Source organism: Lepidochelys kempii, chromosome 4 (assembly GCF_965140285.1).
Source record: "Lepidochelys kempii isolate rLepKem1 chromosome 4, rLepKem1.hap1, whole genome shotgun sequence".
Taxonomy (NCBI): Eukaryota; Metazoa; Chordata; order Testudines; family Cheloniidae; genus Lepidochelys; species Lepidochelys kempii.
In genome coordinates, this window is record NC_136383.1 from 128,699,130 (window position 1) to 128,771,218 (window position 72,089).

At 47.5% G+C, this 72,089-nt stretch overlaps 1 protein-coding gene across 1 annotated transcript; it reads right to left on the bottom strand.

Moving 5' to 3' along the window:
• Positions 1–24,969: 24,969 nt before the first annotated feature.
• Positions 24,970–30,185, bottom strand: FOXI3 (forkhead box I3). The gene is made up of 2 exons (XM_073340153.2): positions 29,470–30,185; positions 24,970–26,469 (listed from the first exon to the last, which is right to left on the bottom strand). Exons 1-2 carry the CDS (start codon positions 30,065–30,067, stop codon positions 25,904–25,906), a joined length of 1,164 nt encoding a protein of 387 aa, XP_073196254.2. The 5' UTR covers positions 30,068–30,185; the 3' UTR covers positions 24,970–25,903.
• Positions 30,186–72,089: the final 41,904 nt, after the last annotated feature.

Below are 72,089 nucleotides of genomic sequence, written 5' to 3' on the forward strand. Positions count from 1 at the left end.
CCTTAACAACTTTATCTACTTGAATGGATTTTAAACTTTTGAGACCATGACTTAAACTGGCTGACAAAAATGGTGAGAATGATTTTTTTAAAGAAAAAAACGAAACTAATTATTCTAAACCCCCTAACTCAAGAATGGCTTCTCAGAGTGACTTCACACTTTTCAAACCACCCTGCTCAAGTCTGATGCTAACTAAAAAGAATATCAGATTAAAAAGAAGGTTTTGTTTAAAGAAAGTTAAGGAAGAGTGCAAAAAAAAAAAATCTGGTTTATAATGGAAAATGACTCGGTCACAATCTTAACTCTGGCATCACTACAATGTCTCTATAGTATATCTTACCTGATTATTCATTTCCAATCAATACTGCCTAATGATTAGACTACAACCTTATCAAAGCAATTTACCAATGACAGATTACACAGCTCTCAATGTCCTTTGTAGCCTTTTCTCTTAAGAAATTCTAAAGCCCAACCAAACCTAAGAACATTTAAAAAGTCATTTTTAAAAGGTTTTTTATCATCATTAATAGTTACACTTGCTCAATTGTTTTTTAAAATATCATTCTGAAGATGGCTAGTGCTTGGAAACGTAACCATTTTTGCCAGGATGGTATCAAATGGTTCAGCGTAATCGTCATCTTTAAAATGGCCCCTTCTGCCCTCTCCCACACCTTATGTATCCATATAGTGCCAGACAAGATGATGTGCGTGAGGTACCAATGTTTTGAAGCACAGCGAGACAGCTGCATACACCAGCCCAGAAGCTGTACCACAAGTCAGAGGACTGAGATAAAATGAGTTGCTGCCCCATAGATGTGGAGGCAACTTAATAGCATCTTTCATACACATTGCATCTCAAAGAACTTTGTAAGGACAATGACCCTGATCATGCTATGAGCTCTGTGTGAGCATGCCATGAAGGTACAGGAACCTGCCTGTGCAGAGCTGATTACAGGATTGGGGCCTAAACACCTATCACTCTTCTGCCCTTGCGGAAGTATTTGGCACAATCTTTGGGGGCTTCTCTTGAAAAATCAGTGAAGAAATGTAGGAAATATTTTGGTCCAACTTTCAGTGAAACTCATACATGAAAAAATACAATGGGAAATCTCTTCATCGGGGGCAAGGCTTTGGGAAACCAGTTGAGAAGTGTGTGTGTGTGAGAGAACCCCCTTCAATCTCACTGTAACACTGAAAAGAGCGCTATTCACAAAAAGGGTTAATGGAAGCTCTCTCTTTCTCCAGTAGCCTCATGGCCCAAACAGCTTTCATTGTGAAACGGGTGCAGGTGTGGGCTATGCTTTGTTGATCACAATCCCTTTTGCAGAGGAAGCTTTGAATATGTTTGACATAATCAGCTCACAGCCTTTGCCCGCACTCTTTCATAAACAGGCCATTTTCACATCCTTTTCATGGGATCCGACAAGCGGAAAAATAATTAATGTTACCTCAGCCTAACAGTGACCCAGCTTTGATTCAAAAAGACGGCATGTTGCATAAACTAACCATTTAATTGAGTGACAGAAAAAGCCCAGATGTATCAATTCTGCCGCTGCGTATTATCATTACCGGGGCTTTGCAAGGATTGCGCTCCTCTGGTCATAACACAACATATAAATTCAGGCCCAGGAAGCTCTTTCAGCAGGCCAGTTTGAGGGTGAGCAGGGGATTATCAAAGTTTGTTGGGGTTTGTGCACAAATGGGTACTCTAGAGACAAGGCACAAGTGCCCACTCTGAATTGGGGGTGGCCAAACTTTGCCCAACCAAGGGCCACCGTGGAAACTGAGGACAACCCATTGGCAACTTGCCAACAGCCTGAGGGCCAACCCTAGTTTGTGAAAAATGGATCAGGTCATAGCCACCCTTGTGGTAGAGGAGGCAGCCTGTGGAGACAGTACCAGTATGTGATGCTCTGTCCTGACTGGAGTGGCCTCAAAATGGAGCATTACGGGTTGGAGTCTTAACAAAAACCAGTCTCCAGCGCCATCCATCGGTGGCCTGGATCCCCTTCAGCCAGGCGTCAGGCCATGGTCTGGTGAGGAGATGCACTGGCTGAGCTGGTAACCTCCTTCTGTCTATATGTGATGGCTACTTCTGGGCTGACACACCAGCCATTGACCTAAGCACTTATAGAGCTAAAAAGTGTGAGCTGTTATGGGTTGAGTTAACAAGATGAACTCTTAGCTGGGGGATGGAGCAGATTTATATCCTCTGCATAGTGTCACAGAGAGGGACCTGCATTACACACACCAGTGAGTTACACTTTAGATAAAGGCAAATTGTTCTCCTCCAACTGTACCTTTCTGCAACTTTGGACACCACCGACCATCATATATTACTGCCCCCCCCTCTAAGAAGCTTTAGGATTGAATGGAAATCCCTTGAAATGGCTCAGACTCTTCCTTTCAGGCCAAGCCCAGGAAGTATAATAGGCAAGTATTCTTCCACTTCCAATAAGAGAGGATACGATAAAGGCATCAGTAATGAATGGGATAGAGAAGGTAGACCGTGCATTACTAATCACCCTCTTATAATATAAGAATAAAAGGCATGTTCCAAGAAACTAAAAAGGTATCCATGTAAAACTCAGAGAAGGAAATACCTTCCCACATAACATACAGTTCACCTGTGAGTCTCATCATCACAAGATATCACGGGGTCCTGAAGCTTAGCAGGATACAGAGGAAAGGTTGGACATTTCTATGGATAACAAGAATATCCACTTTTAACAGAGATTTTTAAAATTGCTTTAGAAGGAATCTAAACCCTCCTGTTTCAGGGCAGAAGCCAACCTTTCTAATTGTTGGAAGTAGGAGGGAAGTCTCCTTGGGGACGGTTATTTCCTAGCCCAGCGGCAGTGCAAGTCCATTGGGGGCCCTAAGCAGGAATGTTTCCCCCCCCCACATAATATAAAGTAAATAGGGCCCCACCTTGAGCTGCTCGGGGGCCTGAGCAATTGCTTAGTCTGCTTATGCCTAGCATCAACTCTGCCCTAGCCTGTGGGGTTTCTTGCCCCTGCCTCTGAAGCAGCTGATGCTAGCCACTATGGGATACAGGGTATCGAACTAAGCTGTTCTGTGTCTGTATGGGGTCCTGGTCCAAGACTAGGGCAATGTCTGATCCAGTATGGCAGTTTCTATGTTTTTAAAGCTCTCTCCCACAAGGCTCACACCTCTCCTTTGCCTTGCTCAACAAGGCTCTGAAACTCTTGAGATGGAAGTGACAATGGCACATGTATGACACCGAGCTCAGAGTCCCCCTTATAGCCAAGCCTCCCAGTTCTGACACCAGCTTTCTCAAGGCTGGCTGAAATCAGCTGTTGGATAAAGCCAGGCTGGTGTGAAATGCACTAGTGAGAGCTTTAGAAACATGTTTGTGACCCATTAGGGGTCTCAGGGCAGCGCTGATATTGAAATTAATCATAGCAGATAGAGATAGGGTTATTTTCCTTCCCTAGAATTAGGTCACCCATTCTGCCAGTAGAATGTTGCTTATGCCAGTCTATTTCCAGTGCATTGTCTTGTCTAGTTTTAAATGTCTCAAACAATGAGGCTTCTGCCACTTCCCTTGAGAGACTATTCCACAGTTCAACAGATCTCAGATTTGGCAGATTTCTCCCCTCCCCCCTGATATTCAGCCTACTCTGAATTCTTCTTCATTTTATCTCATTGCTCCTGGATTTTTTATACCACTGGTATCTCCCTGCACAATTCCTCTCCCTATCCCTACCCTTCATATACTTGTAGAGGGTAATCATATTCCCTGCTATTCTTGCTCAGCTGCACTATTCCTATTTACCCACTTTTAATTTTTTTTTAAGTTAGTCCTGCCACCCTCCTAAGCATTTTTGTTGGTCATCTCTGAATTTGCTGCATCTTGCATTTCTTGGCTGTAGTAGTACTCTATGGGACAAGCCATGAGCCTGCTTATCCAGATATGTTCCGGCCAAAAGACATGGAAACATAAGGCCTGATTTTCAGAGGGGTGCTCAGAACTGCTGAAAAATCATGCCAATAGTGTTTTGATTGCCTTGGTGGCCACTGGAACAGAGATCCCCATTGGGGGAGTTTGGACCCACAAATACCATGGATAAGACCTCCACAGTGTGTTTTTGCAAGGAATCATCATGTTGGCCTGCCAGGGCCATAAGAACAAGCCCGTACCTAGCTGTAGCCAGACACAATCCAACTGCATATGTGCCTTGGTCCTTCTTGTCATTGGCAGGGGCGGACCATTCTGTCTCCCAGCTCATGTGAAAACAACCCCTTAGCTCACTGTTTCCTAACTGGAGCTGTGCAGAAAGGTACTATCGCTTTTCTTCTCTGTAACCAGATGTGTGCCCACACATTCATTAATACCAGCATTCAACATATTCAGTGTCCTGTAGTTTTGCTTGCTAATACTAAAGTATTCCCACCATGTGCTGACCTAATCTGTAGAGATTCTTATACCATTCTCCTCAGCACAGAATCTGAACAACTTTCATGCATTAAGCAACATGACTAACGTTCATCTCGTGAGGTTTGTTCTTTCTCTTGTCCTCTCGCTGCGGGGTGCGCACAGTGGACTGGTTTGTTTTGGTAGGGTTTTCTTTTCTTTTCAATGTCCATGCTGCTCCATGTTTATATTGGAGAAGGTAGGTCAGAAAAGTGCATCTGGCGCTTGGAGCAGAAGATGGAGGTTAGCGATGGTCCTTAGTTCTGAGGGAGTTTGTTCCGCAGGCTTGGACTGGTCCCTGAGAATGTTCTTTCTCCTCCACAGACCAGCTTTATCCTTGTGCTAGACAGTTCCATTGTGTCAGAAGAGCTTAGCTGTCGACCACAGTCCCCAGGCTAGAGCTTTCAACAATCGTTTTTGGTATCCTCGGCCCAGGCCATTGAGTACCTTGAAGATAAGGACTCAGACCTTGACCTTGACCAGACATTCTATGGGAAGCCAACTGAGATCGGAGGACAGGTGTGATGTGCTCACGTGCTGCTGAGCAGATGCACTGCACCATGTACCACATTTTATATTTATTGGTATTGAGAAAAAATGGGGGGGAAAGCTATTATGTTGTTGTAAAATAGAACGAGACCTGTTTAGAAACCACGCTGAGTGGTGCTTTAGACAAACCACAGAGAGAGGGATCAACCAACCCATCTCTCTATCAATGCCGTACAGAATCGATCCTTTGTCATGCATGGCTGCCCTATTCCTCTTCATGTCTACATAAATCTCTATGATCTGAATCATGATCTATATGATATTAATCCAAGGTGAATGCACACATTGTATAGTATTTTGTATTTTCTGTACAAAACGCACAGGGGGGATTTGCAAAGGTGCACAGCAATGGCCTAATTCTGCTCTCATGGTAACTGATTTCAGAGGGAGCACCCAGAATTTTTGAAAATTTTACTCAGAGACAAAAGAATAAAATCCTGGGCCCCGTGGAGTTTTGCTGTTGACTGGGGCTAAGATTTCACCCAAAGTCTGCTCTGAGAGCTTTAATGGAAGAAATATCAAAGTGACTGACACATCCAGACTCTGAAAGCAACTTCTTGAGGTCCAGCTTTATCTTTGAGGTGGCCCCATGCTTTATGGGACCAGAGGAAGACAATATCTTGTATCACACAAAACAATTGAGTCCGGATCCTGCCATCCCAATTTATAATGAGTAGCACTTTACTCCTCTAGTGGTCCTGTTGCACCCCTTACTGCACAAGCAATCCCATTCATTCCAATGGGACCGCAACTGGAGTAAGGCTCTAGCCAAGGTAAGTTGGGGTGTCAGAATTTATCCCTTGTCGAGCAGAGTCTCAACTTGCAACAAGACTGAACATCAGCGCCACCACTTCCCATAGCACTTCCAACCTACACAGTAAAAGGGAACAATCAAAGTTTCAACACTCACATAACTGTTGGGAGCATTTAACTCATGGGTTGCGAGGAGGGAACTGCACACGATCATTTGCCTGCCCCAAAATCAAACAAATCAATCAAGCACTTCCCAGCAGTTATACTGGTGTCTGGAACTGAAAAACGTAAAGTTGGCTCCACTTTAACACCCACGAACCTAATTGGATTTACTGCCTGGGTGCAGGAAAACTTGAAAAGATTATGAACACAGAAAAGAATTTGAGATTAACACAGATGGTACATTCAATACAGGTGGCGGAACAATTAGAAATCTAGTTAAGCTCTGGAAAATCTTTGTAAACCTGGAGGGGATTTAAGTCTAAAAGAGAGTCGGTGTAAGCCATCATCGCTGGGGCATTGCGCCCAGCCCTGATCTTTCTAGCCGATCCAGGTGCTGGAAACGTGAAGTACGAGGCAAGGTTAAAGGGCTGATCTGGGGCCAAATCATCCCGTTCTCGAGGAAACCCCGAAGGAGTGGGGGAAATGCAGAGGCTGTTCCACCCTGTTGTCTCCTTCAAGGCTGTGGAGTACACAGCCACATGGAAAGAGTGAGGGGAGACCTTCAAATTGCTTGGAGAATAGGGATCCATATGAAATACTGCTGCTGGTGCTGTGGATCTCGGGACACCACAGGCCAGGCTTGTTCCCCAGCCTTCTTCCCATCCCCTCAGTAAGAGGGGTTGTACCAGCGTTGGTTCCCTTGCTGCCCCTGCACAGAAGTTAATAGCATTAACAGTGTCATCAAAGCATAAAGCAGCAGTGACCAGAACAGACTCTGTTCCATTGGTCCTGTGGCTAGGTGCTAGCACAGGACTTGGGAGACCTGACTTCTATTCCCTACTTTGCCACAGATTTCCTATGCCTGGCCCAAGGATGCATCTAGTCTCTACTGCCTCATTTCCCATCTGTAAAATGGGAATAGTAGCACTTGCCTGCCTCACAGGGTTGTTGTGAAGATAAATCCATTCAAGTTCGTGAGACTCCGAGGCACTCAGACCCTACATGATGGAGGTCACATACATACCTAAGGCCATGTCTACACTTCATCGGCACAGCTACGACACTTCAGCTGTCGCACCATAGTGGGTTTTTCTGTCGATGTCTTTCATCCACCTCTCTGAGAGGTGGTAGCTAGGCCAGTGGAAGAATTTTTCCGTCAACCTAGCCATGTCTACAGCAGGGTTCGGTTGACTTAACTACAGCACTTGGGGTGTGAGATCTTTCCATACTAGCACTTTTGTTGGTAAAACTCTGGTCACACAGGGGAGTGAAAAAAAACACACCCCTGAGCGACATAATTCACACTGACAGAAGCGCCGGTGTGAACAGCGCTATGTCGGTGGGAGATGCTCTCCTGCCAACACAGATACCGCCTCTCGTTGGGGGGTGGTTTAATGATGCCGGCGGGAGAGCTCTCTCCTGTCAGTATAGAGCAGCCAAATGGGAGATCTTACAGCGGCACACCTGCATCAATACAGCTGTGCCGCTGTAAGGTCCGTAGTGTAGACATAGCCTAATTTTTGAGTGTAGACCGGGCCTACGATAGACACCTGTGTCTGCTCAGGAGCTTGCAGCTTTTTCTCTCCCATACAGACAACATCCCACACCTTTGTCACCTCAGGATTTGACTGCTGCAAGGCCGACATCAACAAGGAGCTGCACCTTAAATCCTTTGGCAGGTGAAACTCATGGACGAGCGTCTGTCATGAGTCCATTACGCCCATGCTCTGGGATCTGCACGAGCTGCCTGCTGAACTTTGCGTGGCGCTTAAGGTGTTGATTGTGAACTACAAAATGCTCAGTTGCTTCGGGAAAGGGACCACCCCTCTCCCATAGGGCCACAGGAGTCAGTGGGGTGCTTGAGCTGGAGCCCTCCCAGTTTATTTTATCATCATGGAAAAAAACCCTTAACTTCCATGTGTTTCTAGGCCTGGTCTTACTCCAGTTTTACACTGGTATAAGCCCATGAAATGATTGGAGTCATGCCCAGTTTACACAGGGGTAACAGATTTGCCTTTTAATCAAGAAACAGTAGTACTCAAGGCTCAATTTCCATCGTGTAAATGTTGGGTGAAGTTTCTGATGAATCCTTTCCCCCCGTCAATGATCCATTTAGCAGCATTACAGGCGAGTCAAACCAGGAGCAAGTTCAGTTATCGTCATCAGAACGGCCACACTGGGTCAGACCAATGGTCCATCTAGCCCAGTATCCTGTCTGCTGACAGTGCCCAATGCCAGGTGCTACAGAGGGAATGAACAGAATAGGCAACGCTCATGGGCAGCATGGCGCACAGGCTGGGGAAGGCTGTGCCTCCCCAAACAGCCCGGCGTGGCCCCACCCACGATCCTCCCTGAAGCCCTGCTTGCCCTTCCCCCTTATCCCCTGCCCAGGCCAGGCTGCTCCTCTTCAGAGAAGCATGCTTCTGGGGCTAGGATGGCCGGGACTTGGGGTGGCTGGGATAGTCAGTTGAGTTACACTGCTGTAAAACTCAGAGTCCTTTTGGTGGTCTGGATTATGTCATTCAGGGAGGTAGTTTGACTACACCAGCCAAAGCACTCCTCTGCCTGTATACACTGCATCTCTATAAGGGAGCTTTGCTGACAGAGCGTATTGGCGCAGCTCTACCAGCAAAGCCTCAGTAGTGTAGATTAGCCTAAGGAACAAACTACTTAAATATGTCCATAAGTGCTGTTGCTCCAGTTAACAATCAGACCCTTTGAACTGTATTTCCTCTTGTCAATCTGATAACTTGGGAGGACCGTATAAAATCAGGACAACGCACAGCAGCGCCCTCTGTGTTTTTAAACAGATAACCCCCCACATACTCATAAATGCAAGATGGAGCCAGGGCAACCTACAAAGCTGAAGGATCTGCCACTAGCTCTTCTCAGCTTGAACAATTAGCCAGTGAAACACAGTCAGTTTTCCAGGCTGCTCAAGTTTCAACAAACACCCTTACTGAAAGGCCAAAGAACAGTAATGGAACTTCTCCTGGGGTAACCCGGGGTTCAAGAGTGAACTCACCGCTGGCGTGCCCCCTCAGGGCAGGGCAGGGCATGGCCTAGTAGCTCTTTCTGCTCTAGCGCCCCCTGTTGGCCACTACTGCTCCAGCCCTGCCTCCTCTCAGGAGTCGCGCCTCCAGGTAAGTCACATTTTAGTCCCACCCCTTCTGGGGTATCTCTTTGGAGTCTCTCAACCGAACTTGAAAGCATAACAACACACCACAACAGTAACTTCTGCCTCTCCTCCAGGCTTGAACCTTTAATCCATCCTGGGTCCTTCACAGCAATCCATTCTTCTGCAAAATGCTGACTTTTGGAGAGCACCTCACTGGAGTCCTCCCCTCGTCTTGATCCTTACAGCCCTTGCCGCGGCTTTTGAATCATCCTTCTGCCCTTATGTCAGGGACTTCACACCACCTTACAGTGGCTGGCAGGGGAGCCCAGTCCCACCCTATACACTGGTTCCAGTCCAAGGACCCCAAGCGAGCAGCCACAGTCTGCTCATTTAGACACTGCCTCTCTGGACCCTACCCTGCTATTAACCTTTCTTCTGGACTTCTCCCCAGAGGTCTGGTTCCTGGAACTTGTGTCAGAGTCAGCCACAGGCGCTGCTTGCTCCAATCCTGGGTCTTACCTCTCCCCTAGGCTTCCTCCTGGCACTGCAGGAGCCTTCTTGTTCCTCTCGGGGCTCTCAAGCACCAAGACAGTGACTGAAGAGTTCTTCCTTCTCTCCCTCCCTTCCTTCTGCTCCAGGGCTGTCTCTCTTTATAACACCACCCAGCTCCTCCCCAGTTGTCTCCATCTTTAATTAGGCCTGGCCCACCCTCCAGGTGCAACTTGGTGCCTTAATTGAGCTCTTCCGCTCCAGGTCACTCTTTCATTAACATTACCTGTGTGGAGTACAAAACACAGCAGACCCAGCTAAGCATTCCTAGGGGGTTGCTTCCTAGGGATCTGAACCTGCAAGGTGGTGAACACGCCATGGTCCACGAGTGTCGAGGAAGCCCCCCCGCTCTGGGCCCAGGCTAGCCTGAACACTTCTCCCTCCTGAAAGCTGCTGTGTTATACCTTCTGATTGCGTTGTTTTGTTGCATAGTTGTTTTGTTTCCTTTGGTAATTTTGTAAGTGTTACCAATAAACTTCCTTTCTGTTTCAAAAAAAAAAAAAAAACACGCCATGGTGCTGTTTACACTACAACAGCCAAGGGAGGAGCTAATTCCGCTCCCAATCCCTGTAAACCACTCTGTCAGTGCGTACAGGCCAGAAGTAAGCTGCAAGGAGCTAGAGGAGAATTCCCTCAGCTCAGGAGACATGTTCAGGTAGCCTAAATGGCCGTACGCTGTCCTCATCATAAGCCGTGGTGGAGGAGTATGCTGAGGAAAGGAACAGATGTTGTGGGGTGGCACTGGGACTAGTCATAACCCTCAGTACTATGGAGGTCTCCGGGCCACAGTGACGGGGTGAGAGAGGGAGCAGCTATAGCCCTCAGAGCTGTGCAGGACTCTTGGCTGCCGTGCTGCCCCTAGGCCACCCTGGAGAGGCTGCTGTAAATTAAAGCATGCTCCTCAGGTTGCTCTAATTCAGGAGTGGGCAGACTTTTTGGCCTGAGGGCCACATCAAGGTTGCAAAACTGTATGGAGGGCCGGGTAGGGAAGGCTGTTCCTCCCCAAGCAGCCTGGCCCCTGCCCCCTATCTGCCCACTTCCTGCCCCTGGACTGCCCCCCTCAGAATTCGTTACCCATCCAACACCCCCGCTCCTTGTCCCCTGACCGCCCCCTCCTGGGACCCCCCACCCTTAACCGCCCCCCCGGGACTGCACCCCCTATCCAACCCCCCTGCTCCCTGTCCCCTGACTGCCCCAACCCCTATCCACACCCCTGCCCCCTAACAGGCTCCCTGGAACTCCCACACCTATCCAACCCCCCCCCCATTCCCTGTCCCCTGACGGCCCCCAGAACCCCCAAACCATCCAACCCCCCCGCTCCTTGTCCCCTGACCACCCCCTCCCAGGACCCCCCGACCCCTAACTGTCCCCCGGGACGCCACCCCCATCCAACTCTCCCAGCTCCCTGTCCCCTGACTGCCCTGACCCCTATCCACACCCCCTCCCCCTGACAGGCCCCCGGGACTCCCATGCCTATCCAACCCCTCCTGTTCCCTGTCCCCTGACCGCCCCCCTCAGAACCCCCGAACCATCCACCCCCCCCCGCTTCTTGTCCCCTGACTTCCCCCTCCCAGGACTTCCCGCCCCTAACCGCCCCCCCATTCAACCCCCCCCAGCTCCCTGTCCCCTTACCATGCCACTCAGAGCAGCAGGAGCTTGCAGCCCAGTAGGAGCGGTGGACCAGAGTGCAGGCGGTGCCGTGAGCTGAGGCTGCAGTGGAGGGGGGACAGCAGGGGAGGGGCCGGGGGCTAGCCTCCCCGGCCGGGAGCTCAAGGGCTGGGCAGGATGGTCCCGTGGGCCAGATGTGGCCAGATGTGGTCCCGTAGTTTGCCCACCTCTGTTCTAACTTATGCCAGGGGCAGTTTCAGGCCCCACAGCAGCCTGGGATTTGGTCAGTACAAATGAGATATAAACCCACCTTTGCCATCTGGGCTGGACCCTGATTGTGACTCAGGAGATTCAGCACAAAATCTGGCCCTGAGTTTGTCACTGGTTAGTGTTTTGCCTCTAAACGTGGGTTGTGTCCACACACAACATGATTAAGCACTAGAGCTGAACGGGGGGTTCCAAAGAGGATGGATCTTGACTGGTCTCAGTGGTGGCAGATGACAGAACAAGGAGTAATGGCCTCAAGTTGCAGTGAGGGAGGTCTAGGTTGGATATTAGGAAACACTATTTCCAGTGAAACACTGGAATTGGTTACCTAGGGAGGTGGTGGAATCTCCATCCTTAGAGGTTTTTAAGGCCCAGCTTGACAAAGCCCTGGCTGGGATGATTTAGTTGGGGTTGGTCCTGTTTTGAGCAGGGGGTTGGACTAGATGACCTCCTGAGGTCTCTTCCAACCCTAATCCTCTATGATTCTATGATTTCAAAACAAAGTGTCAAAATGATTCCTCTCACAAATGCCCAAAGAGCCATTTACACTTTTTTGAAACTTTGTCTTCATTTTTTTCCTTTGACCGAAACTTTTCATAACATGTGACCCAAATTCACAAATGGTTTCTGTTGCCCGCAACTGCATATTTCAGTGAATTTACTATTCTCTGAAAAAATGCCACCCAACTCTAGTAACAACTCATCTCATTACCCTGGGAGCTAATTATGATTGCTTTTTCAAGTGGCCTAGGCTGGAATACATTTGTCTGCCTGTACAGATTGGCCACACTCTTTAATAATGGGGACAGGACCCCCTCACCATGCCAATCTAATGACATTGGCCATTCTTCCCTCCTCCCAACTCACGGGGTGGTAGGCTGCTGGCACTGCTCTGAGTGCATCCTCTCCTGAGGTATTCTTGCCTTGTCTACACTAGGAGTTGGAACTGTTGCAGACAGGGCCTGGGTTAAGCTGGCATATAGTGGCTTGGCACCTCCTTCATGCTGCCGCTTGTTCTGCATTGTTCTCCAAGCTTCCATTTTAAAATAAAAAGGAAGTCTTTCGTTTTCAGGGTTGCTGAGAGAGCCTCAGAAAAGTGACCCAGCTGTAACTGATACAGTGATGCTTGTGTGAATTTGCAGCACCTTGAGACAATTAGCTCTGAGAAGCGCACCTCCATGGGGGCTAACCCAGATCCTCAAATTCAAGATTGTTCACAACTCCACTGCTCATCAAAGCATGTAGGAAAGGGGATAGAGGGTCACAGGATGAAGATCTCCACAATCCTCTGAGTGACGACTCACTTTAGCACCAGGGGGGCACTGGAGTTACCACCTCCTCTCTTCAGCCATAGTCAAGATGCAGCCAAGCCCAAGGAGCTCAGAAAATGCCAGTGGGGCACCTGAGCCCCTCTGCCGAGTGGCAGCTGAGCTCTAGAAGCCTAGTGGTGCCTACAGACCTCACAGAAGAGAAGCCAAGTATGAGGGGCCCAGCAGAGACCATGGATGCATTTAAACCTCACTGGGGGTTGGGGAACTCCTTGGGTCCAATCGAAATAATAAATAATCAATCAAAACCTGAATTGATTCTAACAAATGGAGGCTGGTCACATGGCTCAGTGTATCAGCAGGCTCTGTAATTTCCAACTGCCAGGGTTATTTCTGGCAAGTTTAACCCATTTCTAGTTGTCCTGCAGTTAATCCCTTGAAAGAACAAGGTTTGCACATTATAAAAATTCCTTGGTGTGGAACCAGCTTCTGACTGTCCAGTTCACGCCTGGGGTGTTCAGAAAGGAAGACAGATGAAGCTGCACTGGGGTTCCTAGTCCTTTGTCTCTGGTGTGGTCATTCTCCATGGGCATGTCTACACGGCAGCTCAGGGAGACTGACTTGCACGAGCTGGGCTCGAGCCAGCATGTCAAAAATAGCAGTGTGGCTGCTGCGGCTCAGGCTGGAGTTTGGGCTCTCAGGCCGCCCTGGGCTTGATGGCCTGAACTGCGATGTCACCACTGGTGTTTCTTGCAGGCTAGCTCAAGCCCTGCTCTGCAAACCTGTCTACTCGGGCTGGGAGGCTTGCTCCCAGCTGCAGTGCAGATATACCCACTGAGACCAAGGAGCTGTAAAACAAGGAGCCTCATCTAGTGTACATTTTTCAAATATGGGTTAGTCTGGCTAGCTGGCTGGCCAGCCCCATGGGAGAAACCATTCTAAGGGGCACGGTGAGGAAGGACAGCCTTGTGGTTAAGGCAATAAAACAGTGCTGAGACAATATCCGATCAGTTCCTGACTCTGGGGAGGTGGTGGAATCTCCTTCCTTAGATATTTTTAAGGTCAGGCTTGACAAAGCCCTGGCTGGGATGATTTAGTTGGGGATTGGTCCTGCTTTGAGCAGGGGGTTGGACTAGATGACCTCCTGAGATCCCTTCCAACCCTGATATTCTATGATTCTATGATTCTGCTACAGGACTTCCTGGGTGTCCTTTGGCAAGCCGCTTAGGGTTCATCCTCGCTGCACCTGAGAGGTGTGAATAAAAACCCCGCTGCTTGAAAAGCTACCCCAGGGCCCTGTGTCAAAGATGCTGTTTTCTAGTAAGCTAGTGTGGGTATGCCTACATGTGCTGCAAATGCACCTCCCGATTGCCGAGTAAATATACCCTTGATCTGTCTGTGCTTCAGGTCTACATTAGTAAAACAGGGGTTATAAGACTTCCTTTGGCATTCTTGTCTATTTAGACTGGAAATTCTTCAGGGCAGGGAATGGCACGCAGTGCTGTGAGAAGAGCTGCTATTCCTAGAGAGAAATCACAGCACCCCCATGATACAAATTGTTCCAGTGACACTGTTCTCAAGGCCTAGCCAACATGAAGAGCAGCTGGACAAAGAGGAATCCATTTACCTAATTTACCTAAAATTAGGAATTATTTTAACATCATTTACAATCTAGTTGTCATTTTAATATTCCTGTTACTGACTTTTTAATATTTTTCTCAGCTGGGACAGTGAAAATACACCAGCTAGTTCATTTTGGCTTCTCGTCGGTTTGACTTCCCAGGCACTAGCTAGCAGCAAGCAGGAAAGCTTATATTGCAAATGCTGCAGGAGAATGTTTGTTTGCTTTCCCTTCGAGATTCATAATGTCACAGGAATACTTCTGTTGGACTTAGGTTTTGTCAAAGCTTGTTTTGACACAAAATGTTCAGTTTGGGAGGGGGGCAACTTCGACCTGACAGTGTTCTTTTAAACGTATAACAAGAAGTTTAAAATCTGCTTAGGGTCTAGAATGCAGCATTTACCCAGGGCCTCCCAGGCTAACAAGCTCTAGAAAGCAGTGGATCAACTGGAAACTGGATCAACTTAACTCACTCCAGCAAAAGTTCAGCCTGCTGCAGAAAGCCAGCCCACCTCTGTTTACACAAGAAATTGTGGTGGAAGCCACCGGAGCTATCACCTGCACATGTGAGACTCTGACCCCTGCCCTCCTCAGGTGGGAAGAGCAAACAGGTAACACCACCTGGGAACCCTGCTAACAGGTACTGTCAACACTTCCTTTGAAGAGGGGAATCTAGCACCTGCCCTAAAATGTGCAGCTCTCTGACCAGTATTAAAGAAACCATTGCTCAGCGCTAATTGCCCAACGCCTAACCTCCCTTTGAGCACGCGGGCTGAGAAGCAAACGAAGAAAAACAAGCTAAGGAGCCAGCAGGACGCAGAAAACAGCCAGCTCGGTATCTCCTTTGAATCAAACATAAACCACACCGTCTCTCTCAAGCAGGGCTGCTGGAACTAGGGGTGCTGGCGGTGCATGGTTTACATGGTTTACATCATACCCAGGGTTTACCGTTTTGTTCAATGGCTCTCAGCACCCCCATGATACAAATCGTTCCAATGCCTCTGCTCTCAAGGCCTAGTCAAAATGAAGAGCAGCTGGATAAAGAGGAACCCAGACAAGACTGGGGGGATGCTGGCAGGAAGTGTTGGAGAACTTGTCTGCTCTGTGACATCTCCCATTGTCCAGAGTGTCTGCTTACAGATTAAGTCAGTCTGTAGCATTCCGGTTTTCTGGACTCTTCAATGCTAGTGGATGCCCAACAGTCAGAGTGGTAAAAATGCCAAGTTCCATCTATGACTGGCTAGAAGACTGAGCCCCATCCTATGGGATACAGACCTTACCACAGTGATCTACACATTCCCAACCTCCTGCTTTGGTTACTGCAACTCTATTTGTTTAGGAATAATAGCACACATGCAGAAAGAGCTACAGCTGGTACAAACACAGCAGTCTGTCTGCTTAACAACACAGGTCATCATGAACACAGCACCCCAGTCCCACACTCTCTCTGCTGGTCCAAATCTAAGTCTCTGTCCTGGTATTCAAAACTCTCCATGGGGTTGACTGTAGTTACTTAGGAGATCATCTCCCCCTCCATGACCATGACCTCTCATGACAGCTACATTCCACCAGAACAATGAAACTATTGACTAATGTGGGGGATGTTTATGGCTGCAGCAGAAAGAACCAGAGGAGATAAGGATGACCACCACTGCATTCAGAAAGAGTACAAACCTTATCTCTTCAACTTAACTTTCCCTCAAGTACACACACACCACTAACCAAGCCATGTCTCCCAAAGGCTAAGAAGGAAGAGAGACAGATGGATTATATTTTGAGATATTGGGATGTGCTTAGATATTACGCTGAATGGACCAGTTAAAGAGCTAAGTAGATTCAAACCCTTCAATCGTACGATGAGAAATCAAGATGCTTCCCAGGCAGGGGGAGGTTCAGGTATATCCTAAAATTATCATAATTATATTTAGCATGTATGCAGTGCATTTGTCAAACCCTAATCTGATTCCTGCATTTCTTGCATATTCAAAAGTCCTTCCAGAGTCAATGGGAGACGGTGGAAGATAAGGGATGCAGATCTGAGTCCATGAATTACTCCACACAATACCCCACCCTTAGAGGAATAAGTATCCCCATTTTACAGACAGGGATGTGCACATATTATAGGCATGTCCCCACATTCCTTGTGGCCCCCAGGCTCCCATGTCTTCAATAATAGGGCCAGAGCCTGCAAGGTGACGAACATCCTCAATGCCTATTTAAATCAATGGGACTGAAGGATGCTCAGCATTTTGCAGGACCAGAATCAAAATGAGCCAAAATTCTGCTTTCAATGACACTAGTATAAATTCAGAGCAACTACACTGAAGTTAGTGGAGTTATTCCAGATTTACAGAGATGCAAATGAGAGTAGTATCTGGCCCACTTTGAATAATGGGTGTTACTCAGGAGTGACTCCACTGCAGGTCATGAAATCATACCTAAGGCTGCCAGTCTGTCACGGAGATCACGGAAGTCACAGGTTTAAAAAGTATGGGCTGGATTAATGGATTATCAGGTGGATAGAAAGCTGGTTAGATCGTCAGGCTCAACGGGTAGCGATCAATGGCTCCATGTCTAGTTGGCAGCCGGTATCAAGCGGAGTGCCCCAAGGGTCAGTCCTAGGGTCGGTTTTGTTCAACATCTTCATTAATGATCTGGAGGATGGGATGGATTGCAGCCTCAGCAAGTTAGCAGGTGACACTAAGCTGCGGGGACAGGTAGATACACTAGAATGTAGGAATAGGGTCCAGAGTGACCTAGACAAATTGGAGGATTGGGCCAAAAGAAATCTGATGAGGGTCAACAAGGACAAGTGCAGAGTCCTGAATTTAGGACGAAAGAATCCCATGTACCGCTACAGGCTGGGGACCGACTGGCTAAGCGGCAGTTCTGCAGAAAAGGATCTGGGGATTACAGTGGACGAGAAGCTGGATAGGAGTCAACAGTGTGCCCTTGTTGCCAAGAAGGCTAACAGCATATTGGGACTAATTGCATTAGTAGGAACATTGCCAGCAGATTGAGGGAAGTGATTATTCCCCTCTATTCAGTACTGGTGAGGCCACATCTTGAGTACTGCATCCAGTTTTGGGCCCCCCACTACAGAAAGGATGTGGACAAATTGGAGAGAGTCCAGCAGAGGGCAACGAAAATGATTAGGGGGGTAGGGCACATGACTTACCAGGAGAGGCTGAGGGAACTGGGCTTGCTTAGTCTGCAGAAGAGAAGAGTGAGGGGGAGATTTGATAGCAGCCTTTAACTTCTTGAAGGAGGTTCCAAAGAGGATGGAGCTAGGCTGTTTGCAGTGGTGGCAGATGACCGAACATGGAGCAATGATCTCAAGTTGCAGTCAGGGAGGTCTAGGTTGGATATTAGGAAAAACTATTTCACTCGGAGGGTGGTGAAGCACTGGAATGCGTTACCTAGGGAGGTGGTGGAATCTCCATCCTTAGAGGTTTTTAAGGCCTGGCTTGACAAAGCCCTGGCTGGGATGATTTAGTTGGGGTTGGTCCTGCTTTGAGCAGGGGGTTGGACTAGATGACCTCCTGAGGTCTCTTCCAACCCTGATATTCTATGATTCTATGACTTCTTCAGCGGCTGGTGCGGCTGGCCCCCTGGTCTGCCTGAGCAGCTCCAGCAGCCCCTGGGCCAGCTGCATCAGCTGCTGCTGGGGTAGTCTTGGGCCGCCGCCCTGTGCCGTTCCAACAGCAGCAGCATGGGTCTTGGGCCACCGTGCCACCCAGCAGCAGCAGCAGCGGGGGTCCCAGCCACTGCTGTTCCCCAAGCACCGGCGGAGATCCCAGGCTGCCTTCCGGGCCCCCCTGCTCCTAGGTACTGGCAGGGGTCCCGGGGGCACGAGCTACTCCCATCCCCGAGCACCCACAGCACCCCTGGGCTGCGTGCTGACCCCCCCAGCACCCACAGTGCCCCCCAGTATCACCAGAGCACCCGCAGTGCCCCAGGCCGCCTCCCCCCACAGCACCCAAGATTTAGTCAGGGGTATATAGTACAAGTTATGGGCAGGTCTCGGGCTGTGAATTTTTGTTTCCTGCTCATGACCTGTCCATGACTTTTACTAAAAATAGCCATGACTAAATGTAGCCTTAATCATACCCCTCTGCAAAGCAGGGGTAAGTGAGGTCAGAATCGGGTTCCATTGGGTGGGTAGCAATTATGAGTCAAAAAGAAAAGGAGTACTTGTGGCACCTTAGAGACTAACCAATTTATTTGAGCATAAGCTTTCGTGAGCTACAGATCACTTCATCGGATGCTGCATCTGTACTAGCTAAGGATCTAAACTTATATGTTTTAAAGAGCCTTTTGATGGTACCTTACTGCTTGTAAATGCAGCAGTCAAGTCAATATAAAGTGCAGGAGTGCAAAAGGAACAGGGCAAAGCTTGATCTCTGCCACCATCCAAGCAGATTTGGAGAAAGACAGAACATTTCCACTATTTCCTTTCATTAGACATAAAATCAGTGGTGCCCAAGGGGGCTAAGGGCAGGTTAACCATCAATCCGGAGCTGGTCTGTCATTGTTTATTTGCTACCATAGATTGGCTACATGGTGAGATATTTGCTTTGTCAATAAATTCTGACACAATGGACTGCAGGAAAGAGGAAAATGATCACATGGGGCCTGCTTCTCCTTATACACAGCAGCCAATGAGAGTTTTGCCAGGATCGGGCCCATGACATGCAGCTCACAAATGTGTCATTATTTTACTTCTTTCAGCTCTCTCTGGGGCACGAGATTAGACCATCCGAAATATGCTATAGACAAGCTGACTATCGGCCTGATAAGCCCACTGGAGCCAATGGGAGTCTTTCCATTAACTCCATTGTGCTGGGATCAGGCCCTAAATGAAGATCCTTTAGGATAGATCTTCTAATAGTCTACTCAGCAGTATATGAAGCTCACATGCACTTTTATCATACCTTGTATTGTGTGATGAAGTGGCAAGATTATTTGATATGATTAAGAGATAGTGCAAGTATAAAATGAACAAATACCTTTGATGTTTTACATTACAATCATGTTATTCCTGCAGAGGCAAATCATATTTCGTTTATGATTCCAATCAATTAGAGCGTCAATCTATTAGATTTGGTCAAAAAATTTTTTTTTCAATCATTCCCCCTCCCCCCACACACAAAAAATGTTTTTTCAACTAGATGGAATTTCTGGAAGAAAAAACCCACAACCTGAAAACCCAATTATTTTTGTTTTGATTGGCTGAAAACTGAAACAAAAATAGGGTTGCCAAAACCTGAAAACCATTCAGTGTTAAGGGATTTTGTTTTTTGATGAAAGCTTAGGGGGCTTTTTGGATAAAAACAAAATTCATTTTTGTCAAAACTTTTCAGGTAGGAAGAAAATCAACCAGCCCCACTCTCTATTTACCAGGCTAGGTACTGTATTTTCAGTTGGCTCATCACCATAAGTCACCAGTTGTAGTGAATGGACCTGAATCTGATCGTGCAGATTGGTGTAAATCCACTGAATGAAATTACACCACTTTTAAACTACTGTGACATCAGAATCAGGCCCAATGGGGCCTGATTAATCATGTGAATAAATCAAGCAGGATCCAGCCCCTAGAATAATAGAATATCAGGGTTGGAAGGGACCTCAGGAGGTCATCTAGTCCAACCCCCTGCTCAAAGCAGGACCAATCCCCAACTAAACCACCCCAGTCAGGGCTTTGTCAAGCCAGACCTTAAAAACCTCTAAAGAAGGAGATTCCACCACCTCCCTAGGTAACCCATTTCAGTGCCTAACCACCCTCCTAGTGAAAAAGTTTTTCCTAATATCGAGCCTAAGCCTCCCCCACTGCAACTTGAGACCATTACTCCTTGTTCTGTCATCTGCTACCACTGAGAACAGTCTAGATCCATCCTCTTTGGAACCCCCTTTCAGGTAGTTGAAGGCGGCTATCAAATCTCCCCTCATTCTTCTGTTCTGCAGAGTAAATAATCCCATTTCCCTCAGCCTCTCCTCATAAATCATGTGTTCCAGCCCCCTAATCATTTTTGGTGCCCTCTGCTGGACTCTTTCCAATTTTTCCACATCCGTCTTGTAGTGTGGGGCCCAAAGCTGGACACAGTACTCCAGATGAGGCCTCACCAATGCCCAATAGAGGGGAACGATCACGTCCCTCGATCTGCTAGCAATGCTTCTACTTATACAGACCAAAATGCTGTTAGCTTTCTTGGCAACAAGGGCACACTGTTGACTCCTATCCAGCTTCTCGTCCACTGGCACATAATAAATCCCCCTGATTTAAGGCAGTGTGAGATAACATATATGATAGATATTCAGGCCTTATCCCCACTAGGGACATTTTCTAAAGATTTGCTCATGTTGGTTTCCCTTCATCCATGCTAGAAACACTGGGAGGCTCAGAACGGACCTGCAGATGGGGGCTGCCAGCATTTTTATGGCCATCTACACTACAGCACCCAACATTGCCTCTCGCCATGTGTTTAGACTGTAAGCTCCTTAGGGCAGGAAGTATATTTATTTATTATACATGCATATAGTGCCAGGCAAAATGGAGCCCTGGTGTAGCTACCATAAAAGAAACAATCAATTAGTAGCACAAATATCAGATGTACTATTTAGCTGAGTCTGCAAATGCAAGAAGAAAAGGAGTACTTGTGGCACCTTAGAGACTAACCAATTTATTTGAGCATGAGCTTTCGTGAGCTACAGCTCACTTCATCGGATGCGTACCGTGGAAACTGCAGCAGACTTTATATACACACAGAGAATATGAAACAATACCTCCTCCCACCCCACTGTCCAGGACAGCCGTGGGGTGGGAGGAGGTATTGTTTCATATTCTCTGTATGTATATAAAGTCTGCTGCAGTTTCCACGGTACGCATCCGATGAAGTGAGCTGTAGCTCACGAAAGCTCATGCTCAAATAAATTGGTTAGTCTCTAAGGTGCCACAAGTACTCCTTTTCTTTTTGTGAATACAGACTAACACGGCTGTTACTCTGAAACCTGCAAATGCAAGAGTTTTTGTGGCTTCCACTTCACCCCAACTTCCAGAAAGTTCAGAAATAAAAATAAATTACTAGCTAGCTCAGTGAAGTAATAACCGACTTCAGGGGCTTTGCCTGGCTTTGGTGGAGAGGAGTGGAGTCCAGGGGCTTGATTCTGCTCCAACAGAAGTCAGTTTGGGCCTTTCCCATTGACTTCAATAGGCTCAGGATCTAGCCTCAGAATGCTCATCTAAACTCCAGTGTAGACATACCCAGACTGGGAGCAGGACTACTGTTGTGCTGAGCTGCTGGTCACATTGGGTTAGTATTATTACCTATTATTTGTATTATCGTAGTGCCGAAGCCCCAGTCACGGACCAGAACCCCACTGCGCTAGGTATTGTACAAACACAGGCCAAAAAGACAGGCCTTGCTGGCTTCTTGGGGCTGCAGGAGAGGCAGAGGGATTCAGGGGTGGGACTCATTGTCTTTTGTCCCTGTTGTCCTTTTCCCCCTTGCTCCTGGGGAGCTCATTTTAAATGAAGGCGGCCCATGACAATAGCCCTGTTGTTTTTTTGAGTGTCTTTCATTAAGCCCAATCCTGCCGCCCTCATTCTCCCATGACTTGGGTGTTGCCAAATGGTTTTAAATGAGGAGTCATTTTTAATAACAAAAGGAAAAGCTCAAGGCTGCCATTAAGACTCATTCACTCAACTCCCCTCAGCACAGACGAGGTGTCTATTAGTTGGAATGCTAGTATCAAGGGGCCCCTTTGGCAGGTTGTTTTATCATGAACACCCGAGCATTTATATTCACATACTCAGGCTGGGGGCAAAGCCCGTGCTTACCTACCTCAGGCAAGGGCTTCCATCCACTCCGCAGGAGGGGAGCAGGATTTAACCTTAACACCAAGAGGAGAAAAATTGTAAATGTGGGTAGAATATTTGAGTCTATTAACAGCCCAATCCTGAAACCCTTGTTCATGAGAATTGTTCCATTGACTTGTAAGGGTTGCAGAGATGAGCAATGTAACTATATGCTCTGACCCAGCAAGGTTTGGGTCACAGTCATACCTCGCTGACTTCACTGGGGCCTTTGGCACATTGCAAGATCAGGCCCGTACTAACAGGGTGCATTCATGTTTCAAAGGTGCCACTGGGAGTTTCACTGAGTAAAGACTGCAGGATCAGGATCTTAATAAAGCTCTACATTGTGGACCCAGTCCTACAGCCCTGACTCACAAGAATGAGCCTTATTTAAATTTAACTCCACAAGTTGATGAAACAAAGGAATTTCAGTGATGTCCCTGGTCCTGATGATGCAACCACTAATACAGTAATTTGATGACTTTCCTTCATTCTCCTCACCCATCCCCCAATAATAATAAAATAAAGAATTAAGTGAGTTCTGGAAGCTTGCTCCTACTGAGATTCTCAAACTACTCAAGAAAGGCGATTTTTCCAAACACAGAGGAATCTTTCTTTCATTGTGGCCCTCTACCAAATGAAAACAAAGATTCCCTACACAAAAATGCCTGATTACGCTCCAAGTGACAGCAGTGCAAATTTTAAATAACTCAACTGAAGTCAGTGGAGTTAAACTGGTGTGAAATCAGAATCAAGCCTATGGGATCAGCTTATTCTTGTACAAAGAGTCTGATTCATTCCCTCTGGTAAATCAGGCCCATGGCCTCTTCTCTGGGGGATATCTGATGAGAATTAATCAGAACTGTGAGCACAGGCCTGTTAGGGAGACAAGGTGGGTGAGATAGTATCTTTTATTGGATCAATTTCTGTTGATGAGAGAGACCAGCTTTCCAGCTACACAGAGCAACCTTGCATTTTAGCTGCAATGCTGGGAGTACCTTTCCCAGTCCTTAGAAGCTATATGCTCCCAAAGCTGGTCTTTCTTACCAACAGAAGTTGGTCCAATAAAAGATATCACCTCACCCACCTTGTCTCCCTAATTTACTGGGATCAACACAGCTACAACTACGCTGCATGTAGCAAATGATGGGTGGGCCTTTCTGAAGGCCCATATGTTTGCCAAAGAAATGCGCTTGCACTTTTTGATCATTTGATCGCGATTTTCTTCTCTTCATGCAGTTTTTAAAAATACAGGGTCCACATTCTCTCGGGATATTTAGAAACAAATGTTGAAAGGACTTAATTTCAAGATATCGCTTGTGAAACTCACATGCCTCTATTGGGTAGCTGAGATTGTTGAGGGTGAATCCTATGTCTCTTTCTTGGGGAGGAAGAAGCATTAAGCAGGGAAACACCAAAGCCAGCACCACCTTCTATGCCCTGCTGACAGCAGACCCCAAATTCTCACTGTCTCCCACAGAATCTGTCCCTTGGAAGCCACTGAGCCCTCAATGACAAATGAGGGTGTTCAGCATTTCACAAACTAGGACCAAGCCAGGCCTCCTGAGCCTGCACCTTCAGGGGACTGATTGCATTTTAAGCACCGTCTTGTGTGGATCTGCTCTGAGCATGAGGGTTAAAATGTTGACAGCCACATGGAGCCGTCTACACCAGTTCTCCACCCCCAGCTTCCACAAATGGAGCTGAACCACTGTTAGCAGGGGTAAGAGACTTTAGAGGAAAAAGGCTTGTGCAGACACAGTATTCCTGAGCTATGCCTACGAGCCTGATCCAATGCCTATTGAAGTCAACAGTTTTTCCATGGCTTCAATGCATTTTGGATCAGGCCCTAAGTGAGGGGAGTAGTATCAGGCTCTAGATCGGTCTTACACTGGTACAGTGCATGGTTATCACAGTGCAAGGTTGTCCCTATAGGTGCTGGATTGCATTGGATGAAATATTGTTTTGAGTTTTAGAGAGACAAATGTTACCTGCTTGTGTGGCATTCTAATAAGTTGGATGCATGCGATTTGTTGTTAAATACAGTTCTGCAATTGTACTACCATTTCAGTTTTGTGCTTTTCTTTTGTTTTTACTGTATATGTTACATGCCTTTAAAAAGCATTTATACCAGCTGGCTGATTACATCAAATCCCTGCCAACAACTGATGTAAACCTCAGAAATGTGAGGATTTTTTACATCACGGATATTATGTACTATGGGACTGATTCTTTCACAACTGTAAATCAGAAGAAACTTCATTGAAGTTAATGGGGTTTCTCCAGATTTAAACCAATGTATAAGAGCACATTTTGGCCCACTGACCTTCACTGGATTACTCTGCTGAAGAACCTTAAATGGGTGTAACTCCTTTGACTCCAGTTACTCCAGGGTCTGAATTTGGCTGCATGGGCTTGATCCTACTTCCACTGCATTGTAAACAACAGCTCGACATGGGTCAGCCCTGCTCCAATTAACTTTGCAAGCAATTACTATATATTAACCAACCAAAGCTGAAAATGAGCAATTTACTGTCTAAAACCAGCAAAAGCTTCAGTCCACCTTTCACAATTACCCATCAGGAGGTTGTAAATCAAACCACACACTTCTCCTTTGGGCTGAAAGCAACATTGTTTTCTTGGCACAGAGAAAGTGTTAATGAGTCCCTGTATCTTTTGTCCCAACCAGTGTCCCTAACCATTTAAAAAAGTAAAATAAAATAAAATCTGTTGATGAACAAACAAGCAAAAATCTAACTGTAAATATTTTATTCCCCAAAATGTTGTTCAGTTTGAAAAGTTTCATTCATACACTACAATTAAAAAAAAAGGGGGGGGGGAGGGAATGGGGGTAGGGGAAAGGATGGGCAAAATAAACTTCCCCAAATTTCAAACACATTATAAATAAGTACAACTCCAGAGCATAATTTACAAATATAAAATCCCACAGAAATGTATTTACAGAGTAGTACATTACATACAAATATGTATAAAAATATTCACTGTGTTTATTCTCTTGCTAAAAGCTGGATGGCTAGATTGTGTGTCTTTGGTACTAAGCTTAAGTAAAATTATTATTTTACAAAATAAAGCCCTGATTCTTCAATATACAAAGCACAGGCAGACTGACGAACCTGCATGGAGCTGCTCTGTATCTAAAGGGGTTCTGTGTGGGCACAGAATCTGCCCGGGCATTGTACATGGCAGGATCGAGGCCTACAACAATTACCTAAACAGGCAATCACTGACACAGGGATTTTTACAAGGCACTTCATTAGAAATCTCTTCATTTTTTTCTCTTCCAAGACCAAAGCACTTGTAAACAGAGGTTCACAAATAAATGACCAACAGTCAATACTCCCCTGCTATATGTCTATATTTGGTCCTTGCTGATTTCTCTTTGCAGTTATTTTTTTAACTCTACATTCCAGATAAAAAACCTCTGAAGTCACTAATCGAGTTCTGGTTCGCATTTGCAGCATTTAGTGGCAAACAGGCATCCTGTGTGGATCAGTGATTTTGCAGGGATGAGTAAGAGAAACACTCCACACTCTGTGTGTACGCATATATTTAACAGATTGTAAGTTTTTCTTCCTGGGAAAACATAAAACATACTGCAAGTGTCCTGCTTCAGATGCAGTTTGCAAAAGCATGCGGTCTTCCTTCTTGCTGAATGAACCTCCCTGTCTGGTTCCCTTGAGTTGCATTCCATGCCCTACACCTCAGTGCCATCCCGGGCGTAGATGAGGCTGTTGACTGTGAAGTTGTAGTAATGGTTGTACTGGGCGCCTTGGCTGCTGCTGCTGCTGGGGTGGAAGGAGCTGTAATAGGCAGCAGTGGGCCCCGGAACTCGCTGCAGCTGGTCTGGTGGGAGCAGGTCCTGGGAGGAGCCGCTGGAGGGGGCGGTGAAAGTGCCACCGCTCATCTGCCCAGCAGGGAAGTTCCGATGGTGCGCCAGGCGGCTCCCTCCACTGCTCAGTGAGCTCATGCCGCTGAAGAAGGTGCTCAGGCAGCCAGGGGTGGCTGAGATGATGCCTGGAGAAGAGGAGCTTTTCGGATGGTCCCTGGCAGGTGATAGTTCCAGCTCGGGGGAGGGGCTGTTTCCACAGGGCTTGCCTGCAGCCGCCGGGATGGGACGCCCTTCCTCAGCCTTCAGCGCCCCCCCGGAGGACAGCACGGTGGGGGTGTTAGGCTCGGAGCGCCGCTTGCGCTTGCGCCGGAAATTCCCGTTGTCAAACATCTTCTCACAGTTTGGGTCTAAGGTCCAGTAGTTCCCCTTCCCTGAAGGGGACAGAGAAAGAGTCAGACAGGGAACTCCTCCAACAGATGCCCGGCACCCTCTGAGCAGGATCTGCACCCTCCTTCTACCCCTCTCCCCCCCCCACATTTGCACAATCTGCACCCACCAAACACCCACTCCAGACTTGCTGACCAGAGCGGATTCTCCTCTCGCACTGGTACAATTTAACTGACTTAAAGGTACTTCCTAGGTACAGGAATTCAGGATCTGCCCGACAGACCACGCACCCGGAATCAATCTTGCAGCCACTTCGCAGGATCAGAACCGCCCCTTGGAGCCTACAGCCCCTCCCCAAATGGAGTAAAAGGGCCCTGCAGGCAGAACTTCTAACGCTTCCCGTACTACACCCTTGTCATTTAAGTGTGCGTGATGGCCACCATCTTGGCCAATGCACCACGGATTGAACAGGGGACCCCAAGCGCTAAAAGCACAAATTGCTCCATCTTAAGCTGGCTGGGGCTGTAACAGCCCCATCTCCTCTGTGGATCAGGCACAGAGGGATGCGTAACCCACACTCACCCTTTGGCACCCTAAGCCCAGGGAGACCTGCATTGCAGTGTATGCCTGCACTTACTCTTTCATCCTGATACAGCTCAGCTGGGGTAGGATGAAATAGAGGGGTACATTAGCAATGCTGGGCATGTCTGGGGCCATCTCGCCCCATGTTGTGGTTCAGGGCAGATTACGGGGGAGGGAGCGTCTACTGGTGGGATCCTTTTCAGGGCTGCACATGTGCCAGGGGGATTGGGGTGCATACACATAAATACAGCACACCCCTGGCGGCCCCCTTGCCGCCTGGGCACAGTCATTCACACACCATGCCACAGATTTCTGTGCAGGGAAGGCCCTGAATCCCTTTGCACCAAGGGGGCCCGTGTGCAGAATCTGCACTGGCATTAAACCCTTTCCCTGAGCAGGACATGCACCCCACACTCCACCTGGCTACATCACTAATGCACCCCCCACCACCACACACAAGGGCCTCTGCACCCAATGCACATGTCTGAGCCACACCATCCTGCAGGGTAGGCGGGACCCTGCATCTCTAAAATCCCCCCCACACCCAGAGAGCAGACTGGAGGTACATCCTGGGGCTGGGACACATAGACTGGGCGCTAAGAGCCCCACCCCTTGCCCTAGAGGGCAGGCACCTCATGGGCATCCATCCCCGGAAGGGCCCTGCCCTGCTAGGAAGTGAACCTGGGGCCCTGGATCCAGCTGCTCCCTTTTTGGGCCAATATCCCACCCCCGGCCCCCATCACAGGATCTGCCCCTCGGTGCCCCTCCGGCCCAGGTGACAGTAGAGAGTGTCCCCAGCTGGGCGGAGCAGCCGCGGTGGGGGCCGTCCGACACCGCGGCTTACACTGTCCATCGCACCCCCTCTCTGCAGCCCTCCGCCTGCACGGAGCTCTGCCCGGCCCGCCCCACCTGCCGGTCCCTGCCCGTACCCTGGGTGCAGGCGCCCCTTGCCCCGCGCGGCTCCCCCGCCCAGGCTGGCTCAGTAGGACCGACCAGGATCCACATCCCGGGGTCCTGTCTCCCTGGCCAAGCTTCCCTGGGATCGGCGCGGGGCTCGCACCGCTCCCGGGGTCCCCAGCTCCGAGCCGGCCGGGGGCTCGCGGGTGTTCCAGCGCCGGGGCTCCTGGCGTCCGCTCCCACCGGCTCCCTGCCCTACCCCTCCGGTGTCCCGGCGGGGGCCCGGAACAGAGCCGTGCAAGGGGCGGGTGCTGCTTCTTGGTCGGGTCCCCTCTCCGCTCGGGGCTGGCCGGGCTGGGCCTGACCGCAGAGCTGCTTGCACGGCAGCGGCGGGTCCTGTCCTGTATGGAGCTCCCCTCGGGCCCCCCGGGTTCCTCTCCCCACCCCAGCCCCTCGGTCCGTTTAACCTCCCCGCCCCCAGCATCCTGGGTATCCCCTATTCCTCTGCCACCGGGCTTGTGGGCACCCCTGCATCCAACACCCGCCCTCTGCCACCGGGCTTGTGGGCACCCCTGCATCCAACACCCCCCTCTGCCACCGGGCTTGTGGGCACCCCTCCATCCAACACCCGCCCTCTGCCACCGGGCTTGTGGGCACCCCCGCATCCAACACCCGCCCTCTGCCACCGGGCTTGTGGGCACCCCTGCATCCAACACCCGCCCTCTGCCACCGGGCTTGTGGGCACCCCTCCATCCAACACCCGCCCTCTGCCACCGGGCTTGTGGGCACCCCTGCATCCAACACCCCCCTCTGCCACCGGGCTTGTGGGCACCCCTCCATCCAACACCCGCCCTCTGCCACCGGGCTTGTGGGCACCCCCACATCCAACACCCCCCTCTGCCACCGGGCTTGTGGGCACCCCCACATCCAACTCCCCCCTGCCTCCTGGGCACCCCTCCATCCAACATCCCCCTCTGCCACCGGGCTTGTGGGCACCCCTCCATCCAACACCCGCCCTCTGCCACCGGGCTTGTGGGCACCCCTGCATCCAACACCCCCCTCTGCCACCGGGCTTGTGGGCACCCCTCCATCCAACACCCGCCCTCTGCCACCGGGCTTGTGGGCACCCCCACATCCAACACCCCCCTCTGCCACCGGGCTTGTGGGCACCCCCACATCCAACTCCCCCCTGCCTCCTGGGCACCCCTCCATCCAACATCCCCCTCTGCCACCAGCCTCCTGGGCACCCCTCCATCCAACATCCCCCTCTGCCACCGGGCTTGTGGGCACCCCTCCATCCAACACCCCCCTGCCTCCTGGGCACCCCTCCATCCAACACCCCCCTCTGCCACCAGCCTCCTGGGCACCCCATCCCTCTGCTCCCGGGCACCACCCCAGCCCCACTCCTCTCCAGCCCCCTGGGACCCCAGTGCCTCTAATCCCAGGCCCCGGGCCGCCCCTCCCCGGTCCCACTCGCCCCCGCCCCCACCCCCTGGGGACCCCCGTGCCTCTGACCCCCGCCCCCCCCCCCAGGTCCGCTCAACCTCCCACTCCCCGGCGCTCACCCGGGTCGTCCTCGTCGCGGGGCACCTTGCGGAAGCAGTCGTTGAGGCTGAGGTTGTGGCGGATGCTGTTCTGCCAGCCGGCCTTGCTGCGCTTGTAGAAGGGGAAGTTCTCGGCCACGTACTGGTAGATGTGGCTCAGCGTGAGCTTGCGGCCGGGCGCGCTCTGGATGGCCATGGCGATCAGCGCCGAGTAGGAGTAGGGCGGCCGCACCAGGCGCAGCAGCTCCTCCTGCCCGGCCAGGCTCAGCCAGCTCAGCTCGGCCGCCGCGGGCGAGGGCGAGCCGGGCGCGGCGGGGGCGCCCCCCAGCTGGCCGCCCCGCGAGCAGCCGTAGGAGGCGGGCGGCAGGAAGGGGGCGGCCGGCCCGGGGGCGCCCTGCAGGTACGGGGCCGGGCCGCTCACGCCCCACAGGTAGCCGGCGTTGGCCGGCGCCCCGTAGTCGCCCAGGGCGTAGGCGGCCGGGCGCTGCCCCGAGCCGGCGCCGGGCGGCGGGTACACGCTGAAGGGCTCGCCGCAGTACACGGCCATCTCGGGCGCCTCCCGGGCCCGGCGGGGCTGCGGGCTGGCGGGGGAGCTGGGCTGCAAGTCACCGGCGCTCATGGTCCCGGGCCATGCGGGGCGGCCGGCTGCGCTGCCCCCTCCCTCCGTGCCGACAAGCTCCTTATAGCGCCTTAATCTCTGCCCAGCCTCCCCGCCCGGGGCCAGGGCTGGGCGGGCAGGGGCCGCGTTCCTCGCCGCAGCCAGTGGGAGGGTCCCTTCCGGGGGCGGGCGGGAGGCAGGCCACGCGGGGCTGGGTAGATTCCCCCCACCCCCCCAAGAAAGAAAGAAAGAAAGAAAGAAAGAAGGCAGCTCCTCCCCACCGGGAGGCGACCTGTCTGTCTGTCTGTCTCCTGCCCCCCTCCCCACCGGGAGGCGATGTCTTTCATTCTGTCTCCTGCCCCCCTCCCCACTGGGAGGCGACCTGTCTGTCTGTCTGTCTCCTGCCCCCCTCCCCACCGGGAGGCGATGTCTTTCATTCTGTCTCCTGCCCCCCTCCCCACCGGGAGGCGATGTCTGTCTGTCTGTCTGTCTGTCTCCTGCCCCCCTCCCCACTGGGAGGCGACCTGTCTGTCTGTCTGTCTCCTGCCCCCTCCCCACCGGGAGGCGATGTCTGTCTGTCTGTCTGTCTGTCTCCTGCCCCCCTCCCCACCGGGAGGCGATGTCTTTCATTCTGTCTCCTGCCCCCCTCCCCACTGGGAGGCGACCTGTCTGTCTGTCTGTCTCCTGCCCCCTCCCCACCGGGAGGCGATGTCTGTCTGTCTGTCTGTCTGTCTGTCTCCTGCCCCCCTCCCCACCGGGAGGCGATGTCTGTCTGTCTCCTGCCCCCCTCCCGCTCCGAGCTGTCTGCCCCTTGCAGGCCAGACGGGAGTTTGGGGGGCGGGGGGAGGCTGGAGGAGGAAGAGAAGCCGGTCCGGGGATACTGGAGTTCTCCCGACCGGCCCTCCGCTCTGGGGACCATCGCTCAGCCCGCCCTGCCGGGATGATGCGAGCGAGCCGGGACAGAAGTGGTGTTGAGCCTGTCGCCGGTCACATCCCCGTCCCCGCTCCGTGCAAGGGACTTGGACACTGCTGCCGCGGCAACCCACTGCGCCTCCGGGAGGCGCAGCACTGAGAGCCCGAGCCAAAGCCCCCGGTACGAGTCGACACGAGTTTCCCCGTTGGCTTCCCCGCGTTTGGATCAGGCCTGTGATTGTGGGCTTCAGACTTCCCCAGCTCCCGGATTAAGAGAGTCGGGAGCTGCTCCCATGCGCGTGAACGAAAAAAACGCCATCGAAATCGATTTTTAACCCGGTTCTAGTTAGGCGTATGCGGGAGAAATCCATTCGTTTTTATTTTATTTTATTTTTTGTGCAAAGTTTAGGATACTTGGAAAAGATCCTACTATTTTATTCATTTTGAAACAGGTCGAGGTTTTGTTTTTCTCCCTCTCTTTGGGAATCGCCCAGGAAAGGATCGTTTCAGATATTTGCATCCGCCAAAAAAAGAAAAATCCCACTTTAAACTAACTTTAAAAACTTTAAAATGAACGTGGCGTTTATTTGAAAGCCGCCCCGGCTTCGGGAATTTCCAAGGTCACACCAACTGTATCTTCAACTGTGAGACGGGCACTCAGATCTTTAAAAAATCATAATTATAATAATTGTAAAAAAATCCCCACGTGAAGATCAAATTTGTTATATTTTAACTCCCTTTCCATACAAGAAAATGCCCTCTTGTCTGCTCACTCCTACATACCGTGTGCATATTTATTCACTGATATCTATGTATCGTTTCTAAAATAACCCCCATAAAATAATAAAAATACTTTAAAGGCTGTTCGAAGAAGACCCCTAAGCTTCGTACATAAACAAAGCAGATTTGTTAACATCAAATAATGGCTCTCATTTAAAAATGGATTAAACGAATAACAACGTGGAATAATCGGGGTTCCAAATTCTGCGCTAAATTATGTGCAACCCTATTAAAATCCAGCGACGGACTGGAATTTGAAAGCAGCATGTGGCTAACTTGCATATTCTGTGTAATTTAACAGGGGTAGATCACACTTAAATAACTTTGGGTAAGAAATTACCTGAAATGAAAGAAACGAAACTGCTCTGCTTTCATGTACATTTCAAGAGGAAAAAGAACAGGAGGAATTGTGGCACCTTAGAGACTAAATTGGTTAGTCTCTAAGGTGCCACAAGTCCTCCTTTTCTTTTTGGGGATACAGACTAACACGGCTGCTACTCTGAAACGTTGCAAGAGGAAACGCCTTGCAAGTTTTCCTTAGACATACACAAGTGATGACCAAATACAAGTTTAATTTTGGCTACTATGGAGGCCAAATATTTGTCTTTGCGACGTTTTGTTTTCGAAGCGATCTTCGATGAAAATCAAAGCTTCTCTGGATGTAAGGACACGCCTGGGTATACAGGTTTGTAAACAGGAAAGCAGCAGGGAAATGAACCCAGAGAAATCCTACTCTTTAGGATAAAATGCTTTCATTTTCATACGATGATACAAACGAATACAATCGATAGCAGGTTGCTTAGACGAATGTAGATCATCTCTGTTAATCGCTGTCAAGATGTAAATCGTTTTCTAAAGCCTAATTATTATTATTTAATCACGTTTGCTGTTGATAAAATGTGTAAAAACACTGACATCAATCGATTGAGCGCTCTACACAGCGATTAGGGCTGCCCAGTTAGAGACTAAATTGACATCTAGGAGGGGGAAAAAATCCCCAAATAAATCTGTCATAAAATGTCTTTGCTTCATTCGATAAAGTATTTCTATAAACATTAAGGCAAAGTGTCAGACACGCTTGGCGGTGCTGGCTCAAATCCCCAAATTGTTATTCACAGTGTATCGAACAGGGAACGTAACAACTCCAACAGAGTTATCGATTTGTTTAAAACCCTTTTTGAACATAATATTCTCCCCGGTAGCTGCCTTGAAATAGGAGCCCTGTGTTTCCTTTTCTCATTGTGCCCTGTGTTGTGCATTTTTCCTTGCGGAAAAGAATTTGCTGCTAACATTTATTTTTTTAGTCCAAGCCTCAACCGAAATGCGATGACTTGTTTCATGGTTTGCATTGTCTGAGTCTGACTCTTACTCTTCTTCAACGTTCGTTATTTATAACAGCCCCACAACTATTGTGCTAGAAACTGACAAATTAAAAGTTGAAGTAGACGATAGGGAAATTATTTTTAAAAAAAATTCAGACAAGTTTCTGGCTCAATCCTGGCATAATAGGGACGTCTGATGAACAAGAAGAGGCTGGATTTTAAAAGGAAGTTCCTTCTGTGTTTGAAGATCTCAGTTGATAGATGTAGCCTGTAAAATTACACCGAATCTGTGTTTATCCGTTAGTTCAAAAAGTCTGTGATCATCCCGCTAGGAAGAAAATCATTACATCGCTTTACAAATTCTGCTTCGGGGTCTTGTTTTATCTGGGAAATTGCAGAGCCACCTACAGGAATATCCCTGCTATTGCAACCTAGGACTGAGAAAGGATAGTCTCCTGAAAGGAATGTAAAAAGAACAGGAGTACTTGAGACGAACACATTTATTAGAGCATAAGCTTTCATGGGCTACAGCCCACTTCATCGAATGCATAGAATGGAAGATATAGTAAGAAGATATATATATATCTACACATACAGAGAAGTTGGAAGTTGCCATACAAACTGTAAGAGGCTAATTAGTTAAGATGAGCTATTATCAGCAGGAGGAAAAAAACTTTTGTAGTGATAATCAAGATGGCCCATTTCTCTTTTAAGTTCTCCTTAGTTAATTTCTGGATCAAAGGACCTGGGCTAAAAATTAGTGCCGATTTAGATCTAGCAAAGAATATGAGTTTTTAAAATCATCCTTGTTTAACTAAACAATATGAAATGGAAAACAAATAAAAAGCTTTATAACATTATGAAATTGCTTTTATGTCACCTAAATTAAACACCTATTTTCCATACAGATAGTGGAAGTGATTGAAATCTTTATAGTGTGTGGACTTGAAAATACTTTTATTTTATCTGTTCTTGTTATAGCTTTAGGATAGAATGTACTAAATTCTACATTCTATACCTCTATTGTTTAGGATAGAATGTACTAAATTCTACATTCTATACCTCTATTGTTTAGGATAGAATGTACTAAATTAGTATATTATATAGGTAGATTGTCACCACACGATAAAGATATTACTGCTTTTAATTTTTGCCAAAACAAATCCTTACCTAAAATAAAAAATTAAAGGATCCAGAATTTTCATCCCCATTTGTTAGCATCCTTATTCTTTCTATTTTTAAGACTGGCCTGAGAGAAGTTCATACCGTAGAAATATATGAAGGAATGAGGTAAGTGAGGTATTGAAATACAAAAATAAAAACATCTTCAACATAACAGTCTGAATAAAGGTTTGATGAAGTGGGTTATAGCCCACGAAAACATGCCCAAACAAGTGTGAATAAAATTAACAAAAGCAAGGAGATACAGAGTTAAGGTTTTAAAAGTACCCACAAGCCACTGTTTTGCACCAAAGCATTTTTATGACATTTATCCCAGGAGGAGTCTCATTAAATATTAGTAATTGTGTAACTTCTATCCTAAACTAAATTGTCACCTACAGCCCAACCCTGAACATCTAGAGCGCAATTAAACAGCCCCTTTGCCTGAGCTGAGTCAGCTGACATGCGCCAGCCAAGGGTTTTTAATTGCAGTATAGACATACCTTACACAACTAAAGTTAAGCATGTGAGTACATGTTTGCAGGATTGGGATCTGACCTCTCAGTCCTGTATGTGGTGCACTGGGGTGGACTACTGCACAGGGAGGCTTATTGGCTTCATGGATCACACTGCAGGTTCAGAGCCTCGGGGTCTGAGTCAGACACCATTGACTTCAGTGGGAGTTGGATCTGGCTCTACACTGACAAAAACTGGCAGTAAGCAAATCCCATCACCCATGACTGTGCATGTCACTTTATTACTTCACAGTCGCATTTTGGTTCCTTTTGGCTGTGGTTGGTGGATATAAGCCCCCTTTCTTCCCCAGGGGCTACAGAGGCAAGCCAACAATGGCCTGATGGGGTCCCCTCATGATCCACATATCGGGAGGGCGGGGGGAATCTTTTGCATGCAGCTCTCACCCTTCTGCTGCTCCCTGGACAGGACAGTTGGGAACAGATCCCACCATGCAAGAATAACGGAGCACAGTTTTGTTTTCTCTCCCCTCTTGCTGCAGGAAAATCAGCAGGCGGGGATAATAGGGCCATACATTTGGGTCCCAAGTTAAACTTTAAACACATGAGTATGGGACTACTCCCATGCTTTAAGTTAAGTATGTGCTTATGTGCTGTTCTGGATCAGGGCCCAAGTTCCCATTAATCTGCTCTAGGGAGTTGTTTTTTATGCCCCCTTTGGTATGTTCTGTATATAGGTAATAGAGAGAATATCTGATAGTGTGGTTTCAAAGGTTTATTGGCATGAATGTGGGAAGGCACCGTGTACGTGTGTGTCTGTGTTGAAAACGTTTTTACCCTTTACCTAAGGAGAAATTGAGCATTTCCCTTCCGCCCAGTATCTATTAGTCCTAGTCCTGTGTGATCACTTAACTTTGCCTCCCAATCATATGTTACAGTACTTAGATTGCAAGATCTTCTGGGTAGGGACCATCATTTTGTTCTGTGTTTGTATAGAACTTAGCACAAAGGGGTGCTCTTCCATGATTGGGGACCCTAGATGCTTTCTGCAATACAAATAATACTAATAATACATCTCAGGCTTGTATAAACTTCTTCAGTGTCCCCCAAAACACACACAGAGAGAACAGAACCACTAGCCTTCTCTCTCTGACTTACCTTTAAGTCAATGGGACTGCTCCCATGCTGCAAGTTGGGCACATGCTTAAGTACCTTCCTGAATTGGAGCCTAACAACCAGCTATTAATAGATGTTTTAATAAATGGTTAACCACTGATCAATCCTTTATAAACAACCAATAAATGTGCCCTATACATAAAGTGTGACTAAATATAAACCAGGCGATGGCAGCAGAAGCTGATATGGGTAAGCAGTTGCAAGTGTCACAGAAAAATTGGGTTTTTCAGGATAGATCTGAATGGCTTTACAGTTTGGAACAGATTTTAGCAAGCTGGAAGAGAAGCCTGGAGTGTCAGGGGAGTTAGCAAGGGGGTGGTGGGGGAGAGATTCTGTTGTAAGGAAACAGAAGGAAGTCAGCTGTTTGAGGATGGATTAAGCACACACTCCAAATGTTTGGAAACAAGTTTCCAGAAGCACTCAGATCTCTGCATTCCTTCCTGCAGCTCTCAAAAAACTGTCGCTTCTGGCTTAAGCAGATTCATATAAAGAATCCCCACCGCTGAGCTCATAAACATAATCCCACTTCATTTTGTTTGGTAACAATAATAAAGTCCAGCTGCTAATTGCATGTGGCTAACACTGTACGCGAAGCCTCCTTTCCTGCGAGGGATGTTAAGCAGGGGGCTTTCTCTCTCCCAATCAAGTCTGGAAACTGATGATCAAGATCAAACCAAGCTACTGTTAGCGTTGTGATAATTCCTCTCTTTTGGAAGCACTATGTGGAATTTTAAATGGAGCTGGTAGCTCAGGGATGGGAAGGATTTTGTTCTGTCCTTTCTAGCAAAGCTATCATAACAGCCTTTGTGGTTTAAGTTAAAAGGGCTCAGTCCTGCACGCTTCATTCCTGGGAGCAGGCCAAGAGGGGCAGTTGCTGTCCTGGAGTATACACTTGGGATACCCTTGGGCCTGATTCTTTGGGGGTTCCTGGATTTGAATTCAAGTTACTACATTTAATTTACTGATAAAAATCTATTTACCAAAAAGGCCATTTTAAAGCTTTCACAAATCCTGGAACAGGTATAGCGGGGGTCAACCCCACATTGGCAGGGAACTGTCCTGCTGTCCCCAGCACTCCACCAGGCTCCTCCTGCATGGAGTACTTGTGCAAGGTCTGAGTAAGAGACAATGCTGTGGAAATGGTACTGCCCCTATCCATATTCAAAGGGGGAAGTCAGTGCATGTTAGGTCTCCTCCACTACCATAAGCAGGGGTGACAATATAGACTATGGTGTTTTAAATACCTCCATGCATTTGGGGCTGGTAGCCCTGACATATAAGCATCACACTGCTGAACTTTACATCACACTGGGGAGAAGCTCCCCGTAAATATCTCCAAAATGAACACATTGTCCTCTTGCAAAACCAGGGTGACCAGATGGCCCGATTTTATAGGGACAGTCCTGATATTTGGGGCTTGGTCTTGTGTAGAGTCCTATTAGCCTCCACCCCCCCGTCCCAATTTTTCACACTTGCTGTCTGGTCACCCTATGCAAAACCCTCCTTAATACTCCCCTTTGCTGGGGTGGCTACAAACATCTTGACAATGGTTGGGCTGCTGGAATGCTGAGGCCACTGTCCATCATGCTGACCAATATTGCCTCATTGTTTCCTTGTTCTCCCCTGTCTGTCTGGATTCATCTGTTGTCTCTTGTCTTATACTTAGATTGTAAGCTCTCTGGGGCAGGAACGGTTTGTTCTGTGTTCGTACAGCAACAGGTCCATGACTAGTGTGCCTAGGCACTACAGTAATAGAAATAAATAATAATAATAATTAATAACCAAGGGACAGATTTTCAAGTGCTGAATATATACAATTGGCACCAGACTGTCAAAAGAGCTCCGCTCCCAGCCGCTCCCATCGTGACCCTTCTGGCCAGGTTTTCAGTCTCCGCGGTACGGAGCTCTTTTGCAATTCTGGGCACCGATTTGGGAACTGAGCTCTTCTGAAACTCTGGCTCCTGTTATGGGTGCTGAACTCTTTTAAAAGCTCCAGGATGTCTCAGGAAAGCCCCATGTTTTTAATACCCAAAGATCCTTGACTAGTGGGCTATGCTTAAAAAACTGGAGCCCTAAGTGATGTGCTCAGAAATCCATATAGAAATAAATGGCCTGGTTTTCAAATGCACTGAGCACCCAATAGCACCCATTAACGTTTGCGCAGTAATTAAGACACCTCCCAAAATTCTGACACACATAATTCAAAAGAATGCACTGGAACCTGAACTAAGGATCTCACCTCAGAAATGCTCAGATTAATTGGGTCTAAGGTCTACCATATCTCAGTATAAGTAGTTAGATACAGTAGACAGATAGACTAAAGGCACTCCTCAAGGTAGGCAACCACTTTAACCATCCCTGAGGTCTGCAGTACAATTTTGTTAGATTGTTAGTTGGAGACCATATTGAGTAGGCATCTGACTTTGACTGGTCCCTTGCGTGGCTACAGGCAAATTTTAATGCATACTAAAAACCAACAACTACAAACAGATAAGACAAAAGGACTGACTTTTAGTCCTGTATTTGTACAGCACCTAACACAATGGGCTCCTGGTCCATGACTGGGGCTCCCAGGCACCACGATAATACAAATAATAAATAATAATATAATAATTAATTGTCAAGCTTTGATAATGGGAGTCTTGCCTGAGAGAGGGCTGGAGGATCAGGGCCTGAGAGATCAAACCATTCTGAATTCAGCAACATAGGAGCTGTCATAATGAAACTGACTCGTGGTCCATTTAGTCCAGTACACTGTCTCTGATACTCGCCAACACCAGATGCTTCAGAGGAAATTGCAGAATACCTGGCATTAGGCAGGTGTTAGATAATCTCCCCCCCACCCCCCCGTGGAAGTAAACTGGTTTTGGTGGAGTCAAGAATTCACATTACCTATTCTGAAATCCTTGGACTGAAGCTCTAAAAATCAAAGGTGGGAAGGGAGGGGGAACAAGATGATTTATGCTGTGCTCTGGGAAGGTGAGTGAGATGGAGATGATTAAACAGCATCAAAGGGGGACAACCAATGTGAATTTCCCAAGAAGTGATGTTGATTCCTCAGATCCTTCTCTCTGGGTTTTCTGTTTCATTCAATGCTGTTTCATTCATTAGCAACTGGAAAAGCACACTGTTCGGGGAGAGGGTGGATCTAAACTTTAATCCCTTTACCTGTTCAAATAGATGATTTCTAGTAGATTAAACAATGGCCTTTCAGTTTACTGGACCACAGTTCATGGCATAATTAAAGTATTCTCCAGAGTCTCGCTTCCATCCCTTGCAGCCAGTAGTCCATAGCACCCCATCATCAATGATAATCTGACTCCGGTCTGAAGTGAGCATATCTGCAGGTGAGGAGATTAGCAGGAGATAAAGCATATTGCCTGACACATAATAAGTGCATATGATCCAGGACTGTCTCTTCAATTTCAGTCACTGCTGGTTAACCCTTATACATCTGGCTCCTTGCAAGGTTTTCAGAAGGGCTTGCTGTTCTAGGGATGTGTGAGGATTTCCCGCATCAGGGAGGCAAAGGCAGCAGGACTTTTATTTTGTATCTGTCTTCCTTGGGAAGTGCTCAGTGGGATCTGAGGATGCTCGGGACCTCACAGCAGGCACCAGGTTGCTCTTCAGGGCACCTGGCAAAGCCTATCTGTTTTCATGGGCTTCAGCCTGACTCTGTTGCTGTCTGGGAAGGTGTTTTTTCAGTTGACTTTGCCTCAAATTGGTTAGAGCCACTGACTTCAGCTGAGTTACTCCTAATTCCCATCAGCATCATGGAGAGTGAAATCAACTGCTCAATCGTCCTTAAAACTTTCCTGCAAAGAAGTAAAAAAGGAGGGTGTGTTTTTTTCTTGTTTGTTTCTTTATGATTTATAAAGTGAGCATAGCAAGTTAGGGGGGGTTCTTCTTGTTTTTCACCTGGATGTATTAGGAATGTCTAGTCTGCTCTTCCCTAGTTTTGCAGGGGGACTCGTGAGAGAACAAGGTGGTAGAATGAATTCAGCCACAGGGGACTCAGATATGGATACGGTTTTTTCTCAAACCCTCACGGTAGGAGACAGTGGTGTTGCATCTTTAACAGAAACCTCTTTTCTCTCAAATAATTCTCAGGTGTATGAATGAAATAGTCGCAAAAGTCAGGGCGTTTTAAACCTTTGAATACAAAAATAAAATCACTTCTCATCTCAACTAATCAGGTTTTACTTGCATTATGGTATATTCAATATCATAGTTCTATCAGTTGTCTAATTGCCCATAGAGTCTTCCAGCAAAAAATAGGGCAGAAAATACCTGAATTTCTAATGTTAAAAAAAATAAGCAGAAAAAACATGTGTGTTTGGAGGTGGGAAAAAGTCCTTTCAGGTCCCTTTTACATCTTACCTAAAAAAGAAGCAATTAATAATAATAATAATAATAATATAATAATTAATAATACCTACCTCTTGTATAGCACTTTTCATCCATAGATCTCAAAGAGCTTTACAAAGGAGGTCAGTATCATTATCCCCATTTTACAGATGGGGAAACTGAGGCACATAGACATAAAATGACTTGCCTAAGATTACCCAACAGGCTAGGTCAGAGCCAGGTAAAAAGCCCAACTCTCCTGAGTCCCAGTCCAGTCCTCAAGCCACTAGGCCACAAATCCAGTATTTCCCCTTGGCCCCTTCCAATGGAGATCAGCTTTAAATTGTGATGTTGTAGAACAGACACACATGTGTTCCCCCAGAGGTTACCCTGGGTAACTCTTTTATAACTTCAAAAAATAGCAAAATCTTAAAGTGTCAGATTTCATAGGTGGGCATTTAACAGGCTAGACCTAAATGGGTTGGGAGAACATGCAACATCTGTTTCTATAGTGTGCAAGTTACTTTTGTGTCCTGTTGGGAGAAGGGTTGCAGCCAGATAGCAGATGCAGTAGATAAAGCAACAGAGTACCGGTCAGGAGATCTGACTGTCCTGTCCTGCCTCTGCCATTGACTTCCTATCTGACTTTGAGCAAGTCACGTCACTGTACCATCCCTCAGTTTTTCCAGCTATAAAGTGGGAATAATTCTAGTAACTTCCTCTGTAAATTGCCTGGAGAGCTACAGGTGGAAACTGCTCCATAAGGGCTAAGTATTATCAATATAGGAGCTTTAAAGGAGCTGCAGAGAGTAGAAAGGTAATATACTTTTACTTCGTGCAGGTTGGGGCTGATTCCTCTATTAACAGTACAAAGAGTTGCACCTGTAAAGATTACAGGTGAAGTCCTGTCCCTATTGAAATCAGTGGGAGTTTTGCCACTGTCTGACTTTATTAGGACCAGGGTTTAACCCTACATTTCATTCATAAAAGGTTCCAAAGTCAGTGTACCTTCCTAGCTTTTATGTCAGTTCGACATCCTCAGTCTGTCATCGGGATAATCTGACTCAGGAGCAACTGCCTCATCCTTCTTCCTCTAAATGCTTCATCAGCTGTCCCCCGCTAACTGTAAATAAAGGTCACTAGGGATAGCTTTTCTGCCTGACCCCTTCACCTGAAATAAAAATAAAGCTGGCCGAATTTAATCCTGACACAGAACTCCTTCACGGGCCTGCTCCTTCCCTTAGATGTTGACAGTTACCTGCCAAGCCCCATGGTTACCTTTGATTTAGCTGTAATGGCATCCCTGTACTTAGGAGGGACCTGGGCCTGTAATCCTTTCTGAAGCCTTCATCAATTTCTAGGGTAACCTGAGATACGGGTCTCACTTCCCCATGACGTTACCTCTTGTTAATACTTGCTGAAGGTATCAACAAACTAGAGCTCAATGTAACAGCGTGGAAACACCTTTCTAAATTCAAAGAAATGAAAAGAGTTGGTTTTATTGACATGGCCAGAGAGGTTTGGCAATTTTTCTGCACACACCCCCTCTAAAATCTGACAGGGGACGAGGACTCTGCTTTTAAAGGACACACATTCCCCACGTTGAACCAATATGCTATTTTGCTTCCCCGGTACTTATTCCTATGCCAAATTCTTCATTGGTGTAAACAGGCAGTGCTCCAGGAAGGACAGAGATGCGGCTCAGGCACAGAGCTGGGATTCAGGAAAGCTGGGCTCAAACCTGATCTTGTCACAGACTTTCTGTGTGACCTGGGGCAAGTCACATGCTCTCTCAGTGCCTCAGTTCCCCATCTCTAAATTTCCTTTACCCATCTTGTCTATTCAGAGTGTAAGTTCTTCAGGGCAGGAGCTGGTTCTTAGTATGTGTTTGTACCACACCAAATGCAATGAGGCTCTGAAGTAGAAGCCTCGATGTTCTACTGAAATTCAAATAGTAAAGAAGCAGCCAGAACTTTCTTGCAATAAATTGTTCCAAACTCAGAGAAGGTTACTGCTCAGAAATGCAAATGGTTCCTATTCTGCAATATGAAGGAATTGATTCTGCTAAAGGAATCCAGAGGGTGGATTTACACTGAGAAGGAAGTAGGAGGAGACTTCTAGGGAAAGGCAAACACTTCAGACTTCAAGGTGGAATAAAGTCAGTGGCACACTTCTCTAATGACCATATGATCCGTGATGTTCCAAGTTCTTAAGCGCAGATCAAAGAGAAAGGGCAACTGATGAAATGACATGAAACCACCTCTTGCATTGTTTAAATTCTCTCCTCCTGCAAGAGCTGGATCTCACTTTACTTTTCCTGTCACTGTAAACAGGGGGTTGTTTTAAGCTTGCTTTATTCTCCTTGACAAGTTTACACCAGCCAAACAGCTAACTGGCTAAAACTAGGAAATCTCCTTGCTGTAGGCCTGGGCCAAAGCCCATTAAAATCCAGGGAAAGACTCACACTGTCTTGACTGGGTTTTGGATCCTGCCTGAGTCAACTCCGAATGATGATTGCTCAGCCCAGGTTGCTTTTAAGAACTAGACGCCACAAAGGAATTGTCCCAGGGAAAGTCCAGCAAGTTCGGGTCCATCACCCCATGTAGAGATGTTAGCCAAATGGCTGGGATTTTCTGTTGTATTTAGTGAGAGTAAAATCTTGGTATATTTACTGCTAGTAATGCTTAGCACTTGTTGGGACAGACTCTCAGCTGGTGTGTACTGGCGCCAATCAACATGAGTTAGGATGGCAGAATCTGGACCTCTTTGAACTCAGGTGTTGGGCTGAAGTCCATGTTGCTGAGTCAGCCTTATGCCTCATTATCACTAGAGACAAACCCAAGTCACAACTTTTGTCTCTGGAATGATCAGAACAGGAGCTTCCCCATGGTTCAGGGTGTTTGGATTTGGTGTTCTGGTTTGCTTTGTTACACAGACAGGCCTGTGGCACCAGGCTCAGATCTGCTGTTCCAGTGTGGGCCCATCTCTAATTATAACCTTCATCTTCCAAAGAAGAATAATGGTACAATTTATCAAACCCTCAGGTGCTTAACAAAGCCTTGGATATTTGATACAAGAGGTAATGGTCCCAGAGGCGTGTTTACCTTGGACTGAGTGAGTGAAATCCATTTTAGAAGGGCTTTTTCACCTCAAGCAGTTTAGCCTAATGAGGAGAAAAGTGATGTGGTTAACGGACCATTTAAACAACAGTTTCATGGAATCTAAGCATTTAAATATACATATGCATTTGCTTCCCAAATTCCCAAATGATATGTTGACATAGCAAAGCCACCTACTGTTAATACAATATATGCAATACTAATATATTAAAATGCCAACTCTACAGTCTGGTAAGAGGTACAACTAGTAAGGAAGAAAGCTGTGAAGAATGCATTTCTGTACCTAAAGTTTATGTCATTCTAGGTTTCCATCTCTCCCTGTCTCCCAGACACATTGTATCTGGGAACCTCACAAACATGAATGAATTTATCCTCACAATCCTCCTGTGTGGAGAGAAATATTACAATCTCCATTTTCCAGATGGGGAACAGATACACACCTACAATCTGTTCCCACTCCTTCCTGGCAGGGCATAGGGAGCAGAGACTGGCTTTGCCTTCCCAGCTGGGAATTCCCTCAGCCAGCCTAGGACTGGCTCGGGTATAGTATGGCTGCAGTAGGGCAGTTATCGGCTGGCAGATAGTCTCTTTGTAACCATTAGCAGCTGGCAGTTTAGAAGAGACTCCGGGTTGGGGGCAGAACTACCAGAGAATCAGGGAGTCATACTCATTTCAACAGCCCATGTATCTACTATGCAGAGCAGATCTTTGGTGCAGAAGAGACTCTGACCCTAAAGTGACTTGTCCAAGGTCATATCCCAAGTTTGTGGCAGAGCCAGGAATCAAATCAAAATCTCCTGAGCCCAGTCCAGTGCCTTACCTGCAATGCCATCCTTCCCTAGGCTAGTTACAGTTTAGTTGCCTTTAATTTTAATAACAATAATAATATACAGCAATGGTTTAGTGCCTTCTGTTATTTATTAATTAGGCTACCTTGTAACATCCCTGTGAGGTAGATCTGCCTGTCCCACACTATTACTCTGGTATTTGAGAGCCTTGCAAGAAAATACTCAAGTGGCTCTTTGGATATTTGTATAACCACTTTACAAGTAGGGAAGGTGAGTCACAGAGAAGTTAAATAACTCCTCCAAGTTTGCACAGCGAGTCAGCAGTAGAGGTTGTAACAGAAGTCAAGTGTCTTTCTCCCAGGCCCAGATCCTCAAAGATATTTAGGTGCCTAAAGGCAACTAAATACCTAAAGGCAACTAAATACCTTTGAGGATCGGAGGGGCCTCAGTCACTTACACTAGGTCAATAATTGTTCTCTGGAGCAGAGAGGATTATGTGTTAGAATAATGATAGTGGAATGCTGTGTTCTGTTTTGAAGAAATAAAACATTTTGGTTTTTCTTTTTTTATTTTAAATGTTATAGTAAAAGTGAGAGCTGGTCAATTTAATTTATTTGTGTATTTGTATGGAAAATGGCCCTTTTTCACAATGAAAATGTTCATTTCTTTCCAAATTTTCTGGGGTTTTAGAATGAAAAAAGAAACAAAAACAAAGCCCTAAAATGTGTTTTTCAAAAACTGAAAACCATTGTGAAAGAAAAACAGAAAAATGTAGTGACCAATTTACAAATAACTGAGCATTTTTCACTGCAAATACTCCCCATTTTCTGACTGGCTCTAGTAAAAATACGTCCCTGGTATAACGCCACTGTGGTTTCTCAGGGCTAGATCCATGACAGTGCCCAACCCATGTGCAGGGGTGCATGTAGGAAGGAAGGCTGCTTGTGGCCTTTCCCCTATTTCCATATCTGTACAGCAGAGGCACAATCAAAAGGCACTATTTACAAAAGCAGGGGTAGCTGGCCAAAATTTCCCTTTCTCACCCGCTGTTTTGTGCAGTGTTCTGTCTGCCAGGATGCTGGCTTCTACCTGGAAGGGCATGCACTGAAGTGGTGTATAAAGGCATAGAATCTGAATTCTGCATGCATCACAGATCCTGTTGACTTCCATTGGTGTTTGGGCTTTGCAAGAAATGCAGGGACTGGCCCAGTATCAAGTGCTTTGGGATCCTGAAAGATGGATAGAAACGTAAAAGAGAATTGGTAGTGACTAAGTAGTAAAAAAGATTCCTGGCATCCAATTGCTCATAAATGTGGTTTGGAGCAGTTTGCTGAACATCTGCTAAAAACGGTGTTAAGGGATACAGACGTTCACTAGTTTGATGAAGTTGCCTGCGATGTTACCATTAAGGGCTGGGGTTTCAAAGGCACTCAGAACTCAGGTGCAACTATTTAGTCACCAAGGTCAAGGGTCAGCTTTTCCAAAGCGAGGACAATGGAAGCTACAGAGTGCTGACCATTTCTGACAATCTGCCTCCATAAGTTCCCCCGCCCAAAGAAAAATAGATAGAAACATGAAATAAGCTCCATCAAAAGTGTTTATCCAGAAGCCACCCCACTACAGCACCTCCTTGAAAGTGTCTGTTGTTAGAGCCTAATAGGTGGCTGACCCTGCACTGACTAAATAACCTGTCAGCACTTATTCCTGGAAAAAGATTCCCCCCCTTTGCTCTTTATTCTTTCGGTGATAACATGAATGGAGATCTTCTCACAGATTACGCTCCATCGCTCAGACACAGAATAGCAGTGTTACTTATTGATCACTATTCTCTTTCATCATTCACATACGCCAGCAGGGCAATGACCCCTGTTGCCATCCCAAAGGGCACGCGTAAAGAGTTGGGTCACCAGGGAGGTATTATAAACACTGCCAATGTTTTACTGTAATAAATTGTTATCAGTTTGGTAATAAATGAAACTTCCATAGCACTCTATGAATTTCAAACCCTGCAAGGAGAATACGGTCTCCAATTTACAAGTGGGGGAAACTGAGGCAGGGAGGTAAAGCCAAATTTAGGCACCTCAGGGTGAAATTCACTCCTGTGCAGAGGGTCAGCACAAGGCTGACCTACCATATAAATCCCACTTCGTCTCTGAGTGATGCATAGACTATTTCTGGCCCCCTTGCAGCCATAGTAAGACACCTAAATCCGTGGCCTGATTTTCACAGCTCCTTCTTTGATGACAGTGGGAGTTGGGGGATGATCAGCACCTTAGAGAACTCTGGAGTGCTTTTATTTAGGTGTCTAACTTTAGGTTCCCCAGTGTGAAAATTTCAGCCTGAGCCTCCTGCTGGATTTAAATGGGGATGCTAACAGTTGCCTGCCAAAATGTCATGAAGGTTGATTGGCTGATAATGTTGGTGAAAACCTTGGAGGTGAAAAGTATGAAGCGATATTAGCATTGCGAATAAAACGTGCACTTCTATCAGACAATATTCACAAGGAATCCTCTTCAGGGGACTTATTGAAAGAAAAGACCAGGGAAACGTTAGGCTCGGATATGGATGTTTCAGTGTAAAGATGGCTGGGGAAGGGAAAGGAGAACACAGGAAAAGCTACTGGGGCAAATATAGGGACCACACCCAGTGTGTTGAGGGAATTCATAGAATATCAGGGTTGGAAGGGACCTCTGGAGGTCATCTAATCCAACCCCCTGCTCAAAGCAGGACCAAACCCTGCTTTTTGCCCCATCCCTAAATGGCCCCCTCAAGGATTGAGCTCACAACCCTGGGTTTAGCAGGCCAATGCTCAAACCACTGAGCTATCCCTCCCCCTGTAATTGTTCAGTTGTATATTCTGATCAGATCCAGCAGAAGCTGAGGAAACAAACCACTGCAGGATCATTCACAAGCCACACCTGAGGGGACTGTTGCAGAAGTCGCTCGGCACAGTGTGATATTTTAGACCAATAACTAAAGTATGAATTGTCTCGCAGGATATGATGCACAGGGGACAAGATGGTATCTGGGAGCTGAGCTGAATTTGTTGCGAGTCTTTCCATTGACTTCAGTAAGCTTTGGATCAGTCCCTCACTAAGTTGCTGTGTTCCTCCTGACCAGTACTATGTGGGAATAGTAGAAGGTGATAGGTTGTTGCAGCTGATGTGGAAACCTTCAGCTGTGCTCCATTAATGATGGTTGTCTGGAGGAAAAGGTCCACAGAAGAGCAGTTTGAGAACTACTTCTGAGCAGCAGTTGTCAGAACTCTTGCTCTGTTGTTGCCTCTTCTTGTGTGTAATTAGGGTCAAGCTCCAGTGCACGACCGTGTCTCCTGCTGAGCCTTCCACGCACACACAGGTTTGTGAGACTTGTGAATTGCAATTAATGAAAACTAGTAGCACTGGACATGATCAGAGGTGCTCAAATGCTATAGTAAAAAGAACAGGAGTACTTGTGGCTCCTTAGAGATTAACAAAGTTTTTATTAGAGCATAAGCTTTCGTGGGCTACAGCTCTAGTGATAGTGGCTAAGGAAATGCCTATACATAAAATACACTAATACATGAGAAGTAGATGTTGTTTTGTTCTCTTTTCTGTATTTGAATCAGAAATGAGTCTGGAGGCAAAGGCTCCCAGAATTAAGGGATGATCTAAACTGGAATTGGGGTTGTGGCCCATGCCTAATTTGAATAATATTAATTACCTCCCCTGTTGTTTATTCTTTAGGGAGACCTGTTTTTATAGAGAGTGGAAGAGCACTAGGGGCCTGATCCTATGCTAATTGTGCTGGCAAACACAGAAACTCCTGTTGGCGTTAATGTGAGTTTTGCCTGTGAAAAGACTGAAGTATTCCATGACGGAAGACCTGGATTTGGGTCCAAACTTTTGCACATAGCTCTTATCTTTATAATGAACTGAAGTAAACACTCAGGTGGAATCCTAACCCCATTGAAGTCAATGAGAGTTTTGCTATTGACTTTAACAGAGCAAGGATTTCACCCCCAGGTACAAACATACCAAACTTTGGTGTGCTTAAAATTCAAATTTGGAGGCTAATTTTACGGCATAAGGCTGTCTCTAATGCTTATTAGATCCCACTCCTCTTCCCATTGATGGGAGTTTTGCTATTGATTTCAATGGAGCAGGATTGTTCCTTTAGTGACACAGTGCTTCAAGGTGCTGTATTTTAGAAATGGAATGACTTTAATTTATATTATCGCAGGTAATTGTAGAGAGCAGTCTGTGTTTTATTTATACTGGGAATGCGCTCAATATTCCCAGCCTTGGAAGGAAGAGACCTTTGTAATGTTTACCTGATGCTTCTGTGTATGACTTTAAGGCAGGGGTTTGGTCCTAATTAATTGAATAAGTACTTTAATCCCTGGCCTGAGGGTTTCCCATAGAGTATTAGCTGTATTAAGAAGGAAATGGATTGTAATCCCTTTAATCTAAGCACAGGAGAACATGATCCTTTCACATTTCTGGGAGTAATTTCTTTCCTGGGTGTAACATCTACTCTAATGGTAACTTACATAAAGTATGAATGGAGACCAGGCAGTCCTAATTGTACCTAATTTTAGTGCTGGCCTATTAGAAGTGCATGGCTCTGTTTATGCTGGAGTATTAGCAGCGTGTTACAAAAGTGCACATATTAAACTGCAATTATATTATTATTTATATTTCTGTGGTGCCTAGGAACTCCAGTCATGAACCAGGACCCTATTGTGCTAGGTGCTGCATAGAGAACAAAAAGTCCCTGCCATCAGGTTATAGCCAGAAAAGTTTCTTCCTACAAATGGCCTGGCAGGGGTCTATACTGACAGTGGTGCAGTGACCAAGACAAACAGATGTTTTTTCTCCTGGTTGGTTCTGCAAACTCAGCCCAGGACCAGAAAGTCAATCTGGTGTCTTTCCAGCTCATGTGCCAATAATAAAGGTCCTGGAAGTCAGAGGACGCTTTTCTTGAGGGGAGTTAGAGCTGGTTGAGTTTGTTTGTTTGTGGGGTTTTTGTTGTTGTTTGTTTTTTTATAAATGTTGACTTTTTGGTGACTATTTTTTAGAAAATTCTAATTTCAGTGAAGCTGCTTTACTTCCTAATCCCACCTGCAACATTATTAATTTTTAGGAATTTTTAAATACTTTTAGAAAACATGTTGAAATTTCAAAAACTCATTAAAAAAATCTTTGCAAAATTTTGATTTTTTTTTTAAACCACCTCTATTTGGATTAAGAGAGAATATATTCCAACTCACTCTCCCCTCTGTATAACATCAACAGGAATAAAATAATGTTTTTGGATAACTCTAATGGTACATAGCCTATGTGGGCCCTTTGCCTAGGGGTTCACTCATAGAGAATAAAAAAAACAGCCCCTGCCCAAAGAAGCTTATGCTCTAAGGGCCCCATACGGCCCTATCCTTGGTGGTCATACCTGTGGAAGCAGCAGGGGTTTAGTCTGCCCCACCCTCCCATGGGCAGATCTTGGGCATTCCACTAACAACAAGGAGTTTCTGCACTAAAGCTCTAACTTCTGAACCACAAGCCAGGCCCCCTAGGTAGCTACAAAAACTAGCCACCTAACATAATACTTGAAACTCTCTGTAATGAGCAGCCTCTTCTGTCTTTTCCATACATTTGATACGGAGAGCACCTGTGTCTTTGTTCTTCAGGCAGATTACTAAATTTGAGCAGTTCAGTGCAGGGTCATAGAAAACCCCACCACAAAACCTGGCTGTTTTAGGAGCATTTAAACATGAGCTGGTCTCACAAGGAATATATACACCGAATACTGTGGTCATGAAACCAACTGACTTCCTAGAGCTGCCTAGAACCCCCACTGGAGCTAAGAGGGCGGGAGGAGTGGTTTTAAAACAAGTGATATATACTGGCTCCAAGTGTGATGTCTTGACCTGTGATGCGACATTTAGATCCACTCTCTTCTCCATCCTGGACTTCACTGTTCTTCTACTGCTCTAGTCATTCTACTGAGCTGCAGTCCTGTCTAATACCTCACACCTGCTTCCTCCACTTCTCTTTCTGACCTGCCCTGTTGGAATCTATGGAGACAATCCAGAGAACACGCAACATGCAACTCTACTACAAATAGGCTAGGAGGACTTGTGGCACCTTAGAGACTGACAAATTTATTTGAGCATAAGCTTTCGTGAGCTACAGCTCGTTCTCTACGTATATAAATCTCCCCACTGTATTTTCCACTGAATGCATCCGATGAAGTGAGCTGTAGCTCACGAAAGCTTATGCTCAAATAAATTGGTTAGTCTCTAAGGTGCCACAAGTACTCCTTTTCTTTTTGCGAATACAGACTAACACGGCTGCTACTCTGAAACCTACAAATAGGTTATCTTCTTCTTTAGTTCTGCCATCTTTCTCACCAAACAGCTCTTTTGCCCTTCTCTCGTACAGTCCCATGCTAATAGTCCATCACCACACCATCTGTTGTATTAACTTGGGTGCATGGGCCCAAAGAGTTAAAGCTATTTACATGAGCCTGAAAGTGTCCAACATTTAACAGTTTTAAACAAGGTGTGGGATTTGGTATACAGAGATCTCAGCCTGCTTAGTACCACGGCAAACACGCTATTAAACATCCTTTAAATTTTTTATTGCAGATACAGAAAAAGAAGGAAACATAGTAAAAAGCGTTTGAAAGGCAAGGTGTTAAATAAGGCTTTTATTTTAACAACATCCCTTGTTCCCTTTCTCTTTAGCTGGAGAGAGTTTTTAGAGGAAAAATCCCCTTTTTTGACAGTCTTTTAGACTGTCAAATAATTGTTTTGGGTTTTTTTGGGGGGTGGAGGGATGGAAGAAAAAGGTTAGTTGAGATTGGCTGAAGTTGTCATTGTTGCTGTCAAAATTGGATCCCATTTTATTTTTACGACAAAACAAGAAAAATCCACAAAGGGGAAAGGAGAACAACAAAGATAGAAAATGCAGCTTCTGTCTTTGGTGTCGACTTTCAATTGCAACCTCACTGCTGGAGCAACACAGACCCGGCACATGGTTTTATTAGCTGCTCTGAGACTTGGCAAACTTGAACCAGCAATGGGCTGTTTAGGAAACTGTCTTTAGCTCCCACTTTAGTCACAGGCTCACAGCATTATGGGAAAATATACTTTCTTGGCTGGCCAAGCCAGACTCTTATTAAACAGCAGGGTAAGAGAGAGAGAGAGAGAGGAAAGAAAAGAAATAAGGCAGGGAAGGAAAAGGACACATGGAGGAATAGGGTGGGAGACAGTCTTCCATCCCACGTGGTTTTTGGGATTAGTCAAAGCTAGAGGAGGTGATGATGTCATCTGTGTCCCTCTCTTGGCCTGCTCTGGTCACAGAATCTCTCAGGATCAGGATGACCAAGGTCCAATGATGTCACGGTGGATCCCAGAGTCCCAGGAGGAGATGAAGCTCCTTTCCCTTCTTTCAGTCAGCAGTTGTTGCACTCACACTTCACTAATTTTCTCCCCCAAATCTTTTCTTTTAAGGACCCCAAAAGGGAGAGATGGATGGAATAGTCTGTCCTTTTATTACTGTGTCCACCAATTAGGCCTAATTTCCAACACACCAATTTTGGTTCATTAATTTCTGGTCCCACACTTGTTTTGTTCACCAGATAGGACTTTAACACAGTCCTTGGGTTATATCAGGAGGCCTCTTTGTTTGAACAAATTCAATCTTTTTGTCTCCCTTTTTCCACTGGCATTTATTGTTCTACGTAATTGGAACATTTCATAAACTTTCATCGGCTTTTCCACACTTTAGCTCACACCTGGAGTAAATTTGTAGGCCCATTTATTATAACCCATCCTGGACTCCTCCTCCAGCCCTCTCTCCCTGGTGCAAGCCTATGTCATGTGCTCCAGGCCTGGCATAATGCATGAGACTCGCTGTTGCCCACTCCCACCCTGCCCTGGGCCTCACTGTCCTCTTCCAGGAGCTGATTGACAAGATCCGGTATGAGATTCCTCCAGTCTATCCCCTTCCTCTCCCCTGTGCTCTTCCCGCTCCCATACCCTGTCCTCCTCTACTCTAGATACTGACTGTGAGGCATCTCTCATACTCTCACTCCAACCCTTCCGCCTGTCCACATCACTCTGTGTCTTCCTGAAGATTGTTCCCCTCACTTTGATCCTGTTTTCATCTGCTCTTCTCCCTCTGCCTCCCTCTCCTCACTGCTCAAGCACTTTCCCTCTCTTCAAAACCCAGCCCACAGCTCCAGCCACCACCCCATCTCCCTTCTCTCCGAGCTCCTTGAATGGGCTGTTTACAAAGGCTGCCTTGATTTGCCTTGTGGATCCCCTCCAACCTGGCTTCTATCCCCCGTGACAAGGTGTGGGCTGAAGGGCAGTGGACAAGTGGACAAGTGACAAGGTGTGGGCTGAAGGGCAGTGGAGGGTACTGGGGTGGGGGCAGTGAGGGGATATGGGGAGGGGTCAGTGGGTATATTGGTGTCAGGGTAGTGAGGGGATAAAGGGAAGGGGCGAGGAGGGTATGGGGAGGAGGCAGTGGGGGTAGTGAAGGTGACGGTAGTGAGGGGGTATGGGGTGAAGGGCAGTAGGGGAATTGGGGGTGGGGGCAGTGGGAGGAATGAGAGGGGAATGGGGAGGGGGCAGAGAGGGTTATTGGGGTGGGGGTACTGAGGGGGTATGGGGAGAGGGACAGTGGATTATTGAGGGGTGGGGGCACTGAGGGGGCTATGGGCTGAAGGGAAGTGGAGGTATTGTGGGTGGGAGCAGTGAGGGGTGGTATGGGCTGAAGGACAGTAGGAGTATTGGGTGGGGGCAGTGAGGAACCCCCAATGGGGTGAAGGGCAGTGAGGGGGTATGGGGTGAAGGGCAGTGGAGGTATTTGGGCACGGTGATATTGGGTGTGAAGAACAGTTGTGGGCATGTTGGGCAGATGTGGACCTCTCCGCACCATGTATATCGCTTGGCAGGGTTGGAAGGGATCAGGACTGCAGGCTTCCCAGCAGCAGCCATGCCCGTTGCGTGGCGGGGTGTCCAAGGGGGCGTGTGGGTCTGGACCCCACCCCCATCTCCCTGCAGTAGGCCCCCGCTGCCCCCAGGTTCTGGAGCCAGGCACCTCACAAAGGGTGGAATGTTCTCCTGCCTGCCCTGGGAACGCTCCAGCCCCACACCGACCGCCCAGCCCAGCCAGGCAGCACCCTGGGGCCAGAACCACCCAGCCACTTCTCCCACCCGCAGACCTAGCCTCACAGGTACCAGAGTGAGGGGATCATAGCGGGATGCCAAGGCATACACACACCACACCTGCCTGCCCCAGTCCCACCTCCTGTGGCCAGTGGCCACCTTTGGTGCACAGTGGCCTGTCTGTGTCGCCACAGAGCTTTGGGCTGTTCTTGGTACCCAGACATGCCACGTGAAGGAGCCTCTCTGCTGTGCCGCAGGGCACTGTTGTATCCTGCCTGCTGCCATCCCATGGGGTGCAGAGCGCTACGCTTGCTTGGGTCATTCAGTGGGAGGGAGCAGATGCGGGCTGGCACAGCTGAGGGCTTAATCTGGTATATTAGTACAGTTGCCCTCAAAAGACTGAGAAGTCTCCTCCCCCCTGATGGAACTAATGGGCGAATGGCCCTATATGCTCAATGCCAAGCACCCCCTAGGATCTGGCCCGCAATCCTGCCCCACTTACTCACCAGGAGCAACAGCCCCACTGAAGACCATGGGAGCCCTTGATCCAGACTAGGGTAAGCAGGAGTGGTTGGTTTGTTGTTTTACTAACCCATCGCTCTCTTCCCTCATTCCAGGCTCTTGGTGCACCATGGTGGATGTGATACGGAAAATATCCATTTCCAAGGTGACGCCCATACTGGGATCTCTTTCTCATTGGCATTTGCCCACTGCATGATGGTGAAAGTGAATCATGAGCTCCTGTTGTTCGTCAAACTGAAAAAAAAAACGTGCATCTAAGGACAGCAAGATTCCTAGTTTTCTTTCATGTCTAAATCAGTTGTCTGTAAGGCAGTCAGGGAAATAGGTGAAATCTTGGGACAAGTGAATGGGATGTATAAAATATATTCTTACCCATAAAATATATTCTACACCCATAAAACTATATATATATCCTTCTACCACAAGCAATGTTTTGTATGATCCAATGTGAGGATATAGTTCCTGGCTTCTTTTAATGGAATGGTTAAGGAAAAACAAAACGGTTTGAAATAGTTAAGCTTTACCTTTCTCTTTTTAAAATGTAGTTGAATAATTAAAAGCACTTAAGCATGTGCTTAACTCCCACTGACTTCAAAGAGCCTTTAGCACATGCTTACATTTAAGTACATTTTAAGTACTTTCATGAATCAGGATACACACATACACATTGAAGGGTGTGCTTTGCTGAGTAGGGCTGGATTTCAGCATGTGCCTGAGTGCATTGCGTAATCTGGGCCTATATTAACATTAAAAGAAAAGGAGTACTTGTGGCACCTTAGAGACTAACCAATTTATTTGAGCATGAGCTTTCGTGAGCTACAGCTCACTTCATCAGATGTTTACCGTGGAAACTGCAGCAGACTTTATATACACACAGAAATCATGAAACAATACCTCCTCCCACCCCACTGTCCTGCTGGTAATAGCTTATCTAAAGTGATCAACAGGTGGGCCATTTCCAGCACAAATCCAGGTTTTCTCACCCTCCACCCCCCCACACAAATTCACTCTCCTGAGTGAATTTGTGTGGGGGGGTGGAGGGTGAGAAAACCTGGATTTGTGCTGGAAATGGCCCACCTGTTGATCACTTTAGATAAGCTATTACCAGCAGGACAGTGGGGTGGGAGGAGGTATTGTTTCATGATTTCTGTGTGTATATAAAGTCTGCTGCAGTTTCCACGGTAAACATCTGATGAAGTGAGCTGTAGCTCACGAAAGCTCATGCTCAAATAAATTGGTTAGTCTCTAAGGTGCCACAAGTACTCCTTTTCTTTTTGCGAATACAGACTAACACGGCTGTTCCTCTGAAACCTGTCATTATATTAACATTGGATCTGAACAAACTAACCTTATTCACACAAAATAAGGAGTCTCTTGGCTCCCACAGGAAGTTAGCATGAGTAATGTCTGCAGGAGCTGGCCACAGCGGTTCAATGACAAAGCAATGGGAACATGACGATCTATCTGAACTGAGATCCAAATTGCTTGACAATGGTAATTTTAAATGGAAGATCACCTTTTATTTTGCTAATGAAAAACTGTCATTACAAAATAGGACATAGGCATCCATGGAAGGTAACTCCTGAGTCATCAAGTCCAGTCCCTGGTTATTGCAGGCCACCCCATCACATAATCCTGGAAAACAGCCATACAAAATCTAGCATCTTGTCAAGAACAGGTCTGATCTGGGGCCAACAGCTGCTTTCTTCTGAGCAGAATGTGTCAATCCCACCGGCTTCGGTGTCTAGGAGCAGCCACTTTTCCAACTGGATATTGATCTCATGTTTAGATCCATCTTAATCAGTCACCCTACACTGGTCAAACCCCATGTGAATGATGTTCTAAATACATCCCAGATCCTCAGCTGGTGTAAGTTGGCATAGCTCCACTGAAATCAATAGGACTGCCGGCTGAAGATCTGCCCATAGAGTGAAATTCAGAGGCTGATGAACCACTTGCATTATATCTTGAAGGCTTAAGTGGGACCTTGTGGTGAATGGGCCTGGTACTGACCCTTTGCACCAGGGTGAATTTCTTCCCTACTCAGAACATGTTTGACATGATAATGAGGAAGCTGTTCAAAAGAAACCCCCAGAATTAGAATGGAAGAGGCTCCATTGCCAATGGCCTGATGTACACTGCTCCACAACAAGGCTGGCACAGAGGCTGTGGGACTGTCCAGCTATCCCAAGAATATTCCCAGCATCTAGAGCTGCAATCTTACATGGGCTGAACACACAGCAACCCAGGGAGACACAGACGGGGCCCAGAAGAGGAGCTGTGCTCTTGTGTGGTTGTCTGAAATTGGGTTTGATAAAGCATTTAGCAGCTTTTGGGTAATGACAGCTGATTCTTTCCAAAGCTCTTCCCCCTCCACATAATTCAGCCGTGTGACCGGGTGATATGGTGCTATACTCTTGGAGTGAGTAACAGATTGTGTTTTCTTCTCTCTGTTCAGCCACCTGCATCTTTGGACATGTACAAGAGCTTGTACATGATGGACTACAGACCGTATAATGACCACAAACCACCCATTGAGAATCATAAACAGGTACACCAGGTTTTTCCTTGTTTAGTTCATCAATCCTCCATGACCTACAGATGCCACTTGGCAGCACAGCTTGGCTTATATCCAGGCATCACATTGTCAGCTACAGTCCATGAGCACATGGTAGGGTAACTCACACTCACACAGTGTGGCTCTGTTCCCCTCTAGTGGCTGGACCTGTGTAGAGAAGTTTGTGAGTTGGCTACTGACTTTGAGCTAACAGGTGGGCCTTCTAGTAAAGGCAAATAGAGTGAGATTAATGCTTTTAGATACAGAGGTCTCACATTCCTGCTGCCGCTGATCTATCAAGGGGTGTCCTGAAACAATAGGAATTGTCCCCTCACAACTGGCCATATGGGGGAATTGAGACATGCCAAAGGGATCATTTAAGAGCATTGATCCCATGTTCGTTCACTGTGCTTCTGAACCCCACCTATATGGTCAGTTATCAGGGGGCAGTCATACATAAACCTCCTAATCAGTACACTCCAGTTTCTTACTGAGTTATGGCATGTGACTAGCCCAATGGGTATAAACAGGTGAATCAGTGTAACAATGCTGGTTCTGGCGGGACCCAACTGAGAGTGCCAATTCAGGACAAATTGCTTGAAGCAGGGCAGTTACAGCCTAAGGCTGGGGTTTTTCCACCTCTAAGGCAAACCAGACCAGCCAGACAGATAGGACTTTGGTTTTACCCCACTGGCTAACCACAAGTCACACAAGCAATTCCCTTAGACGCTCCAGTTTCCCAGTACCACCACCAGTGCCACTCGTTATGGGGACAAATGGTTATGAAAACCAATACCCCAGTAAAAGACAAAAGGTTCTCTCGATCCCAAAGGACCAAGCCCCAGACCCAGGTCAATATACAAATTGGATCTTACCCACAAATCAAGCTGTTGCCAATCCTTTAGAATCTAAAATCTAAAGGTTTATTCATAAAAGGAAAAAGATATAGATGAGAGCTAGAAGTGGTTAAATGGAATCAATTACATACAGTGATGACAAAGTTCTTGGTTCAGGCTTGTAGCTGTGATGGAATAAACTGCAGGTTCAAATCAAGTCTCTGGAGAACATCCACAGCTGGGATGGGTCATCAGTCCTTTGTGTAGAGCTTTCATTTGTAGCAAAGTCCCTCCAGAGGTATGAAGCAAGGTTGAAGACCAGATGGAGGAGCTGCAGCAGCTTTGTATAGTCTCTTGCCATGTAGTCTTTCTTTCTTTGTCCCAAAGACAAGCTGTCCATCACGTGGCCTGGAAAAACCTCAGACTTCTGTCCATGGGCATGTCCCTGCATACCTTGCTGAGTCCCAAGGCATGTCTGCCTTCTCTCAATGGGTCACTTGTATGGCTGATCGTCCTTAATAGCCATCAAGCAGGCGAGGCAGAGCTGACACCAACCTGTCTGGTGTCACCCAGAAGCATAGCACAAGTTTGAAATACAGACAGTATAGAGCCAATATTCATAACTTCAACTACAAAAATGATACACATATACAGATAGTATAATCATAGCCAGCAAACCGTAACCAGAGGTGAAAGTAAGCCGGTACGCCCCAGCACGGCGACTGGCAAGAGCCGGTGCGCCGTACCACAGTGGATCGGCTTCCCCAGGCGCAATATAAAGGGCCTGCGGCTCCCAGCTGTGGCTGGAGCCCTCAGCCCTTTAAATTGCTGCCAGAGCCCCCCTGCTGGAGCCCTGGGGTAGCGGTGGCGCGGTGGGGATGGCGATTAAAAGGGCCCAGGGCAGTAGTGGCGGCCGAGCCCCGGGCCCTTTAAATCGTCCCCGGAGCCCTGCCGCTGCTTCCCCAGGGCTCCAGCAGGCTCCAGGGACGATTTAAAGAGCCCGGGGCGGTAGTGGCAGCCAGAGCCCTGGGGAAGCAGCAGTGGGACTCCGGGGACGATTTAAAGGGCCCAGGACTCCGGCCGCCACTACTGCCCAGGGCCCTTTAAACCGCTACCAGAGCCCCCGGCTGTCGCTGTTACCCCGGGGAGGGGGAACGAGGCACTTGCCGGTACAGGGTGGGCTGGGGCTGGCTCTGACCTCCGCCAGCCGCGCCCCTTCCACCTGAGGCCCCGCCCCTTCCAGGGGCCAAAGCCAGAGCCGGCCCCAGCCCAGCCCCATACCGGTAAGTCCCTAGACTTATTTTCACCCCTGACCATAACCTTGTCTTAGACACCTTATTTGACCCCCTTTGTACAACATTTGGTGCCACTACAGGACCTTGGTTGCAACAATGTTCTATACAGTACCAGTTCAAGTCAATAACGTCACAGTCAGGACATCAGACCTGCTAATGTCATGAGGTCGTAATCATCCCAAGACCTCTCTCCTCCACAGGAGGAAGGAGTCAGGAATGGCTCCTGGCAGCAGATTTCTGAAAGGAAAGTAATTTGTGTTTCTTTTAAAACTGCTTTGCAGTAGGCGGGAACCTCTGAACTGTTTAATCTGATTTGCCTCCTTTTGACTGGCCTGTCCTGATGGACTGTGACAGTCTGGTCGGGACAGCAGCTATTTGCACTGCGAGAGGAGCCTGCCCCATGGGGGCTGTTCTTTCAGTTGCTAAAGTGGCACGACCGGCCCTGTGCCCAAAATGGAAAGAGTCCAGGCTTGGGGGGGGGAGAGGGAGGAGAAGAAGGAGAAATTGCTTGTGTTGATGTTCTTCGGTGGCTCTGAGAGGTGTCACCGCCCGGCGAGGGGGCGGGGGATACTGACACCCAGTGTTAACCTGGCTGGCACGACAGCATTTGAGAGCAAAGGCTTATTCCCTGGCCACCAATGCTTTCTCGCAGTCTAAAGCAGCCTGAAACCAAAGGTTCACATTAGGTTCCACACTCCGTTCCTCTTCTCCCTTCCTCCTTATTGCCAACTTCTATCCTTCTGCCCTCTGGGAACCAGGTACCATCTTCTCGGCTGGTTCGGCTCATTAACATTCCCGACACTAAACTTTGGCTGTTCTCTTCGGCTGGCTACTGGTTTTGCAGGAAGCCCAAGCCTCAGGTGGCTGTTCCCTGTCCAAGCTCCCGGCTTTAACCCTCTGCCTGCCAGGGCGCATCCACCCCACAGCTCAGACGGAGAGAGAAGTGTTGTTTTCTGTGTCACCGACCAACACTTCAGTTTTTATTCTCTAAAGAGCCTTGGAAGGCAATGTGCTCTGTCTGGATGTCCTGACAGGTGAGTGGGCTTCTTTGAGTGATTAGAATGGGGGAAATGTCTGAGCACCAGGGAACTTCACTGGGCTACAGCCAGTGTTCCCTCTAATGTTTTACGTCCATGTGCAGAATGAATTTTGTTATGTGCACCAACATGGAGGTGATGTGTGGTGGGGGTGGGGCCAAGGGGATTGGGTGCAGGAGGGGGCTGAGCGCTAGGGCAAAAGTTTGGGGTGGGGGGGGTGAGGGCTCTGGCTGGGGGTGTGGGCTGTGAGGTGGGGCTAGGGATCAGGGGTGCGGGAGGTGGTTCAGGGCTGGTGCAGGGGGTGAGGGCTCCAGCTAGGGGTGAAGGCTCTGGGGTGGGGCTGGGGATGAGAGGTTCAGGGTGCAGGAGGGGACAGAGGGTTGGGTATACGGGGGTGAGGGCTTGGGATGGGGGTGTGGGCTCTCTGGTGGGGTCAGAGATGAGGGGTTTGGCATACAGGCTGCCCTGGGGCTGCGGTGGGGAGCGAGGACTCCCTCCAGCCCTCTCTCTGGCAGCAGCTCGGGACTGGGGGGGGAGGTGCCTCTCCATGGCAGTGGCAGCTCTGGGCTGTGCCGGGCCTGGGGCGGGGCGCCTCTCCCCAGATTGTGGCAGCTAGGGCTGGGCTGGGCTGGGCTGGGCAAGGGTGCCTCTCTTATCTCTGTATTAAGTCCAAAGGCTGAGACGAGCGAGAGAGAGAGAGAGAGAGAGAGAGACGCAGAGAGAGTGTTGCCCAGTTTAATTCTATTTCCTTTCCATTTCAAAGAACTCCAGAGAAATTCATCTTCTGGTATTAGGTTCTAAAGGTTTTTGAAAGAAGGGATTTACCAGGTCGTTTTCCTTGATGGAATGCGAAGTTTAAATGAGCCACAATCCATGTTGCGTGTGGAGAAGTCAGGGAATTCCTTAGCCACAGAGGAATGGTTCCAAACAAATATGGGAGGTTGTGGTTTTGGAAAAGTAAACACGCCAATTATGTCCACATCAAAATAGACAGAGGACAGACAGATACTTAGGTATCTGGTTACCTTTTATTCAATACTCAGAGTACATTAATCTGCAATAAAACCAGCACACCTGTCCAATTATTTTGGATATTAACATTTGATAGACATGCCCAGTTCTGCTAAATATATGTATGTAGAGATGTCACTTGCTTTAATAAAACCACTCGATATGACATGTGTTGTAATGATACTCACTCTATAATATGGTAACACACTGTTAAACAGGAAGATCTGATGACCGTATTTTTGTGCAATGTCTCTTTACACAAAAGAGAACTGTTGTAATGCTTGTTTTGTTTCTGTTATTTACATGGCAAGGATTTGTAAACTTGTTGAAACTTCCTAAATAAATGAATAGTTAAAAACAAAAACAAAACAACTTCCAGTGATGGGGATTCCAGAACCTCCTTTGGAAGCCTGTTCCAGACCTTAATTTTCTTATAGTTAGAAAGTTTTTCCTAATATCTAACCTAAATCTTCCTAGCTGCAGATTATACCCATTACTTTTTGTCCGACTTCAGTGAACACAGAGAACAGTTGATCACTGACCCCTCTATGATAGGCCCTAACACAGGGGTGGGCAAACTTTTTGGTCCGAGGGCCACACTGGGGCTGCAAAACTGTATGGAGGGTAGGGTAGGGTAGGGAAGGCTGTGCCTCCCCAAACAGCCTGGCTCCCTCCTCCTATCCGACCCCTCCCACTTCCCGCCCCTGGACTGCCCCCCTCAGAATTCCCGACCCATCCAACCCCCCATGCTCCTTGTCCCCTGACTGCCTCCCCCCCAGGACCCCACCCCCTATCCACCCCCCTGCCCCCCGACAGGTCCCCCGGGACTCCCACGCCTATCCAACCCTCCCTGTCCCCTGACGGTCCCTCCAGAATCCCCGACCCATTCAACCCCCCTTGCTCCTGGTCCCCTGACCTCTTCCCCCCGGGACCCCTCCCATCCAACCTCCTGTCCCGCTCCCTGACTGCCCCAACCCCTATCCACCCCCCCTTCCCCTTGACAGGCCCTCCCATGCTTATCCAACCCTCTCTGTCCCTGACTGCCCCCCTCTCTCCCTCCAGAACCTCCTCCCCATCCCACTGCCCCCTGACAGGCCCCCCCCGAGACTCCCACACCTATCCAACTACCCCCTGCTCCCTGTCCCCTGACTGCCCCCCGGGGCCCCTGGCCTCCTTACCGTGCTGCTCAGAGCAGCATGTCTGGCAGCTGCGCCGCCTGGCCGGAGCCTGCCACACTGCCCTGCAGGAGCGCGCAGCCCCGCCGCACACAACACTGCCCGCACAGCGGTGTGGCTGTGGGGGAGGGAGCTAGCCTCCCCAGCAGGGAGTTCCAGGGCCAGGCAGGACGGTCCCGCGGACCAGATGTGGCCCACGGGCCGTAGTTTGCCCACCCACTGCCCTAACATATTTGAAGACTATCATCAGGTTCCTCCCCGCCCTGCAGTCTTCTTTTCTCCAGACAAAACATACCCTGTTTCTTTTTAACCTTTCCTCATACGTCAGGTTTTCTAAAGCTTTTTAAAATCTTTGTTGGTGTCCTCTGGAGTAGCTCCAATTTGTCCATATCTTTCTTAAAGCGTGGTGCCCAGGATGGGAAAGAGTACGCCAGCTGAGGCTTCACCCGTGTGGAGTAGAGCAGGACAGTTACCTCCTGTGTTTCACATACACTTTCATTAATATACCCCAGAATGTTTTTTTCACCACTGCATCATATTGTTGACTTTTATATTCAGTTTGGGATCCACCGTAACCCCTAGATCCTTTTCATTAGTACTCCTGCCTAGACTGTTATACCCCATTTTGTAGTTTTTCATTTGATTTTTTCCTTCCTAAGTGTAGTCCTTTGCAATGGTCTTTATTGACGTTCATCTTGTTGACTGCTGGTCTTAGTTTCAGGAAAATCACCTGGGTGTGATTCAACTTACTCCTTCCCCTTCCACTGTCCACCCTTAGGCTTTTTATAAAATTACTAGCATATACATTCTTTTTGCTCCACTTCATTGGTTACTTCGCCATTTTAGAGTGGAACCCAGGCTATTGCAGCAGTATGTAGCATTGTTCTGAAGTGGGAATGCTTCAGATTCCGATATGTTCTCTCAGCCTGTTCCTGTATTATGGAAAGATTAGTCAATAACAGGCACGTTGGCTTTTTAGGCTGTTGTTCTTGCTGTCCATCAGCCATGATTCCAGGCATCATAGCTCTGTTTCAGCTTTTCTTGAAGGTATTATCCATGCTGTCAGTAAGCAGCAAGCTGGGTATCCCCCTTTGCTGGCTTGGCTAAAGCTTTTGATGCTGTGAATTATTATTCTATTTTATTTGACAGGTTGCTGTTTGCTCAGAGTCTGATGAACTGGGTTCCAGGGCTCTCTGCAGCAACGTAAGGAAGGCGGGCTGGTTTTATTTCTCAACAACATGCTGTTATTGATGAAGTCCAATTAGGTCTGTTGTGGGTCCAGTCTTGGATCCTGCTCCTGGATCAGAGGACAGATCCCAAGGTCCCCGTGGAAGTCTGTTAGAGTCACACAAAATAATGCCCCACAACCATAGCAAAAGTAGCAATGAAAAAGGGCAGAAAGACGCGGAGGAAGCTGATCTGTGACTTTCCGTACATTTTTAATATTGTATGTTTCATAGATTCATGTAGTAGTCTGATCTCCTGCATTGCAAACAAGCCATGGAATTTCACCCCCCTCTATTGAGCCCAGTAACTTGTGTTTGACTAAAATATATTTTCGAATGCTACAGTTCTCCCAATGGCTCTGGTTTAACAAAGTATCTTATTACAGGTAATCTTATAGCTACTTTTAATATATTTGGAGACACTGATCCCAAAGGGTTCTATACTTTGCAGTAGGCAGGTAACCTCACATTTGGAAGTCACTGAACCATCTTTCCAATGTACCCACCTCACCTCCATTCACCTGTGACTTGTTTCTGCAGATGATTAAGTTAGCAGAAGCCCAGGTAAAGGCCAAAGAGATGGCACGGCCTTCCAAGTCCCAGCTTCCAATGATGTATAAGGAAGATCCCATCAGCCAGAGAAAAGAAACTGCCAAAGGACCACGCACTCAAGCAGCTGTTCGCTCTGATGGCAAATTGGAGATGGGTCACACAGACTGCTCATTTGGTCCTGAATCATTCCAAGAGGTCCAGGAAGAGCAGAGGAAGTATTTTAATACAGTCCTTCCAAATGCTGAATGCTACCTCTCTAAATGTTATCCCCACCCTGAGCAAACTGCAGCCCACGAGGACAAAATGGAGAGAACGCAAATGCCCACCATGCCAGAAAGAGAGGCTTCTTCTCCTTCACCATTTTATCCCCAGCCTCCTGTAACCACTGAGCAAGGTCCAGGAAAAGATGGTAATTCTCATTGTACTTCAGCTGAGGGTTGTTTGAGAATGCAGATCTGAATTAGGTGGCTGAATAGCTGGATCTATCTAAGGAACTTGAGTGGCCCCCATTACCATAGTGTTTGAGCACCTCACAATCTTTAACATATTTCTCCTCACCACACCTCTGTGAGCTAGGGCAGTGCTGTTAGCCCCATTTTACAGATGGGGAAATGAGGCACAGAGAGACTAAGCCCAGATCCACAAAGGTATTTAGACTCCTAATGTCCATGGAAATCAATGGAAGTTAGGAGCCTAAATACCTTTGTGGCTCTGAGCCTAAGTGACTTGCCCAAGGTCAGGCAGGAAGTGACTGTTAACCACAGAACCATCCCTTCTTTCAGCAGTCTGACGTGCTGGGGTGCCTCACAAACAGTAGACAGCATCATTTCACAAAGACGTTAATATCCACTTGCTTAACATCATCATTCATCTCCCTCCTTCGCTCCACTCATGAAATAAACTGTGATCCTGATCCCAGCCAGTATAACTCAGCGAAGCTCTACTGAAGTCACTGGGGCTATGCCAATTGATACCAACTGAGGATCTGCCCCAGCATCTTTATCAGGATGGAAGCCAAGAGAGTAATTTAAAAATGATGGTGACTTTCCTTATATCAAAATGTGTGTTCTCCTCCTAGATCAGGAAGGGCCAGAGTTTTCCAAGCGAAGACAAAGTCAGACCTGGGACAGCTATCAGCAATTTATTCTGGAGACGTGCAGAGCGAGGCAAACAAAAGCTCAGCAGAACAGGAGCATGGTCTTGGGGTCTTCTGTGTTTGGGAAAGGTTGGTTGATTTAGCTGCATGGCAACAGTCTAACCGTGAGGTGTCCTTACAGTGGAGCGGCTGGTCCAGCTTTGGGTTTTGGCGTTAAAGCCAATGAAAAGATACTAGGGCGAAGAATGGGAATTGAATAAACAGGGTGAGAACATTAGATACATTTCAGGGCAGAATGGAAGGGGGCTCTCATTTGGCACCCACAATTCAAGTGCAGGTGCATGTCAGAAGGGCAAGTGCTCAGATTTGCACCCACAATTAATTTTCGTGGGTGCAACATTTTGCAAGTGCAAATTTCACTCATGTTGAAGGGTGGTGGAGGCCAGTCCCTTGAAAATTTGCTTTTGCCAGTTTCTACAGAACTCTGTGATTGGCCACATCCATATAGATCCCATGGTCCATCTGCTTAACCACACGTGGAATCTTACGTGAGATCTCTGGCTGAAAACATACGTCTCTACTTACCTCAGACAATGGGGAATGTCTGTTAGCTGTCAGTAGCATTAAGGTAAATGGGCCTAATCCAGAGCCCAATGAAGTCAATTTTCCATTGACATTGCTGGGGTTAGGATTGGGCTCCATGTCCTCTTTTGGAGCCAGCTGCTGGAGTGCCACATAATCACAAACCCTGATTCTGTCCAGCAGGGAGCAGTAGGGCACAACCATTAACCAGTACATTCCGTTCTGACCAGCATTGTTCTGCAGTTTAAAAAAATGTTTGAAGATTGTAAATGTTGCTTTAATGTTAGTTACAATATGGTTCAGTACCACCCTGAATCATGTTATAGCATTAAAATAATTGCTAAAGCTCTTTACCATTAGTGTTAACTTAGCATTAACCCAGTCATCGTTATTTTAGGGCAGTTTTTCTCAATCTGTTTGTGCTGGTGATCCCCTTTGGACTTAAAAAAACCAAAAACCATGATCCCCCTATTAAGGCTTTAAAAGGTAGGGGGATGAAGCCACCCAAGCCCCACAACCTGTGCAGGCGTTGAAGCCATCTGAGCCCTGCCGCTGGGGACTGAGAGCCCAAGCCCGTGACCCCCTTCTAAACCCATCCCGTGACCCCCAGGTTGAGAAATACTGATGTAAGGAATCCCTACAGGATTGAGCAAGAGATGACAGCCTAGAAAGTGGCCATTCCCCTAAACCAGCTCCTTCCAGCCTATAGATCCGGTCTCCTAAAGAGAAAGAACAGAAGCACTTCTATTGGGAGAAGAACCAGTGCATTAGAGCTGGCAATCCTCACTATCCCCTCCCCTAGCCTGGATCTGCCAGGTATTTGTCCTCTCCGCCTGTTGAGAGGCCACCCTACAGTTCTAATAGTGGGACTGAGTCGTTGCTTTTCTTTGTCAGCCTTTGGGCCTCTTATCTGCATCAGCTTACTAACAATATCTGTCCTACATCCCCATGCACATTACTGTGTCACTTATTAGAAGCTCAGAGAGTAGGACAGACTATACGAGGGCGGGGTGGAGGGGCGGGTGGGAATAATCCTGCATGGGCCTGGAGAGGGTCTGGGTGACCAAAGAGATCTTTTGTACTTCTGCTTTCTTTGACTTCCTAACTCCAATCTCCCAAAATTCATATAAGATCCGGAGGGAATAACTTAAGTCTAAAAAGCTTTGCCAACCCCATGGAGACGTTTCTAAATTTCTTTCTGCTGTTGCTGTCTCTGGTTCATCTCCACTGGTGGTAGCAGCTGTGGAAGCCGTAGTGTTGACAAGGTGCAAGTGGCTGCTGATGTTTCCTGCCTTGCGTTTAAGCAGGAATCCACCACAATGTGCTCAAGAAGCCTTGTCTACACTAGGGCTGCCATGAGTGGCAATAGCGGTGGGATAAAAGCCTAATGCAGAGACTTTATAGAGCTAAAAGATGGAGCAACTGGGAGGTGTGGTTCCCAACTCAGGCAAGCATACACGCGCTAGCTCTGCTCAACCTAGTGCACTAAAAATATCAGCGTGGCTGCAGCCGGAGGCGGGATGGGCTTGCTGACTATGGACCCAGGCTCTCAGATAAGGCTGCACCTGGGCAGCTAGCCAGAGCCGCTGCGTGTGCCACCGTGACCACCCTGCTATTCAAGCTGACACTTGTACATCCGCTTGAACCGGGAAATAGGCCTTCCAGCGGCGGTGTACCTGCTGTGAAACTCCTAACGGTAACAGGAGAGGCGGTGTGGACAGACCCTTTAGTTATTTGATCGCTCTGATCTTTTAACAGATGGCAGCAATTCGGATGGGGCAAGCACCTACAGCACGGATTACAAATGCTGGTCCGGAGTCCACAACGGACACTGCAAAGCGCAGAGGAATTTCTCTAAAATTGTCTTGGAAGATGGCCACTTTAACCAGTAAGTGATATTTGGGCATTGGGGCGAGGGGGAGGGGAGAGAGAGAGAGCTTGGGGATCGTTATCTGATGGTTTAGAACCATAGAATAAGATGACGTGATATTTCTCAGATGTCTCTTTTCTTGCGCATACTAGGCAATGTGTAATAAATAACTGAACGAATACAAATAAAGCACCCCTTCAAGATAAAATAATTTCACAAGGCCTAGTTCAAGGCCTCCCTTTTAAAATGTCATGCAAGGGGATGTTCAACTCCAGTGGGCACAGGCACTGGCTTCCTCCTTTCCCCAGGGGTGCTCAACCCCCATTCTCTCCCATCCCCCATCCCCACTCCACCCCGCCCCACCTCTTCATGCCCCACCGCTGCTCCACCTCTTCATGCCCAGTTCCGCCCCCTCAGTGCCTCCTGCATTCCGCTGAACAGCTGATCGCAGCAGGTGGGAGGCACTGGGAGGGAGGGGGAGGAGTTGATCCTTGGGGCCATTGGTGGGCGGGAGGCAGTGGGGGGAGGGGAAGGAGCTGGCTGCAGTGGGGTGCTGAGCACCCACTAATTTTTTTTTCTGTGGGTGCTCCAGCCCTGGAGCACCGCTGGAGTTGGCGTCTATGCCAGTAGGTTTCCCGCATTGGAGTTTCCTCCCACACATCCCCTCAAGAAAGCAGTTTGGGGCCCTGGAGCTGGCAGCATGTATGACTCCTCTGTACAGGCAAACAGCCAGGCACAAATGACTCCTGAGCAATTAGGAGTGGCAGATCATGCCATATCTCACTGGAAGGGTGATTTCCCCCCCACCCCATTAGATTTGCACTGAAGTCTTGACTTTGATCGATGACCTCAGAGTCATGTGACGTCCAAGGAATGCCCTTCCTACTGGAATTAGAAATTCTCATAATGCCTTATCTAAAGCAGGGGATGTTTCCCAATTACAGCCTTTGGTATAGCAGTAACTCTGCAACTCCTAGTTCAGACAGGCAAAATCACTGTTTGCACCAGTGGAATGTATCCCAATTTCAAGCAGGTACAAATTGCCCTTTTCCTCCTCTGCACCTGGGGTTTGCACCAATGCACAGGTGGCTGGCCAGCTGCTGCTGAAACTGGGGCAAATCCCCGGTCTAGACAGGGCCTTAGTGCATGGAGTCTAATAGGGTAGAGCTTGGCTTTGATGTTACCTTCTCACCCATTATTCTTGTGCTCCACAGGAGCCCCTGGGTTTCAGAATACAAGGACAGCTACAGTATTTTCTTGCAGAAGCTGAACTGGCCGTCTCACCACGCCATGTCAGCTCTGTGCTCTGCCGTAAAGCCCATCACACATCTGTCCCATGGGCTGGCTTCCCACAAGCCCATTCCAGTGAATACAGTCTTCTGAGCCTTGCCATAAAGGCCGTGGTAGGTGCCAGGTTCACCCACAATGTTCTCACTAGAGCCAAGTCACATTTTGACATTGTCATGAGAAATGGACAATTTTTTTTTTTTAAAAATAATCCCAAACTTGAGACATTTTTTGACAGGGTCCCCCCCTAACTATTTGGGACTGATAATGAAATTGTCCATGCAGAGCCAAGACCTGGTCTCTTAACTCATGCAACTTGTCCCCAGAGTTTGGGTTAGGGCTCCTCTTAGATGCCCAAAAGGGAAGAGATTAGAGGTGTCTGGCTGTTTTACAAGCAGTTGGAATCCACAGAGATGAGAAAGACCTGCCAGTGGGGTCAAATGTCATCAGGAATAGCTGTTACTGGGGCTTCTGAGCTGTTCTTAGCTTCTCAGGTAACTCTGCTCCAACTTTGTAACTTTTGACCCTGCCTCTTCATTGTGAATGAACGGGGCTTGTGCCTTGAGCGAGGCCTGTATTCAGAAAAGTTCTTAAGCATGTGCTGTAAATCCATCTTCAGTCAGGACTGCATATAAGCACTGGGTCCAAAGCACGTGCTTAAAGCTGAGCACGCCCGTAAACAGCCAATCCCAAGTCAGGCCCTATAAAATCATGAGATTTTAAAAAATAATAAACTTTTGGTTCTTTTTATTGGTCTTTGGGTTTTTGAGCTTCTCGGATTCACATTTTCAAGCTTTTATCCACAAACTTGTGGACTAAAATCTTCATATATTTTTTTAAAAAGCTGGGATTCCCACATAATCACTTGACTCCAGAAGCTGGGGCTTTAGGAAAGACACCAAATAGCATGTGATTTATGATAAAACTGCAGAAGCTGGGACCATTGTTTAAATACTGTCCCGATTGGGGATGCTTTTCTCAATCGGGGCCTTAACACGTAATTTGTCTATAATTTTCTATACTAAGAGCTTTCATCCCAGTGTCTATGGGTCTCAATTTCTTTAGCATGCATCACCCATGCATCTCTTTTTCTGATTGCAGCTCTGGGATCTCTCCAACATGTCAGCCATGATAACATCTGAGCAAGACTGTAGAGACCTGGAAGACCCTTTATGTTCCATATTTACTGTTGTGTTTATAGAATATTTTTGAAGTAATTAACATATACCTTTTTTTTTTACATACAAATTTTTATTAAAAGAAAATTAGAACTCTGGTTTCATTGTATATGAAGAATTCTCTTTAGTGTAGCGCAGTATGTTTAGCTAAAGAAATGTTCAGGCTGCTTCAATTAGTTGTATTATAAATAAAATTTGGCAATAAAATTTATTTTCCAACAAGCAGTAGATGGTGTTAAATTGTGTTGATTTAACCTGCTGTATCTTAAATGGCTTGTATTCTCATTCAGTGAAATTTATACCTGTATTCGCTGACAAAAAGCTTTGTTTATTCATAGTTTAGGTTGCTGGGTGGTACCTGGTGTCCTTCCTGAACATTAAGATCAGCTACACTCAAGCCTCTGAAAACTAGGAAATACATTGTTAAAACACACGCTACCCTTACAATACAACCTTAACTCTGCCCCCTGCAGCTAGCAATAGCTACTGTAATGATCCAGCAAGGGTGGTGCCAAAGTAAGCAGACATGAACAACAACAAAGAGAATGTGCCAATGTTTGCACTGTACTTGACAGATTTGAATTCCAGAATTGATCTGCATGGTCACTGGAAGGTCTGCTGCTAAGTGTGCAAAATTAGTGATGGATTGTGAAGGCTTCCAAAAATTCTGCTATGATGTCACCGATATTCAAACATGAATAAACAGATTTACTTACTTTTCTGCATGCGCTCCGACTGCACACTGCGGGTGTGTCTACACTACAGCAGCATGGCTACGGTGCTACATTTGTCCTGTTGTAGTGTAGCACCAGAGCGTAGACATTTCCTGTACCAATGAAAGGGGGTTTTTCCATCAACGTCGTCAATCCAACTCTCCGAGAGGCACCACCTAAGCTGACAGAAGAATTCTTCTGTTGACCTAGCTACATCGAGAGGGTGGGGGCAGTTTAGGTTGGAGGGATTAGTTGGACGAGCTGTCACCGCTATGAGGGGAGGTGCACGTTTACTCTGAAACACCAAGCGTGCCTATTTCAGCGCTGAGTTCTGAAGGCTGCATCGTGAGTGGTGCACAGAGGTCTTCTTCTCATAGGGTTTGGCAGCAGCCTGGTGAAAGAGTTATAGCATGTAGGAATTCTGGGGTGGCTTATGTGGCGTAGGCTCAGTGTTTGAGGATAGGCAGCACCCATTCGCTACGCCTGACCTAAACACAAATTTTGCCTTGGCAAAGAGCAGGACTTCGTCCTGCAGGGCTTGCGTGCTCTGTTCTCCAAGTGTTCTGAAGCAGCTATATGGGCAGAGTGTAGTGTCGTGTGTGTGTGTGTGGGGGGGTGATGGATGTGTTGAGGCATTGTGAGGGCACAGTTAAGGGTGCACTGTGGGGGTGGCGTGCACCTTAACTGTGTATCTCCTGGATTTCAGAGGTCTGCGTGTAGCTGAACTTGACATCCTGGAAGAGCACAAGGTATCACTGTGTTAATGAAGTTTTTAGTCAGAGAATTTCCTAAGGTTTTGCAGTTTATTTATAAACTGAAAAAGAGCAGCTGTTTGTAGGAGTGTGTGTTAAGTTAGGGAGGTACAATTATCACCTGGGTTTGCAGATTGGAGTTAGAACAGGTACAGGAGGCTACAGGGTTTGTAAATGGTCCTCCTCCCACCTGTGCATTTTGTTATAGGCAAATGATGAGAGTGGTCATACTATGGAAGTTTGAGTGTGGCGGTGCTGACAGGGTAGGGCGAGAGAACAGCCATGGGATATTTCACAACATTTTGAAAGTTTTTTGTTCCATGTAGGTTACAGTAACCTTCAGTATATGAGAGGAGACTGGTGTCTCTCCTTCTCAACCTGCCCCCACTGTCCCCTGCAGTATATAATATCCCCCCATAGCATGCAGTCCCCTCTGTAGCATCTTTCCCACAGTCACCTGCATTTCCAGGTCCCGCTTCTCTTTCTGTCCCTGTGTCCATAGCTAAAGCTGACCCTGAGCAACGTGGAAGGCTCAGAGAGTGGTAAAGCTGCCCATTCATCTCAGTGTGATGTTCTCAGCTGAATAAGAACACCCCATCGAGAAGAGCCTGAGATAATTCTTCTGTCAACCTAGCTATCGCCCTTTGGAGAGGTGAATTAACTACCTGGATGGAATAACCCCTTCCATTGGTCTAGGAAGTGTCTACAGTCACTTGGGTGCTACAGCAGCACGACTGTGGTGCCATCAGTGTGCGCCGGTAGCATAGGCACGCTCTCAGCGGGCAGTTGGAGTGCATGCAGATAAGTAAGTAAATCCACGGAGATGAACACAACCTGAGACAATAGCAATTGTGTGTGTGTGTGTGTGTAAAAACAGCTCCATTCAGCTCAGGTGGGTATCTTATCCCCTGTCTAGATTTCAGCTCTTGTGCCAGGCCTGGAATATACCTGTTCTCAGCAATTCACCCTACTCTCAGCACTGTGTGCTTGGTGCATGCTCTAACCATGCCCATTATCAACTCCCAGCTGGGATCTCGGGGCTCTGTGCTCTGCACCGAACATGCCCATTTCACTCCCCTCCCCTGGCTCTGCATTGTTTGCCTCATCCCTGCAGCA

What these genes read in the sequence shown, in the direction of transcription:
- FOXI3 (XM_073340153.2), bottom strand. Translation starts at nt 30,067, where the DNA reads ATGAGCGCCGGTGACTTGCAGCCCAGCTCCCCCGCCAGCCCGCAGCCC. An exon ending in CCGCGACGAGGACGACCCGG is followed by an intron (nt 26,470 to 29,469) that starts GTGAGCGCCGGG and finishes TGTCCCCTTCAG; the next exon opens with GGAAGGGGAACTACTGGACC.